Genomic DNA, 55000 nt, shown 5'->3' with positions numbered 1-55000 from the left:
CGTGCAAATTATACAAATAAGTGTAATACACTCTATAGTAAATCACTTCTTTTCTTCACCTTAAAAGTACGAAAATGAGTTTTGGAGAACTCCTATTCCAATTAAGCCCTGATGCTAAGAAAATAGTTAGAGGGATAGAAGCCCTAAACCAAAAAATAATAAATACAGAATATGCGGTCATATTCAATGAAACATGTTTGAAAGAAAACCTGCTGCCAGTATACACCAATATAAACCCACATGACCCAGCAGTCCGCAATACAGAGTTTACCTATAGGTATAGGCAAGAGCTCATTCGGCATCAACTAAACAAGAAGAAGGAAGCCCTCCAAACCTTTATAGAGCAGGCGGAGCATCTGTTAAACAAATGGACCCAGTACGACATCCCTATCCAACTCAAGCAAACCATCAACAGTGAACTATTTAACCTGAAACAACAACATAAAACTCTTGTAGAAACAAAGACACTCCGTAAGTTAACATCCCTAAACGGTGGACAGCTAAAAATCCCTCGTCCTAAAGATGGCTACTTTAACCTGACTTCTTATGATCTTACCCAGGACCAACGAGACCTCTTAAATCTTGGTCTAAATTGTCAATTCTTATCTAAACCAAAGATGCATCAAAAACGCCTGGAAATCGAAATGCTTCTGGACGATATCCATAAGCTAGAAGACAACAAAAAAGTCATCACCACGGACACACTTCAAGCTGAACTACTTGCAGAAGCAGGGAAAAAACGAGGAACATATTCATCTACAATCTTAACCCCACGACTCAAAGAAGCAGCGAAACAACTAAAAAAATCTGAAAGACGTAACAATAAGAAAAGCCGACAAAACAGCAGCATATGTATTGATTCCTACCCATGAATACATGAACAAAATTAGCGACATCCTAAGTGACGACTCCAAATTTCAACGAATCACGAGGAACCCCGTAGAAGACCTTAAGCGGAAAGTAAACAAAACAATTACAGCAATCAACGCAAAGAAAGGTAGTGTGCATTTCAATAAACTTCAAGGCGACTATGGCTTAGGATATGCCTACGGCAATGTTAAGACGCATAAACCAGGTAACCCACTACGCCCTATAATCAGCCAAATACCAACCCCAACTTATCACCTGGCAAAGAAACTCAATGAACTCCTAACTCCATACACTCCAAGTAAGTTTAGTCTACAATCATCAGCAGATTTCCTAGAATTGATCAAATCTACCCAGCCCGATGGAATCATCGCTTCCCTGGACGTTGAATCCCTTTTTACCAACGTCCCAGTCGACACAACCATAGGAATGATACTGGACAGAGTATACAGAGACGAGAGCACCCCCAAATTAGACATACCTGAGCCACACTTGAAAAGTCTTCTCGAAGCATGTACAAAGGAAGCCCATTTCATCAGTCCACAAGGAGACATGTATTTACAAATAGACGGAGTAGCAATGGGCTCCCCCTTAGGAGTTTTATTTGCTAATTTTTATATGGGAACCATCGAAGATAGGGTCTTCAGTAGCAGACAAAAACCAACTGTATACTGCCGTTATGTAGATGACATATTTGTAATAGTAAAAGACTCAGATGAACTAATTGACCTAAAAAGACACCTAGAGAGAGAGTCAGTACTCCGATTTACACATGAAAATAGTGAAAATAACAGTCTGCCATTCTTGGATGTACTAATAACAAAAACAGGAACCTCTTTAAGCACCAACGTATATACCAAGCCCACCAACATAGGATTATGCCTGAACGGTAGAAGTGAGTGCCCCCAAAGATACAAAGCCAGTGTTCTCAATGCTTATATTCGTCGAGCGCTTACCCACTGCTCTGAATGGAGCAACGTGAGTAGAGAGTTTGAAAGAGGAACTCAGGTATTGGTGAACAACGGATATAGCAACGCGGAAATAAACGCTGCTATAAGAAGACACTTGGACCGTTGGTATAATTCAGAACCTAGAACAGAAACCACAACACCCCCAATAAAATTATATTACAAATCAACCATGCACAGTGAACATATAAAAGAGGAAAGAATAATGAAAGAAATAATCCGTAAAGGAGTAAAAAGCACTACTCCTAACCAAAACATAAACCTCATAATATTCTACAAAACCAAGAAGACTTCCGAACTCCTTATCAAAAACAGCCTGAAGCCGACGGAGAACCCTCTACAGCAGTCAAGCGTTGTATACATGTACACTTGCCCCCACGAAGGATGTAACCTTCAATGTAAGTACATAGGTATGACGTCGACCAAGCTGACGAGGCGTTTGACATGCCATCTTCAATCTGGTGCCCCTAGGAATCACATGAGACAAGCCCATGACATTACTCTAACAAGAGAAATGTTGAACAAGAATACTTGCATAATAGACAAAACCCAAGATTCAAGAAGATTACAAATTCTTGAGGCAATTCACATAAGAATAGAGCGACCTACCATGAACACCCAAATCACGGAACTATTTACTCTACCCACCATGAGAGTAAGGACAAGACAAGAACATATCGATGCCAACACAGAAGACAATGTCCAACATAACAGGCCAATTACACTGGATTAATCTTTGTGTTTGGATAGGAGATGCCTCATATGGGCCAATAAGCCTTCTGCAGCCCCTATGTTTATCCCTTATGTATCCCCCCATGTTTTTCACCTTCATTGTATTATCACCTGACCTAATGCGGGTATAAAATCAACTAGTATTGTAAGATCTGTTCACTTGAGAATGAACCATGGAGGTTCGAAACGTCGTGCAAATTATACAAATAAGTGTAATACACTCTATAGTAAATCACTTCTTTTCTTCACCTTAAAAGTACGAAAATGAGTTTTGGAGAACTCCTATTCCAATTAAGCCCTGATGCTAAGAAAATAGTTAGAGGGATAGAAGCCCTAAACCAAAAAATAATAAATACAGAATATGCGGTCATATTCAATGAAACATGTTTGAAAGAAAACCTGCTGCCAGTATACACCAATATAAACCCACATGACCCAGCAGTCGCAATACAGAGTTTACCTATAGGTATAGGCAAGAGCTCATTCGGCATCAACTAAACAAGAAGAAGGAAGCCCTCCAAACCTTTATAGAGCAGGCGGAGCATCTGTTAAACAAATGGACCCAGTACGACATCCCGATCCAACTCAAGCAAACCATCAACAGTGAACTATTTAACCTGAAACAACAACATAAGACTCTTGTAGAAACAAAGACACTCCGTAAGTTAACATCCCTAAACGGTGGACAGCTAAAAATCCCTCGTCCTAAAGATGGCTACTTTAACCTGACTTCTTATGATCTTACCCAGGACCAACGAGACCTCTTAAATCTTGGTCTAAATTGTCAATTCTTATCTAAACCAAAGATGCATCAAAAGCGCCTGGAAATCGAAATGCTTCTGGACGATATCCATAAGCTAGAAGACAACAAAAAAGTCATCACCACGGACACACTTCAAGCTGAACTACTTGCAGAAGCAGGGAAAAAACGAGGAACATATTCATCTACAATCTTAACCCCACGACTCAAAGAAGCAGCGAAACAACTAAAAAAATCTGAAAGACGTAACAATAAGAAAAGCCGACAAAACAGCAGCATATGTATTGATTCCTACCCATGAATACATGAACAAAATTAGCGACATCCTAAGTGACGACTCCAAATTTCAACGAATCACGAGGAACCCCGTAGAAGACCTTAAGCGGAAAGTAAACAAAACAATTACAGCAATCAACGCAAAGAAAGGTAGTGTGCATTTCAATAAACTTCAAGGCGACTATGGCTTAGGATATGCCTACGGCAATGTTAAGACGCATAAACCAGGTAACCCACTACGCCCTATAATCAGCCAAATACCAACCCCAACTTATCACCTGGCAAAGAAACTCAATGAACTCCTAACTCCATACACTCCAAGTAAGTTTAGTCTACAATCATCAGCAGATTTCCTAGAATTGATCAAATCTACCCAGCCCGATGGAATCATCGCTTCCCTGGACGTTGAATCCCTTTTTACCAACGTCCCAGTCGACACAACCATAGGAATGATACTGGACAGAGTATACAGAGACGAGAGCACCCCCAAATTAGACATACCTGAGCCACACTTGAAAAGTCTTCTCGAAGCATGTACAAAGGAAGCCCCTTTCATCAGTCCACAAGGAGACATGTATTTACAAATAGACGGAGTAGCAATGGGCTCCCCCTTAGGAGTTTTATTTGCTAATTTTTATATGGGAACCATCGAAGATAGGGTCTTCAGTAGCACACAAAAACCAACTGTATACTGCCGTTATGTAGATGACATATTCGTAATAGTAAAAGACTCAGATGAACTAATTGACCTAAAAAGACACCTAGAGAGTCAGTACTCCGATTTACACATGAAAATAGTGAAAATAATAGTCTGCCATTCTTGGATGTACTAATAACAAAAACAGGAACCTCTTTAAGCACCAACGTATATACCAAGCCCACCAACATAGGATTATGCCTGAACGGTAGAAGTGAGTGCCCCCAAAGATACAAAGCCAGTGTTCTCAATGCTTATATTCGTCGAGCGCTTACCCACTGCTCTGAATGGAGCAACGTGAGTAGAGAGTTTGAAAGAGTAACTCAGGTATTGGTGAACAACGGATATAGCAACGCGGAAATAAACGCTGCTATAAGAAGACACTTGGACCGTTGGTATAATTCAGAACCTAGAACAGAAACCACAACACCCCCAATAAAATTGTATTACAAAACAACCATGCACAGTGAACATATAAAAGAGGAAAGAATAATGAAAGAAATAATCCGTAAAGGAGTAAAAAGCACTACTCCTAACCAAAACATAAACCTGATAATATTCTACAAAACCAAGAAGACTTCCGAACTCCTTATCAAAAACAGCCCGAAGCCGACGGAGAACCCTCTACAGCAGTCAAGCGTTGTATACATGTACACTTGCCCCCACGAAGGATGTAACCTTCAATGTAAGTACATAGGTATGACGTCGACTAAGCTGACGAGGCGTTTGACATGCCATCTTCAATCTGGTGCCCCTAGGAATCACATGAGACAAGCCCATGACATTACTCTAACAAGAGAAATGTTGAACAAGAATACTTGCATAATAGACAAAACCCAAGATTCAAGAAGATTACAAATTCTTGAGGCAATTCACATAAGAATAGAGCGACCTACCATGAACACCCAAATCACGGAACTATTTACTCTACCCACCATGAGAGTAAGGACAAGACAAGAACATATCGATGCCAACACAGAAGACAATGTCCAACATAACAGGCCAATTACACTGGATTAATCTTTGTGTTTGGATAGGAGATGCCTCATATGGGCCAATAAGCCTTCTGCAGCCCCTATGTTTATCCCTTATGTATCCCCCCATGTTTTTCACCTTCATTGTATTATCACCTGACCTAATGCGGGTATAAAATCAACTAGTATTGTAAGATCTGTTCACTTGAGAATGAACCATGGAGGTTCGAAACGTCGTGCAAATTATACAAATAAGTGTAATACACTCTATAGTAAATCACTTCTTTTCTTCACCTTAAAAGTACGAAAATGAGTTTTGGAGAACTCCTATTCCAATTAAGCCCTGATGCTAAGAAAATAGTTAGAGGGATAGAAGCCCTAAACCAAAAAATAATAAATACAGAATATGCGGTCATATTCAATGAAACATATATATATATATATATATATATATATATATATATATATATATATATATATATATATATATATATATATATATATATATATATATATATATATATATATATATATATATATATATATATATATATATATATATATATATATATATACAGCCAGCCCCTTAACATTCACTCACTCAATGATAGAAGGTTTGCCCATAAAGAGTCACCACCTACTCTTAAAGGGTAAGCAGTTTTTCCCTTATGAATATACCACAAAAATCAGCTGCTTTAATGACACAACACTCCCTCCTATTGAAATGTTCTACAGCTCCCTAAACAAATCAGGTATAACTTTGGAAGAATATAATCATTCTAAATTAGTATGGGAGGCTACAGGGTGTAGGACATTAAAATACTACATCCTCATTTGTTTGAGGTGTGATGTAGGATTACTGGCTGACATTTTTACACACCACAGGGCAATTCTAAATGATATATATTCTTTAGAATTGACACACTATTGTAGCCTCCCAGGGTACTCCTACGACTGCTTCCTGAAAAGTAGCAAAATATCATTGGAGTTAAGTGCAGATGTGACGTTGCACAATTTCTTATCACAAAACATACGAGGGGGTTTTACAACTGCAGTTAGGAGTTATGTCAGAGCTAACAACCGCTATGTCAACCCATCTTTTAACCCCCAGGAGGATAGGTCTTCATTCTTACTCTATCTAGATTTCAACTCCCTCTACGGGAGTTGTATTACTAAGAAATTGCCCTATGGGGGACTAAGGAGACTATCATCTGATGAGATGAACTCCTTCATTAGTGGAGGGAAGATAATGACAGAACAGCCATTCTCTTCTAACAAAGGGTACTGGCTCTTAATTGACACCAAACACACAAGACCTGAAATAGCTAGACTAACAGACGATCTACCCCTTTGTTTACACCATAGGGGGATAAGTATAGAGGATATCTCACCATTTAGTAGGGGACTTCTGGAAACAAATATTACAAATCTCCCTAAAAAAAATATTAAACTGGTTGGAGATCATCTCCCCAAGAAACATTATTTCATATCTCTTGACCTTTTACAACTATTTATTGAGATAGGACTTGAAGTGGAAACTATACATGCAATTTACGAGTTCAGTCAGTCAGATTTTATGGCAGAATTTGTTAACACCAACGTTAACAATAGAAATGCCTCCACCAGTAACGATAGGAAAACACTCTTCAAATTACTGACGAACAGTGTTTTTGGTAAAACACTACTGAACCCAGCCCGTTATGCCATTGACACCAAACTAGTGACTTCAGCTAGGGTCTTTTTACGAGAGGTGAAGAATCCATGCTTTAAACGTATGGTGCATTTAGGTGACAATAAATTATTGTCTGTCAGTTCCAGACCATTCATTAAAATTACTCATCCTAATTACATTGGGTTCCAGATTCTTGAGCTAGCAAAATACAGTTTGTACCATTTTTGGTACAGGGTACTTAAGAACCACTATTCAGATAGGGTACAACTGCTGCATAGTGATACAGACAGTTTCATTTTCAGCTTACTAGCTGAAGATGTCTTTAATGAGATGGGGAAAGAACCCCTTAGTTTGTGGATGGATACGAGTAATTTTCCTGAAACTCACCCCTTGTATGATCCTTCTAAAAAGGGTGTTTTAGGGCTGTTAAAGTCAGAGGTATCAGATAAACACATCCTTCAAGTTGTGGCACTCAAGCCCAAAATGTATAGTGTGCTTTTGCTTGACAATAAAAATTCCATCACCGCTAAGGGTATTCCCCGAGCTGTGCAAAGATCTTTAACACATAACCACTTTAATGAAATCTAGTTTTGGATATGTTGGGTCAGATTAGGTTAGGTGAGGTTGTCTAGGGTAGGATGCAATAGGTGAAAACTTGGCTAAAAATGGGCTTTGGCTTTGCTATGATACAAAACATTTTGGTATATTTGGTGGAAATTGTCTTAAATTAGGTGGGATAACTTAAATTTCACCAACTTTAATCAAATCTAGCTGAGGATCTGCTAGGTCAGGTTAGGTAAGGTTGTGTAGGGTAGGTTGGAATAGGTGAAAATGTTGGTAAAATGGGCTTTGTCTGTGCTATGTTACATAAAATTATTGGTATATTTTATCGAAATTGCCTTAAATTAGGTTGAATTTAGGTGGGATAGTTCAAATTTCGCCAACTTTAATCAAATCTAGCTTTGAATATGCTAGGCCAGGTTACGTGAGGGTATGTAGGGTAGGATATGTAATATCTTAGAGGTAATGAACTAGCACGTTCATAAACAGTGTAAAAATACCTATTTGGGTGTTTGAGCTATAGCCAAATCATGTAAAGCATGGACAGAGGTGACATAGGCTTGTATGTGAGGATATGAGATGCTCATATTTAGTTAGCTTACCTTTTACTAGATTGAATTTGGTTAAATTTGTGTAGTATAAGTACAATTTGTGATAGATTTATATGAATTTAGATTTTATTAGGATGCATTTTGATGGGTTATAGTAAATTTGCTTAAATTATCTTAGAAATTTCTGCCTTCATAACATAACTAATCATAACTAAGTCTAGAACCAATAAGTAAGTTGGATGGTTTGCTTAAATTTAATATGGATGCCATGATAGGAGAGGATGTAACAAGGGGGAATTAATAAGGTATTAAACACAATGAACAAGCGCCAGATGAATAATTTAGCACTAATAATGTTGAAACATTGATGGAAAATGTATGTGTGTTTTATACTGAGCTCATAGGAAGTCAGATGTACCATTCATATATGTGAAATACTGACTTTTGGGGAGTTGGTTAAGCTCAGCATATTGTAAATGACGTACTAATCATACATAGACAAATTTTATGCAAATTGAGTATTGTTTGACAAAGTTGGGTGTGATTATATTTGTACATATAGCACAATTATTTTACTTGTGCAATTTGTGTATTAATTGTGCATGTTATGTATTTTGCATAAGCTGTATGATGATTGCACTTATGTATTCATTAAATTCATCCAAATTGTGTATTGTTTGTGCAAGTTGTGTATTAATTATACATGTTTTGTATGTGTATTTGTGGAATTGTGTAGTTGTTTATTTAATGTATATGCACTAGTTATGTAATTGTTAATATTTCGCCTAGCTGTGTATTGATTATATTTTGTGCAAGTTGTGTAATAATTGTGTACTTGTTGTAATTATATTTTTGTGATTTGGGTATTTGTGATAATTGCGAATTTACATATTTTGGCCAGTTACGTATTTGTACGTATTAGTACTGGATATGTATTTGATTGTATTTATGCAAGTTGTGTAATAATAATTATGAAAGATGTAAAATATTTGTGCAATTTATGTAATAATTGCGCATGTTGTGTATGTGGACGAAGTGTGTATTTACACCTGTTGTGCATTGATTGTCAATGCACAAGATATGTAATTATATAGCAAGTTTGCTTGCATTAATTGTGCAAAGATATGTAATAATTACACAATTTGAGTAATAATTGTCCATGTTTTATAATGTTTTGTGTGAAGAGTGCATCTACGCAAGTTGGGTTTTTAATTTGCTGAAGTGGAACTGGTGCAACTGTATTTTTGTGCTATACATATGATATATATTATATATATATATATATATATATATATATATATATATATATATATATATATATATATATATATATATATATATATATATATATATATATATATATATATATGTATATATATATATATATATATATATATATATATATGTATATATATATATATATATATATATATATATATGTATATATATATATATATATATATATATATATATATATATATATATATATATATATATACAAAATTGAGTAATTGTGTAAGTTATATATATGTAATCTGAAAAAAATAAATCTTCATGTGCACGTGTGGAAGAGTATTTTGGTTTATCAGAGAATGTGTGGGTATTTTGTGAAAACTATGTTTGTGAAATTGTGTAATTTTAGTGAAAGCGCATTTTGATTGTCTAAATGTAAAAACAATTACTTTATTTGTGCAAATATCATACTTTGTGTAAATGTTATACTTTGAGCGTTCATGTAATATTTGTGTAAATGGTATATTTTTGTGTGTGTATTTTGTATGTATATGACATACTATATCTATAAACGACACATTTTATGTGTGAATGGCATATTATGAGTGAAAATAATACATTTTGTGCATAAAGGGCATATTTGTTGTGTAAATGTTGTATTTTCTGTGTAAATGAATTTAGTGTGGAAATGCTTTGTGCGTAAATGCTATCTTGAGTGTTCCCTTTACCACACCCTAGTGATAAAGGGAGCAATGGTTGATAACACCACACCCTGGTGATACTGAGAACAATGGTTGATAAAACCACACCCTCGTGATACTGGGAACACTGGTTGATAACACTACACCCTGGTGATACTGGGAACAATGGTTGATAACACCACACCCTGGTGATACTGGGAATAATGGTTGAAAACACCACACCCTGGTGATACTTGGGATAATTACTGATAACGCCACATCCTGGTGTCGCTGGGAATAATAGTTATTTACATGATTTCATCGTGTGATTACGATTAAATTGTATATGTTGTTCTTTTTGACACATTGTAAATGTTCTTTTGACATAATATACGACGTAGAAATCCGTTGGCGTTCAAGATATTCGTTGAGCTTATTACATACGACTGGGGAAGGATTTCGGCGAGATCAACTGGGCGCACTCAACCTCTCGCTACATTATTCCATTCTCTAGATTCAACATACAACATTTGTACCTGCGTTATATATTCGATTCATGAGCCAACTGTTCCTACTTGTTTAACTAAATCATGTGATAATGAACATAAATTTAAAATTTGTACTAAACTCTCTGAATGAGGAAATGAGAACTCTGTATGAATGGAATAAAAACCATCAAAGTTTTCCTAAAATAAAATAAAGCCTTAAGATATCATAAAGGTGTAATGGAGGCAAAAATAAATTTAATTTTTTTATTTTAGTCTTTACAGTTGAAGATTTGATTCAATAAATTTGCAGATGCATTGAAAAAGATATAACTCGCAAAGTTAGGCATAACTCAGGATATCTATAAGCAAAAAAGATGTAACTGAAAAAGTTAAGCATAACTCAGGATATCTATAAACCAAAAATATAACTTACAAAGTTAAACATAACTCAGAATATTTTTAAACTCACAAGAAAAACAGGAACTCCAGTCCCAGTTGGAGTATTTATAAACATTCAGAAAAGGTTTGACATTAGCATAGTAAGCCCAGTCAAATATTAATAAGTCACTAGAGGCATGCAGGCCGCCTGAATCATGGAGGGCTGCAAACGTGACTACTGGGATTCCGGGGATCACTGTCCTTGCGGCTCGGTCTGTGACCTGGCCTCTGACAACGTGGTGATACTTCTGGTACAGTTGGATGAAGGTCACATCCACCACCTATCGACCAGTTAGTTAAATGTCCATAGTGGGGAAGTTGCTTGAAACAATAACTGAATATAGTATTGAAGTTAGTCTTGAGGAACACAGTAAACGTCGCAGCTGTTGGCAGGGACCTAGTTCCTCACAATACGATAGATGTACACCACTGCATCACACGTATTGTCATAGTTTGGCACCACCGTCCTTACTTCCTGTTGAACACAAAAACGCAAAAGTTTACCTTTTGACAGTAAATGATATGAGAACATTACTCTGGTAACAAAGTCAATTGGATAGAGGTAGAGTGTTAAGGGAAAACTTATACCTGAACCTGAATGTTCTAATTTCATCAACACAAGACAGAACACGAAACAATGGGTATTGAATAGAAGTGTTTGTAGAAAGCCTATTGGTCCATAGTTCTTGATGCTTCTATATTGGAGCGGAGTCTTGAGGTGGGTAGAATATAGTTGTGCATTAATTGGCTTTTGATTGCTGGTGTTGACTTCTTGATGTGTAGTGCCTCGCAAACGTCAAGCCGCCTGCCATCGCTGTATCTATCGATGATTTCTGTGTTGTTTACTAAGGATTTCTCTGGCGATGGTTTGGTTGTGGGAAGAGATTATATGTTCCTTAATGGAGCCCTGTTGCTTATGCATCGTTAAACGCCTAGAAAGAGATGTTGTTGTCTTGCCTATATACTGGGTTTTTTGGAGCTTACAGTCCCCAAGAGGGCATTTGAAGGCATAGACGACGTTAGTCTCTTTTAAAGCGTTCTGTTTTGTGTCTGGAGAGTTTCTCATGAGTAGGCTGGCCGTTTTTCTGGTTTTATAGAAAATCGTCAGTTGTATCCTCTGATTTTTGTCTGTAGGGATAACGTTTCTATTACAATATCTTTCAGGACCCTTTCCTCCGTTTCATGAGCTGTGGAAAAGAAGTTCCTGTAAAATAGTCTAATAGGGGGTATAGGTGTTGTGTTAGTTGTCTCTTCAGAGGTTGCATGGCGTTTCACTTTCCTTCTTATGATGTCTTCGACGAAACCATTGGAGAAGCCGTTGTTGACTAGGACCTGATTACTTTACTTAATAATTTACTTAGTAACTCTGCAAATAGCACATCCTGGCTGACTTTACTTAATAATTTACTTAGTAACTCTGCAAATAGCACATCCTGGCTGACTTTACTTAATAATTTACTTAGTAACTCTGCAAATAGCACATCCTGGCTGACTTTACTTAATAAACAACACAGAAATCATCGATAGATACAGCGATAGCAGGCGGCTTGACGTTTGCGAGGCACTACACATCAAGAAGTCAACACCAGCAATCAACAGCCAATTAATGCACAACTATATTCTACCCACCTCAAGACTCCGCTCCAATATAGAAGCATCAAGAAATATGGACCAATAGGCTTTCTACAAACACTTCTATTCAATACCCATTGTTTCGTGTTTTGTCTTGTGTTGATGAAATTAATACCCTATTAATACCACCTCTTGTTCTGTCTTGTGTTGATAAAATTAATACCCTATTAATGCCACCTCACCCCATCCACCTCACTCAAATGTAGATATAAAATCGGAGATGCGTAAGTTCTATTCAGTTGTGTATTTGTAAACTAAAGTCTTTGAAAATGTAATAAGTTTTACGAAACGCGCTCGTGTCGCGTCAGACTAGAAATAAAAATGAATTTTGGAGAATTGATTTTTGATTTACCTCCAACAGTGAAAAGAAATGTACGAAAGATTGAGAAAATTCGTGTTAGAATTATTAATCTTACTTTTTCGGTCATATTTAATAATATATATATATATATATATATATATATATATATATATATATATATATATATATATATATATATATATATATATATATATATATATATATATATATATATATACATATATATATATATTATTAAATATGACCGAAAAAGTAAGATTAATAATTCTAACACGAATTTTCTCAATCTTTCGTACATTTCTTTTCACTGTTGGAGGTAAATCAAAAATCAATTTTCCAAAATTCATTATTGGAATATATATTCCAATATATATATTCCAATATATATATATATATTGGAATATAATTCATTATATATATATATATATATATATATATATATATATATATATATATATATATATATATATATATGTATATATATATATATATATATATATATATATATATATATGTATATATATATATATATATATATATATATATATATATATATATATATATATATATATATATATATATATATATATTAGTATATTTTGGTAGCAGTCTTTCCTGTAGACATATATTATTAAATATGACCGAAAAAGTAAGATTAATAATTCTAACACGAATTTTCTCAATCTTTCGTACATTACGCTTCACTGTTGGAGGTAAATCAAAAATCACTTCTCCAAAATTCATTTTTATTTCTAGTCTGACGCGACACGGGCGCGTTTCGTAAAACTTATTACATTTTCAAAGACTTCACAAATACACAACTGATTAGAACTTATGTCTCTCTGATATTATATCTACATTTGAGTGAGGTGGGAAGGGTGATGTGGCATTAACACAAGACAGAACAGGAGGGGATATTAATAGGGTATTAAAAGTATCAACACAAGACAGAACAGAAACAATGGGTATTGAATAGAAGTGTTTGTAGAAAGCCTATTGGTCCATATTTCTTGATGCTTCTATATTGGAGCGGAGTCTTGAGGTGGGTAGAATATAGTTGTGCAATAATTGGCTGTTGATTGCTGGTGTTGACTTCTTGATGTGTAGTGCCTCGCAAACGTCAAGCCGCCTGCTATCGCTGTATCTATCGATAATTTCTGTGTTGTTTACTAGTATTTCTCTGGCGATGGTTTGGTTATGGGAAGAGATTATATGTTCCTTAATGGAGCCCTGTTGCTTATGCATCGTTAAACGCCTAGAAAGAGATGTTGTTGTCTTGCCTATATACTGGGTTTTTTGGAGCTTACAGTCCCCAAGTGGGCATTTGAAGGCATAGACGACGTTAGTCTCTTTTAAAGCGTTCTGTTTTGTGTCTGGAGAGTTTCTCATGAGTAGGCTGGCCGTTTTTCTGGTTTTATAGTAAATCGTCAGTTGTATCCTCTGATTTTTGTCTGTAGGGATAACGTTTCTATTAACAATATCTTTCAGGACCCTTTCCTCCGTTTTATGAGCTGTGGAAAAGAAGTTCCTGTAAAATAGTCTAATAGGGGGTATAGGTGTTGTGTTAGTTGTCTCTTCAGAGGTTGCATGGCTTTTCACTTTCCTTCTTATGATGTCTTCGATGAAACCATTGGAGAAGCCGTTATTGACTAGGACCTGCCTTACCCTACAGAGTTCTTCGTCGACTTGCTTCCATTCTGAGCTGTGGCTGAGAGCACGGTCGACGTATGCGTTAACAACACTCCTCTTGTACCTGTCGGGGCAGTCGCTGTTGGCATTTAGGCACATTCCTATGTTTGTTTCCTTAGTGTAGACTGCAGTGTGGAAACCTCCGCCCTTTTCCATGACTGTTACATCTAGAAAAGGCAGCTTCCCATCCTTTTCCGTCTCGTAAGTGAAACGCAGCACGGAATGAATTTTGGAGAAGTGATTTTTTATTTACCTCCAACAGGGAAGCGTAATGTACGAAAGATTGAGAAAATTCGTGTTAGAATTATTAATCTTACTTTTTCGGTCATATTTAATAATATATATATATATATATATATATATATATATATATATATATATATATATATATATATATATATATATATATATATATATATATTGTTAAATATGACCAAAAAAGCAAGATTAGATTAATAATTCTAACACGAATTTTCTCTATGATTCTTATATTTTTTTCACTGTTGATGGTAACTGAAAAATCAATTCTCCAAAATTAATTTTTATTTCTAGTCTGATGGGACACTTGAGCGCGTTTCGTAAAACTTATTACATTTTCAAAGACTTTAGTTTACACACACACAACTATAACTGAATAGAGCTTAAACATCTTCGATTTTTTATACCTGCATTTGGGTGAGGTGATATGTTAAAACAGTTTTGGATGAGGTGAAAACAAACTTTCAACACAAGACAGAACACGAAACAATGGGTATTGAAGGTAAGAATGGAAATCATTGCAGAGGGCTTATTGGCCCATATTTCTTGGTGCTTCTATATTGGAGCAGAGTCTTGAAGGGGGTAGAATATAGTTGTGCATTAATTGGCAGTTGATTGCTGGTGTTGACTTCTTGATGTGTAGTGCCTCGCAGATGTCAAGCCGCCTGCTATCGCTGTATCTATCAATGATTTCTGTGTTGTTTGCTAAGATTTCTCTGGTGATGGTTTGGTTGTGGGAAGAGATTATATGTTCCTTAATGGAGCCCTGTTGCTTATGCATCGTTAAACGCCTGGAAAGAGCTGTTGTCTTGCCTATACACTGAGTTTTTTGAGGCTTACAGTCCCCAGGAGGGCATTTGAAGGCATAGACGACGTTGGTCTCTTTTAAAGCGTTCTGCTTTGTGTCTGGAGAGTTTCTCATGAGTAAACTGGCCGTTTTCTTGGTTTTATAGTAAATCGTCAGTAGCTGTGGAAAAGAAGTTCCTGTAAAATAGTCTAATAGGGGGTATAGGTGTTGTGTTAGCTGTCTTTTCAGAGGTTGCATGGCGTTTCACTTTCCTTCTTATGATGTCTTCAATGAAACCATTAGAGAAGCCGTTGTTGAATAGGACCTGCCTTACCCTATTGAGTTCTTCGTCGACTTGCTTCCATCCTGAGCTGTGGCTGAGAGCACGGTCGACATAAGCGTTAACAACACTCCTCTTGTACCTGTCTGGGCAGTCACTGTTGGCATTTAGGTACATTTCTATGTTTGTTTCCTTAGTGTAGACTGCAGTGTGGAAACCTCCAATCCTTTCCATGACTGTTACATCTACAAAGGGCAGCTTCCCATCTTTCTCCATCTCGTAAGTGAAACACAACACATAATTCTGCTCAAATGCCACCTTCAGCTCCTGCAGATGTTTGACATCAGGTACCTGTGTAAAAATGTCGTCAACATACCTGCAGTATATGGCCGGTTTCAAGTTCATGTTGACTAAGACTTTTTGCTCAATGGTACTCATGTAGAAGTTTGCAAACAGGACACTTAAGGGAGAACCCATGGCGACCCCATCAAGCTTGGAGTAGTTTCCTTAGAATGTTTTCTGGTATCTCAAGAAGAGTAGAGGACGGATCACGATACACTCTGTCCGCTATCATCCCGATTGTTTCATCCACAGGTACGTTGGTAAACAGTGATTCTACGTCCAATGAGGCTCTTATTCCTGTGGCCCGTGTTCCCCGCAGTAAGTCAACAAATTCCTTTGGAGACTTCAGGCTGAAGGCGCAAGGGACATAAGGAGTCAGCAAGCCGTTGAGTCGTTTCGCCAGTCTGTACATGGGTGTGGGTATCTGGCTGATGATTGGCCGAAGTGGGTTTCCAGGCTTATGTGTCTTGACATTTCCATACGCATATCCAGGTTTATATTCCCCAATAATCTTTGGCAGGTGGAGTCCGGATTTCTTGGCGTTCACAGATCCGGACACCACCTGCCAAAAATTATTGGGGAATATAATCCTGGATACGCGTATGGACATGTCATGGAGGTTTCCACACTGCAGTCTACACTAAGGAAACAAACATAGGAATGTGCCTCAATGCCAACAGTTACTGCCCAGACAGGTACAAGAGGAGTGTTGTTAACGCTTACGTCGACCGTGCTCTCAGCCACAGCTCAGGATGGAAGCAAGTCGATGAAGAACTCTGCAGCGTAAGGCAGGTCCTAGTTAACAAAGGCTTCTCCAATGGTTTCGTTGAAGACATCATAAGAAGGAAGGTTAAACGCCATGCAACCACTGAAGAGACAACAAACACAACACCTGTACCCCCTATTAGACTATTTTACAGGAACTTCTTTTCCACAGCTCATAAAACGGAGGAAGGGGTCCTGAAAGATATTGTTAATAGAAACGTTATCCCAACAGACAAAAATCAGAAGTTACAATTGACGATTTACTATAAAACCAAAAAAACGGCCAACCTACTCATGAGAAACTCTCCAGACACAAAGCAGAACGCTTTAAAAGAGAACATATAATCTCTTCCCACAACCAGACCATCACCAGAGAAGTCTTAACAAAAAACACAGAAATCATCGATAGATACAGCAATAGCAGGCGGCTTGATATCTGCAAGGCACTACACATTAAGAAGTCGACACCAGCAATCAACAGCCAATTAATGCACAACTATATCCTACCCACTTCAAGACTCCGCACCAATATAGAAACATCAAGAAATATGGGCCAATAGGCCCTTTGCAGTTACTTCCATTCTTCCCGTTAACTTATAAAATATTATACCCATTGTTTCGTGTTCTGTCTTGTGTTGAAAGTTTGTTTTCACCTCATCCAAAACTGTTGTAACATATCACCTCACCCAAATGCAGATATAAAATCGAAGCTGTTTGAACTTTGTTCAGTTACAGTTGTGTGTGTGTGTAAACTAAAGTCTTTGAAAATGTAATAAGTTTAACGAAACGCGTTCAAGTGTCGCATCAGACTAGAAATAAAAATGAATTTTGGAGAATTGATTTTTCAGCTACCATCAACAGTGAAAAGAAATATAAGACACATAGAGAAAATTCGTGTTAGAATTATTAATCTTGCTTTTTCGGTCATATTTAACAATATATATATATATATATATATATATATATATATATATATATATATATATATATATATATATATATATATATATATATATATATATATATATATATATATATATAATGACTGAAAACTCACTCCCCAGAAGTGACTCGAACCCATACTCCCAGGAGCAACGCAACTGGTAACTACAGGGCGCCTTAATCCGCTTGACCATCACGGCCGGACAAAAGGAAGTGATAGCCGAAGCTATTTGAACCACTTCCCCGCCGGCAACTCGGATGGTAGTCTTGGGCATAACATTTCACCAAATCACCTCATTCTTTGGGGCACACGTGAGGAACACGAATGCGAACAAGCCTGAATGGTCCCCAGGACTATATGCGACTGAAAACTCACTCCCCAGAAGTGACTCGAACCCATACTCCCAGGAGCATCGCAACTGGTAACTACAGGGCGCCTTAATCCGCTTGACCATCACGGCCAGACAAAAGGAAGTGATAGCCGAAACTATTTGAACCACTTCCCCGCCGGCAACTCAGATGGTAATCTTGGGCATAGCATGTCACCAAATCACCTCATTCTTTGGGGCACATGTGAGGAACACAAATGCGAACAAGCCTGAATGGTCCCCAGGACTATATGCGGCTGAAAACTCACACCCCAGAAGTGACTCGAACCCATACTCCCAGGAGCAACGCAACTGGTAACTACAGGGCGCCTTAATCCGCTTGACCATCACGGCCGGACAAAAGGAAGTGATAGCCGAAGCTATTTGAGCCACTTCCCCGCTGGCAACTCGGATGGTAATCTTGGGCATAGCATTTCACCAAATCACCTCATTCTTTGGGGCACACGTGAGGAACACAAATGCGAACAAGCCTGAATGGTCCCCAGGACTATATGCGACTGAAAACTCACACCCCCGAAGTGACTCGAACCCATACTCCCAGGAGCAACGCAACTGGTAACTACAGGGCGCCTTAATCCGCTTGACCATCACGGCCGGACAAAAGGAAGTGATAGCCGAAGCTATTTGAACCACTTCCCCGCCGGCAACTCGGATGGTAATCTTGGGCATAGCATTTCACCAAATCACCTCATTCTTTGGGGCACACGTGAGGAACACAAATGCGAACAAGCCTGAATGGTCCCCAGGACTATATGCGACTGAAAACTCACACCCCAGAAGTGACTCGAACCCATACTCCCAGGAGCAACGCAACTGGTAACTACAGGGCGCCTTAATCCGCTTTAAAACTTTAATTTTAATGTGTTTTTCATGTGAGGGAAATCTTCGAATCCTCTTTACCGATTGCTTTGAAATTTTGACGCAACGTTGCATTCGAATAGAGGAGCGTTTTTATTTACCTACTATATACATGCTTTACCTGTGATAGGAAAAACAGGATTTTTTGGAAAATCAGCACCATCTGTAGGACGGAAGAGCAACACATGCTGTAAACTCTGAAAGTTCTTTTCCGATTGCTTTGAAATTTTTTTCAATTGAAAATCGGCGTGCCAATTATCATGTTGCGAAATATCAACCAGCCAAAACTTCGCAACGCCACGCGGCTTGCTGTAAAAAATTGATCAGCGACGTCGTAGAAGCAACAATCTTGACAGGACCTTTCACAAGTGGAGATGTCCTTATTCCTCGCATTCTTATGATTCCAACAGATATGCCATTTCAATTTAAGATATTGTAATTTCCAATTCGATTGGCGTTTGCAATCACCATCAACAAAGCTCAGGGCCAATCTTCAGAATTGTGCAGTTTATATTTAGACACGGATTGCTTCTCACATAGAAAATTATATTTCGTGTGTTCTAGAGTTGGCAAACCAGACAGTTTCTATATTTCTACAGATAACGGAACAACAAAAAATATTGTATACCCACAAACATTGTAAAATTAAACATATTAGAAAGTTGCGCTTTCCTTTTTCTTTCTTTCCCACTTACCCAGACTGAGCCACAGCAACGCGTGGTGGGTACTGCTAGTATATATATATATATATATATATATATATATATATATATATATATATATATATATATATATATATATATATATATATATATATATATATATATATATATATATATATACACTTACATCAGCTGGCAGGTGTACATGATCTCAATTTTACACGCTGTGCCACAGAGTGGGCCTCTCGTGCAGGGCCATCACCACAACCACCATCCCCAAAAGCCCACAAGCAATCCAGCTGGGATGGCTCCATTGTAGACCAAGTTGCTGCAGAGTGCCTGGGTGCGGCAACAACACAACACGACATTGCTCGCCTCACAGCAGTAGCAGCCTCACATGCAGGGGATTTCCTGTTAGCAACCCCAATGTCGGCCACTGGCACGCGTCTCACACCACACGCCCTCCGAATTGCTGTGGCCCTCCGCCTTGCTGCCCCAATCCACACCAGATATAGGTGTATTTGCGGCGAGGTGGTGGCTGACAGGTACGGCCACCATGACCTACTCTGCCAAAGCACAGGGGAATGGCACTCGAGGCACAGTGAAGTTAATGACATCATCAAGAGGAGCCTCACCACAGCTGGATGCCCAGCTGAAAGAGAGCCCCGTTACCTAACGCCCCGTAACTCTGATGCTCATATTGGTTGCCCGGATGGTATCACAGTGAACCCCTGGAAGAATGGCAAGCAGTTGGTATGGGACTACACGTGCGTATCAACCCTGGCTAACACCTACATTGACCTCAGGTGGCGCTGCCACCCACAGGGAAGCAGCCAAATCCCGTAAGTATAGAGAACTGGATCACCACTACAATTTTGTCCCTATTGCTTCTGAGACACTCGGCTCCTGGGGTAAAAGTGCTACCAGTTTTTTGAAGGAACTGGGTTCTAGGCTCATTGAAATAAGGGACCCTAGAGCTGCCAGCTTTCTTTTCCAGCGCCTCAGCGTGGCGATACAGAGGGGAAATGCGCACTGCATCCAGGGTTCCTGCCCACCATCTGAGGAGCTGGAGGAACTCGACAACCTATGATAACCATCTTTGTAACCTATATGTAACTCCTTTTTTGTAACAAAGTTCAAATAAAGCAAATATATATGTGTACATACAAAAGAATGGGGGTGGTAGGAGAAGATAATATTAGTGTTCAGTGAGAAACCACAAGGTCTCCTCTGAATACTTTTTATTTTCTTCTCCGAGGCTATGGGTCCCCACATTGGCACCAGAGGTGGTACCCTCACTATATATTTTATTATTATATATATATATATATATATATATATATATATATATATATATATATATATATATATATATATATATATATATAAGTATGCAGAATAATAAAATGTATTTAGCTTGTTTACGTCTTGCCATCTTTCACGAATGGTACATTTTGTTCCTAATAAGACCACAACATTTGAGGATTTTCCGGGTCCCGGGCAACCGGGGCGCCTCTGACCCCTAGGTCGTTGCCCTCAACCAGCAACAACTACAACAACACTAGAGGAAATATTACCTTGTGCCACAATCCCTGTTGTTCGAGGCGCTCCATGTGTGGCTCCAGCTTGTCCTTGTAAGCCTCCACTGTCGTCAGGTACTTCACATCCGTCACAATTATCACCAGACCACCTGCGGGACAGGATGAGTATTAGTACCTAAAAAAGGTGTTGCCTTTCAACACCCAGTGCTAGCAGGCGCTGCGCACTAGACCTGCCTGACAGTGTTCGTGAGCGTGGACGGTGTTGTCCACCACCACTGGTGAGTGTGGAAGATGCTGTCCAACAATTCTCAATCATTTCGGGTGGTGGTCCCGCCCGTTCTTGTGGGCGTTCCCAACGTCAAGGAACTGTCATACTGAGGTGTCTTATCCTAACCTACCACAGGACCCAAAAAAGAAAACGAGATAATATGTCAATATTGCGAGCCGCTTCCATTTTCTCTAACAACAATTTTTGGTTTTAACAGAGTATACATCAACATGTGACGCTGTGTTAGGAAGACGGGTCACCCAGTCATGTGACGCTGTGTTAGGAGGGCGGGCCACCTAGTCATGTGACGCTGTGTTAGGAGGGCGGGCCACCTAGTCATGTGACGCTGTGTTAGGAGGGCGGGTCACCCAGTCATGTGACGCTGTGTTAAGAGGGCGGGCCACCTAGTCATGTGATGCTGTGTTAGGGGGGATGGGTCACCCAGTCATGTGACGCTCTGTTAGGAGGATGGGTCACCTAGTCATGTGACGCTGTGTTAGGGGGACGGGCCACCTAGTCATGTGACGCTGTGTTAGGAGGGCGGGCCACCTAGTCATGTGACGCTGTGTTAGGAGGGCGGGTCACCCAGTCATGTGACGCTGTGTTAAGAGGGCGGGCCACCTAGTCATGTGATGCTGTGTTAGGGGGGATGGGTCACCCAGTCATGTGACGCTCTGTTAGGAGGATGGGTCACCTAGTCATGTGACGCTGTGTTAGGGGGACGGGCCACCTAGTCATGTGACGCTGTGTTAGGGGGACGGGCCACCTAGTCATGTGACGCTGTGTTAGGGGGACGGGCCACCTAGTCATGTGACGCTGTGTTAGGGGGACGGGCCACCAAGTCATATGACGCTGTGTTAGGGGGACGGGCCACCTAGTCATGTGACGCTGTGTTAGGGGGACGGGCCACCTAGTCATGTGACGCTGTGTTAGGGGGACGGGCCACCTAGTCATGTGACGCTGTGTTAGGGGGACGGGCCACCTAGTCATGTGACGCTGTGTTAGGGGGACGGGCCACCTAGTCATGTGACGCTGTGTTAGGGGGACGGGCCACCTAGTCATGTGACGCTGTGTTAGGGGGACGGGCCACCAAGTCATATGACGCTGTGTTAGGGGGACGGGCCACCTAGTCATGTGACGCTGTGTTAGGGGGACGGGCCACCTAGTCATGTGACGCTGTGTTAGGGGGACGGGCCACCTAGTCATGTGACGCTGTGTTAGGGGGACGGGCCACCTAGTCATGTGACGCTGTGTTAGGGGGACGGGCCACCAAGTCATATGACGCTGTGTTAGGAGGAGTAGAGTAAAGTGCGACTAGAACCGCTCGCACCACCTGCGCAGGTGAGCCCAAAGGGTTCACCTGCACAGGTGATGCACAGGTAGCTAGTCGCACGGTGTTTTGGGGGGTTCCCCGGGTGTTTGGCACGTGTCGGTGCATGGCGTGTGGGTGCACAGGGCCTTTGACCGAGGGTTGTGTTGGAGTGGGGGCGGGAGGCTATATGGTTGTATGTGGTCATGAAGGGAGAGTAAAGGAAGAGGAGGAGAAAAGGAGAAGAGGAGAGGAATAGTAGTAGATGAATATGTATGAGTAAGTTCCATAGAGTTAATCCTGTGTGTAGATAGATAGATGGGAGTATGTAGGTTATGTAGAGGAGGGAGGGGCCCCCCTACCTGGCAAGGATATGTTGAGGAGGGAGGAGGTCCCACCCCCCTGAGAGGGTAGGAGATCAGGCTCTTAAGATGGGTAAGGGGTGGGAGAAGGAGGGGAAAGGGAAGGGAACAGGTGGCGGCGGCTTTGACTGATAGCGCGGGTCTCTGTTTTATGTAGTGTTAATATTTCTTACCAATTCTTTGCCTGTGGTGGGGGTCTCCAATATCTTCATGTTGCAGTCAAGAGGTGTACACGGATGGAGGTCACAGTAACAAATGAGGGTGTGAATTTACCCGTACTGTTTTTGTAATCAGGGTGGGTGGGGCATCCCTCTCCCTCCACTCCCTGACTTTCTAGAGTGGTAAGAAGCAGGACCACATACCGCCACATAGACCTGAGAAGTGTCACCACATGGCACATGGATGAGTGCAGAAGTTAATGTTTTGAACCGTTCTCCTCTTGAAGAGTGAGACGCATCTGCCGGAAATGACAGCAATACGGTGCACCATACTCACTCCTGTCACAGCTCTCTCTGCCACATAGCAGCAGCGGCACATAGGCCATGAGGCAGCCCACATACCTCAATGTAGGAGAACTGTACTGGTGTGTGGTCTTTGATGCCCCACGCGAAGGGGGCATATCAAACGCAAAAATTCGGAAAAAAATCTAATATTTCTGAAATATTTATAAAAAGACTACAACGTTCTAGCAACACTTTGGCGCAAACCGGATAATGTTATGATATAAATTAAAGTATTTATGGTACATTTGCATGCTTAATTGTGCAGAATCCGGTGCCCCGCGGCTGTGGCGCGCCAAGAGTATTGCGTCTTACGTTCTAAACGTCAAAATTTTCGTAATAACGTCGTAAATATCGATGTATGCATAAGGAGTAAATATACACTCATTCGGCAACCTTCTCATCCCTTGTTGGGCTATAGGGAGCTCCCAGCCCCCAGTCACCTCGTGTGTCCGATAGAGTGCGGACTGTTCTGACGCGCGCTCCATTATCGTTCCTGGAATAGCGCATTGTTGCGTCAACTGCACAAACTCTTATAAAGAGATAGTGCCAGAAGATAAGAGCAACAAATCTGGCACTCGGTCGCCGTCTTTATCAGTGAAAGAAAGCCGCTTTAGCGCGAAGAGTAATATCCAGTGAGAGATGGTGGCGCACCGACACCTCCTCAACCTTCCTCACACACCACCTCAACCTTCCTCACACACCACCTAAACCTTCCTCACACACCACCTCAACCTTCCTCACACACCTCAACCTTCCTCACACACCTTCCTCAACCCTCCTAGACCCTCCTCACACACCTTCCTAGACCTCCCTCCCTCCAACAAGCCGAGACAAGCTCCTGAGGAAGGTGATCCAGCAATCATGCAGGTGCCTACTAGTGCCCAATGCAGTGCCACCTTGAGGACCCACAATTCGGACCAATGTCAATAGGTTAGTATGTTTTAGTGTTATAATTTGGTATTTTGTAATTATTGTAATATGTATGTGCAGGATACATATATATATATATATGACATATATACATATATATATACATATATATATATATATATATATATATATATATATATATATATATATATATATATATATATATATATATATATATATATATATATATATATATATATATATGGGATAAATGTGAGGTGAAACATAGGGGTAACTGCAGAAGGCTTATTGGCCCATACAAGGCAGCTCCTATCTAAACACAAAGATTAATCCAGTGTAATTGGCCTATTATGTTGGACATTGTCTTCTGTGTAAAATAGAAATAAAATAGAATAAAAATAAAATAAAATAGAAAATATATATATATATATATATATATATATAATTTTTTTTTTTTTTTTTACAATTTTTTTCAATTTTTTTTTTTTCGTTTGTTATCAGGGGATGTGCATGGAACTTGCATACCTTGCTCAATGGATGCCTATCTGCAAGGGTGCCAATTATGAACGAAATAGGTCGATGTCAAACTCAGCTACAGGTGGCCGAACTTTGATCTTATTTTACTCAGGTAAGTAATTTACAACTTCAAGGTGTTTCACAGCTTTCATTTATTAATCAATTTACATGCAAATTACTCCTTATATGTAGAGTTTGTGCTTCTACAGCCCTATGTAGACATTTTAGTCAAAAGTCCATTTGTTGATTTTATAAAAATTTATAAACATCATATATTGCATATTTTTGGAAGGGTAACTTTGAATAATTATATTATTGCACTAAACACTTTTTTGATAAAACTGCTCACATCAATCCTTTATTATATGCTAATTTTAACATCTGAGTGTTATATAAATGATTTTAGTTGACACATGTGTTCCCTGAAATTTTTTGAAAATGTTGAAAATTCGTTGCATAATACGTTCTGTATTTCCTTTCTCCATTTCTATTTAGGGTGTGATGCTGAAACTTGGACTAGTTGCAGCCCCTTCTATACCCATTCCATGAATAAATTTTCAAAAAAAATCGGAACATTTGTAATTTGCGTTTTGATATGCCCCCAAGTGGTGTTATATGTCGCACCCTCCCACCACCCCCCTCCCGTGCAGGTGACAGTTATTAATTCCCCACTTCAGATTTTCCCAGGCTGGCATAAACGAGGTAAACACATATATATATTTATATATATTTATATATATATATATATATATATATATATATATGTCGTACCTAATAGCCAGAACGCACTTCTCAGCCTACTATTCAAGGCCCGATTTGCCTAATAAGCCAAATTTTCATGAATTAATGTTTTTTTCGTCTACCTAACCTACCTAACCTAACCTAACCTAGCTTTTTTTGGCTACCTAACCTAACCTTACCTATAAATATAGGTTAGGTTAGGTTAGGTAGGGTTGGTTAGGTTCGGTCATATATCTACATAAAATTTAACTCCAATAAAAAAAAATTGACCTCATACATAGAGAAAAGGGTTGCTTTATCATTTCATAAGAAAAAAATTATAGTAAATATATTAATTCAGGAAAACTTGGCTTATTAGGCAAATCGGGCCTTGAATAGTAGGCTGAGAAGTGAGTTCTGGCTACTAGGTACGACATATATATATATATATATATATATATATATATGCATAATATAATATATATAATATGCATAATATATATATATATATATATTATATATATATATATATATTATATATATATATATATATATATATATATATATATATATATATATATATATATATATATATATATATATATATATATATATAATGTCTCTGTATTTATATCAAATAAAGTTTATAGCCCGAGGTAGAGATCTTTTTTTAATCTCACTTATAATTTTGCTTCTCCACTCCAAACCAGTCAGGACTGTAGGTCCAGATTCGGAACTCCGGTCCGGTTTGGAGTGGAGACGGGTTCAACTAAAAATGGGCTCACATGAAATGATTTCGATGTTCAGTAAGCACTTACTGAGCGGTTAACCGAATGCCTGAGACCCCAATACATGGTTGATGTTAGTAGTATTTTATTTTACGATGGAAAACTTTAAACTAAACTAAAAATGAACTCGCGAGAAGTGATTTCCCCATTCAGTAAACACTTGCTGAGATGATGATAACTGAATGACTCAGAAACCCAATGCATGGGTGATGATGGTAGTATTTAATTTAAGATGGAAAAGATTTAAACTAAACAGAAATGAACCCACATGAAGTGATTCCCACGTTCAGTAAACACTTACTGAGTTGTAAACTGAATGTCTAAGTCACCCAATACATGGTTGATGATGATAGTAATATTTTAAGATTGGGAAACTTTAAACTAAAGTAAATGAGCACACATGAAGTGATTTTCCACGTTCAGTGAACATTTACTGAGTTGTAAACTGAATGTCTGAGCCACCCAATACAGGGCTGATGCAAGTAGTATTTTATTTTACGATGGAAATACTTAAAACTAAACAAAAATGACCACACACGAAGTGATTCCCACGTTCAGTAAACACTTACTGAGTTGTAAACTGACTGTCTAAGACACCCAATACGTTGTTGTTGTTGATAGTAATATTTTAAGATTGGAAAACTTTAAACTAAACTAAATAATTACACATGAAGAGATTTCCACGTTCAGTAAACACTGAGTTGCAAACTGAATGTCTGAGCCACCCAATACAAGGTTTATGACAGTAGTATTTTATTTTACGATTGAAAAAATTAAACTAAAATGAACTCACATGAAGAAATGTAAGTAGCGAACATGTCTCCTCAGCTCTTTTATCTTCCGCAGTCTTTCCTCCTATCTCAACCCTATTAGTTCATGTTCCCGTGTTTCACTTTTTGTTTAAACTAAATCTACACAAGCGATATGAAATGAGAAAAAATCTCAAATTATGCTATGTTATCAGTGCTTGATTAAAAATATTAAGAGTGGTGAACATTCTGTGTCATTGTCTTGCTACGATATTAAAAGTCTACGTTTTCGCTGGGGCTACTGTTGCGCATAGTCCTCTTGCTAAGGCGGGTCGGTGTCAGAATTGTCAAAATGATGTACGTTGCATACATCAGATGTTTAGTGGATTATGCTGCACCTCTGCTTGTTTGATGTCTGTAAGAAAGCTTGGAGGGTTTGAAAAATTGCAGAACGAAGCCTTGAGGAAAACCCTTGGGTGGTCTCGTACCACAAAGATACTTAATATGAGAAAGGAACTTATGTCAAATTGGTATAAAAAAATGCTTAGGCTAACTCATCCTAACCCTTGTATAGAAGCCCTCCAGAATTTCTTTATTGAAGATCAGCATTGTTCCAAATGGATAACAAAAAACTGGAACTCGACTCAGAATGTATCAGGTTCATGATTTGCACCAAGAGAAACAACAACAGCACTTTCCTGCACCGTGGGAGATTACACCCTTTCCACCCAAGAAGCAAATTAGAGATGAGCCCAAGCTGTGTCTTGAGGCAAAGCTCAACGCCTTAAGCCATATTGATGCTCTGTCCACAGAGCACTCTCTCTCTCAAATCATATACACTGATGGTTCCCTACACCGCACCACGGGTGCAGCTGGAAGTGCAGTTGTTCTGACAATGGGCGATGGCTTGTACTTTGAGTGGGGAGTCCGTATAAACAACTGGGCCTCTACCCTTCAGACTGAACTATTTGCCTTGCTCCTTGCACTGAAATGTGTACATGTCTCCAAACTTGATACATTAATTGTAAGTGACTCCTTATCATCCTTAAATGCTCTCAACTCTTTAAGACATAACTGTAACATGATCGTGTCCGAAGCTAGACACAAAATACAACAAAATTATTAACGATGGTAACAGAGTCCATTTCATGTGGTCTCCATCTCATGTTGGCCTCCGAATGCATGATAGAGCTGATACGTTAGCCAAAGAATCTGCCTTTAAAGGAGGAGTCGTTGAGTGTAACCTTGGACTGTCAATGAGCAATCTGAGAGCAGCAGTACACCGAGAACTTCACCAAGATCCTGTAGATCTGAGGCAAAGTGAAATTGACACTGCTTAATTTAGAAACTGTACTTGTGGTGGGTCGAGGGCGGTCGATCTCGAACCCATTGTCGATGCGCCGACTTATATTGAATTTTGTAACTAGCTCATCAAGATTGTAACTTGCTTAGCTAAATGAATTGTGGTGTTCAGTCCTTGAGCCTCTGTAACCCTTTCCAATACCGCCCGCAAGATGGGTATGGGGTGCATAATAAGTGAACTAAACTATCATAAAGTGCTAATGGCATAAGGTCAGCCTGACGAAACTGTAGATCCTATGTTCTACCAAATTGAAGCCGGGTATTTCATTAATGGCTCAACTCGAGAGAGAAGCAGTCTATCCCATAACATATTAGAGTCTTCAGTCCACTGTTGCTGTTTGACTTACTGAGTTACTGAGGGATGGTTTTAAAATATAGTAATAATAATAATAATAATAATAATAATAATAATAATAATAATATCTAGACTAAGATTCGTAAGGTATATGTGGTAATCACACAGTTAACAAAAAATATTAGAGTTTGTAGGTAGTGATCACGTCTCCCCAAACTATTCCGTCTTTCAGCGTGGTGTGTCCTCTGGTGAGCACGTGTGGATTGGGATGGCATCTGTGTGTTTGTGAACTGGGTCACTACTCTACATATGAACAGAAATAATACTACTACTAAAGGCTTTGCATTGAACATCCGGTCTGGGAAGAGTGAAGTGATGCTTGATGGTTTGGGCTGGGGAGGGGGGTTGTGGTGTGGGTGGATGGGGGTGAGGGTAAGGTCACCCAAAAACCTCGCTCATCTCAGTACACCTCAAACAACCGCCCTAGATGTGTGTAATGGTGAACACAGTAATATTTATTTGGTAAGAGAGATGAAATGGAGATAACTCCCCCATCTGTGTACTAGCTAAACCCTTTCTACAGATTGGATGGTTGACTAGGATGACAAGAAGGTTCGATGGAGTGGATGAATGACTCTTCCCTTCTGTCTGCGTTTTTCCACATTAGTCATATATATGCTTACTTGCTAACAGCGCATGCTTGGAATTTGTGTGGGTAACATTGCTCACCTATGGGAGAGAGAGAGAGAGAGAGAGAATGATTGGCGCGTTTGAGGTATAGCGGAGGTCAGACAGCGATGTGTTTGCCGACCTCGCCCATCTCACTACACCTCAAACCCCACTAAAAATGTTTCCCTCATTCATTCAGTAAACGGCTACCTACTGACTTTGACGAATAGAGAGAGAGAAAAGCATGTAGGATTTGTTATAAGAAAATTGAAGACTGGTAGTCACCTTTAAGATAAAAAAAATTGGTTGGACTTTGTATGTGGGGAAGATGGCTCACCTATGGGAGAGAGCTCACGGGTCATTGGAAAGGAACGGGTGTTTTAAGACATGAACTAATGTCAACCCTCTTAGCAGATCTCCGATCCACTGAGAGAGAGAGAGATACACCACTGAGAGAGAGATAGAGAGGTAGACATCTTTTAAAAATGGTTCCCTCATTCAGTAAACGCTAACCTACAGACTTTGTTTGACTGAGTTTACTGAGTGATGCTAAATGGGGGCAGTAGTTTGATAGATAGAAGAAAATTCATTAAACGCTAACCTACTGACTTTGACTGACTGAGTTTACTTAGAGACATGCATGTAAGCCCCCCTTAACCTCTGAGGGGGAAAGTAAACAGACTTGAGTACTAGGTGTAGAGGGAGAGGGGTGGAGGGCCTGCTGGAGCATGGGTTGGGTGAGCGGTATTACCTCATTTACCCCCAGTTATGTGTCTAACTCCTAAGAGGGGAGCCGCCCACAAAGGCTCTCTCTCCGCCCAGGCCTGCATTTGGAATTTGTATGTTGAGGTCATGGCTCACCTTTGAGAAAGAACAATGACACACTCAATGCTACGAGGAGGTTCGTTACTCAGAGTCCAAGCAAAATTATAAGCGAGATTCAAAAAAGATCTCTACCTCAGGCTATAAACTTCATTTGATATGAATACAAAGACACATATATAATATATATATATATATATATATATATATATATATATATATATATATATATATATATATATATATATATATTATTTATATATATATATATATATATATATATATATATATATATATATATATATATATATATATATATATATATATATATATATTGACCAGACCACACACTAGAAGTTGAAGGGACGACGACGTTTCGGTCCGTCCTGGACCATTCTCAAGTCGATGAGAATGTCATCGACTTGAGCCCTGTTGCTCATGTTGCTGTTGCTGTAGCCCTGTTGCTTATGCAACAGGGCTCCATTAAGGAACATATAATCTCTTCCCACAACCAGACCATCACCTGAGAAGTCTTAACAAAAAACACGGAAATCATCGATATATACAGCGACAGCAGGCGGCTTGATATCTGCGAGGCACTACACATTAAGAAGTCAACACCAGCAATCAACAGCCAATTAATTCATAACTATATTCTACCCACTTCAAGACTCCTCACCAATATAGAAGCATCAAGAAATATGGTCCAATAGGCCCTTTGCATTTACTTCCATTCTTCCCCTTTTAACTTTACCCAGTATTACCCAATATTTCGTGTTCTATCTTGTGTTGAAAGTTTGTTTTCACCTCATCCAAAACTGTTGTAACATATCACCTCACCCAAATGCAGGTATATAAAATGAAAAACCGTTTGAATTGTATCATAGTAAGAAATCTGTTTGCAGGTTATGGTTGTGTGTGTGTAAACTAAAGTCTTTGAAAATGTAATAAGTTGTTATGAAACGCGTTCAAGTGTCGCGTCAGACTAGAAATAAAAATGAATTTTCGAGAATTGATTTTTCAATTACCATCTTCAGTGAAAAGAAATATTGAGAATTACACATCACAGAAGTGTGATGTGTAACACCACATCACAGGCATTACACATCAAGAAGTCAACACCAGCAATCAACAGCCAATTAATGCACAACTTTATTCTACCCACCTCAAGACTCTGCTCCAGTATAGAAGCATCAAGAAATATGGACCAATAGGCTTTCTACAATCACTTCTATTCAATACCCATTGTTTCATGTTCTGGCTTGTGTTGATGAAATTAATACCTTATTAAATACCACCTCACCCCATCTACCTCACTCAAATATAGATATAATCAAAATCGGAGATGTGTAAGTTCTATTCAGTTGTGTATTTGTTAACTAAAGTCTTTGAAAATGTAATAAGTTTTACGAAACGCGCTCAAGTGTCGCGTCAGACTAGAAATAAAAATGAATTTTGGAGAATTGATTTTTGAATTACCTCCAACAGTGAAAAGAAATGTACGAAAGATTGAGAAAATTCGTGTTAGAATTATTAATCTTACTTTTTCGGTCATACTTAATAATATATATATATATATATATATATATATATATATATATATATATATATATATATATATATATATATATATATATATATATATATATATATATATATATATATATATATATATATATATATATATATATATATATATATATATATGTGTGTGTGTGTTTACCTCGTTTATGCCAGCCTGGGAAAATCTGAAGTGGGGAATCGATAACTGTCACCTGCACGGGAGGGGGGTGGTGGGAGGGTGCGACATATAACACCACTTTAACGCGCGGGGCATCAAAGACCACACACCAGTACAGTTCTCCTACATTGAGGTATGTGGGCTGCCTCATGGCCTATGTGCCGCTGCTGCTATGTGGCAGAGAGAGCTGTGACAGGAGTGAGTATGGTGCACCGTATTGCTGTCATTTCCGGCAGATGCGTCTCACTCTTCAAGAGGAGAACGGTTCAAAACATTAACTTCTGCACTCATCCATGTGCCATGTGGTGACACTTCTCAGGTCTATGTGGCGGTATGTGGTCCTGCTTCTTACCACTCTAGAAAGTCAGGGAGTGGAGGGAGAGGGATGCCCCACCCACCCTGATTACAAAAACAGTACGGGTAAATTCACACCCTCATTTGTTACTGTGACCTCCATCCGTGTACACCTCTTGACTGCAACATGAAGATATTGGAGACCCCCACCACAGGCAAAGAATTGGTAAGAAATATTAACACTACATAAAACAGAGACCCGCGCTATCAGTCAAAGCCCCCGCCACCTGTTCCCTTCCCTTTCCCCTCCTTCTCCCACCCCTTACCCATCTTAAGAGCCTGATCTCCTACCCTCTCAGGGGGATGGGACCTCCTCCCTCCTCAACATATCCTTGCCAGGTAGGGGGGCCCCTCCCACCTCTACATAACCTACATACTCCCATCTATCTATCTACACACAGGATTAACTCTATGGCACTTACTCATACATATTCATCTACTACTATTCCTCTCCTCTTCTCCTTTTCTCCTCCTCTTCCTTTACTCTCCCTTTATGACCACATACAACCACATAGCCTCCCGCCCCCACTCCAACACAACCCTCGGTCAAAGGCCCTGTGCACCCACACGCCATGCACCGACACGTGCCAAACACCCGGGGAACCCCCCAAAACACCGTGCGACTAGCTACCTGTGCAGGTGAACCCTTTGGGGTCACCTGCGCAGGTGGTGCGCGCGGTTCTAGTCGCACTTTACTAGGAGGATGGTACCAACACTGGTGTTGACCCAGTTCGGTGCGGCAGGCCGGGCTGTGCCCACACTCTCCCACATTGTCCAGTTCAATGTCTGTATCACTAGTGTCCGACGCCTGTGTTAGGTCTTTTTTTTAGTCTTCAGTATCACTGATATGGTCATCATCAAACAATATGTCCTGTATTTCCATATCTGATGAGTCAGACATGGTTGCTACTTTGAAACTGAGACTCCACACTGCTGTGGGGCTTGCTGGGAATAGAAAAAAATGTCGGAGGCTCACTGGAGGCCTGATGCCTCTATCTCGTACCCAAGATTCCATGTGCTAGTTTTGAATCCTAAAAATATGCCCAAGATCGCCTTATGGCGCTCTGTGCAGCCTCGATCCAGCGCCATAAGGCGCCCTGCACAGTGCAGTGGTTAATATTCGGAGCATGATGGTCCACGTAACAATAAGCATCCTTAGGGAGCCCTGATGTGTAGTCCCATACACACACACACACAAAACCCTGATGAATAGCGCCACTCAGGGAGCTCTAATGTCTGTTTGCACTCACTGAATCCTGAGGTGTAGTTCCACTCAGTGAATCCTGATGTCTAGTCCCACTCAGTGAGCACTGGTGTGTAGTCCCACTCAGTGAGCACTGGTGTGTAGTCCCACTCAGTGAGCACTGGTGTGTAGTCCCACTCAGTGAGCACTGGTGTGTAGTCCCACTCAGTGAACCTTGATGTCTAGTCCCACTCAGTGAGCCCTGATGTCTAGTCCCACTCAGTGAGCACTGGTGTCTAGTCCCACTCAGTGAGCACTGGTGTATAGTCCCACTCAGTGAGCACTGGTGTCTAGTCCCACTCAGTGAGCACTGGTGTCTAGTCCCACTCAGTGAGCACTGGTGTCTAGTCCCACTCAGTGAGCCCTGATGTCTAGTCCCACTCAGTGAGCCCTGATGTCTAGTCCCACTCAGTGAGCCCTGATGTCTAGTCCCACTCAGTGAACCCTGGTGTGTGACCCCCCTCAATGAGCCCTGATGTCTAGAACCCAATCAGTGAGCCCTGGTGTCTAGTCACACTCAGGGAGCCCCTGAGGTATAACCCACTCAGGGAGCCCTGAGGTGAAGTGGGCGCATATGAAAGATTTATCCACAGTTATCAATCATTTCACATAAAATTAATGAAACACCGTAGATGGACAGTGAACTTTATCCGCCTTACGGTCACGTAAAGGCGATAAAAAATTACAAACAAGGAGCGATATCTCAGTGTTGTGGTACTGCAACTATTTATTTATTATCTACTTCTGACACTGTATTATGTAATGGTTATTGGGTGGGTTGGGAATACAGTTTAAGGCTTCTCACCTGGCTTGGTGATCCGGATAAATTCATCGATGGATTGAACAGGCATATGGTTCTCAGCCAGGCTGCCAGTGGTCACCACCACATCATATGTGTCTGGCAACATCACACAAGATAAACATAACCAGCAGCATCATTATCAACACAAGTATTGCGACATGATCACACATGATGTCATTACATGATTTGCACTGAAATCCTAAAAAATAAAAAAAAAAAAAATAAAATAGGAGACATTTAAATAAAACATCATATTTAATATAAATATAATAATTATACAGAATTTTTCAGTCAGCTTATTATATATAAGTGGACATTTCTACCCTTGACAAAGTACTCAAAACATCGTTATTATATTCAATTTGTCAAATTATTACATTTTAACATTCAAGTATATTTTGAGAAAGGACGTACTTGTGTAAGGTAGGATGTACTTGAGGATGGTAGGATGTATTTGGAGAGTGTATGATGTACATGAGGATGGTAGGATGTACTTGAGGATGGTAGGATGTACTTGAAGATGGTAGAAAGTATGTGGGATGTACTAAAGGTTGGTAGGATGTAGTTAAGTATGGGAGGATTCACTTAAATATGGAGGGATGTACTTGAGGATTGTAGGATGTACTTGAGAAATTTAGGATGTACATGAGTATTGTAGGATGTACCTGAGGACGGTAGGCGTATACTTGATGATGCTAGGATATACTTGAAGATGATAGGATGTACTTGAGGATTCTAGGATGTATTTGAGGATTCTAGGATGAACTTGAAAAAGGTAAGATATACTTGAGGAGGGTAGGATGTACTTGAGGATGGTATGATGTAATTGAGTATTTACAGATGTACTTGAGAATGGCTGAAAGTTCTACAGAATGGTAGGATGTACTTGAGTATTTTAGAATGTACTTGAATATAGTACGATGTTCTTGTCGATGGTGGTAGGATGTAGGTAACCTTGAGATGATTTCGGGGCTTTTAGTGTCCCGCGGCCCGGTCCTCGACCAGGCCTCCACCCCCAGGAAGCAGCCCGTGACAGCTGACTAACACCCAGGTACCTATTTTACTGCTAGGTAACAGGGGCATAGGGTGAAAAAAACTCTGCCCATTGTTTCTTACCGGCGCCTGGGATCGAACCCAGGACCATAGAATCACAAGTCCACCGTGCTGTCCGCTCGGCCGACCGACTCCCTCGGTCGGCTCCTTGTACTTGAGGATAGTAGGATGTACTTGAGGATGGCAGGATGGACTTGAGGATGGTACGATGTACTTGAGTATGGTATGATATACTTAAGGATGGCAGGATATACCTGGTTGATACCTGGTTGATGGGGTTCTGGGAGTTCTTCTACTCCCCAAGCCCGGCCCGAGGCCAGGCTTGACTTGTGAGAGTTTGGTCCACTAGGCTGTTGCTTGGAGCGGCCCACAGGTCCACATACCCACCACAGCCCGGTTGGTCCGGCACTCCTTGGAGGAATAAATCTAGTTTCCTCTTGAAGATGTCCACGGTTGTTCCGGCAATATTTCTAATGCTTGCTGGGAGGACGTTGAACAACCGCGGACCTCTGATGTTTATACAGTGTTCTCTGATTGTGCCTATGGCACCTCTACTCTTCACTGGTTCTATTCTGCATTTTCTTCCATATCATTCACTCCAGTACGTTGTTATTTTACTGTGTTGATTTGGTACTTGGCTCTCCAGTATCTTCCAGGTGTATATTATTTGATATCCCTCTCGTCTTCTTTCTAGTGAGTACATTTGGAGGGCTTTGAGACGATCCCAATAAATTAGGTGCTTTATTGCGTCTATGCGTGCCGTATATGTTCTCTGTATTCCCTCTATTTCAGCAATCTCTCCTGCTCTGAAGGGGGAAGTGAGTACTGAGCAGTACTCAAGACGGGACAACACAAGTGACTTGAAGAGTACAACTATTGAGATGGGATCCCTAGATTTGAAAGTTCTCGTAATCCATCCTATCATTTTTCTGGCTGTCGCAATATTTGCTTGGTTATGCTCCTTAAACGTTAGGTCGTCAGACATTATTATTCCCAAATCCTTTACATGCTGTTTTCCTACTATGGGTACATTTAATTGTGTTTTGTACTCTGTATTATGTTTAAAGTCCTCATTTTTACCGTACCTGAGTACCTGGAATTTATCACTGTTAAACATCATGTTATTTTCTGATGCCCAGTCGAAAACTTTATTAATATCAGCTTGAAGTTTTTCAGTGTCTTCAGCCGAGATAATTTTGATGCTGATTTTTGTGTAATCTGCAAAGGATGATACAAAGCTGTGACTTGTATTTTTGTCTATATCTGATATGAGAATAAGGAAAAGCAGCGGTGCAAGGACTGTACCCTGAGGTACAGAGCTTTTAACTGCACTTGGACTAGATTTTATATGGTTGACCGTTACTCGCTGAGTCCTGTTTGACAGAAAACTGAGTATCCACGTCCTACTTTACAGGTTATTCCCATTGACTTCATTTTGTGTGCTATCACGCCATGGTTACATTTATCGAAAGCCTTTGCAAAGTCCGTGTATATCACATCAGCATTCTGTTTTTCTTCTAATGCCTCAGTGACTTTGTCGTAGTGCTCAAGTAGCTGTGAGAGGCACGATTTTCCCGCTCGAAATCCATGTTGGCCTGGGTTGTATACTTGTTGATAATGGTAGGATGTACTTGAAGATGGTAGGATGTACTTGAAGATGCTAAGATGAAATGAAGAATTGTAAGATATACTTGAGGAGGATAGGATGTACTTGAGGATGGTATGATGTACTTGAGTATTTCAGGATGTACTTGAGGATGGTAAAATGTACTTGAGGATAATAGGATGTAATTGAGAATGGTAGGATGTACCTGAGGATGGTAGAATGTACTTGTCGATGGTAGGATGTACTTGAGGATGGTAGGATATAATTGAGGATATTAGGATGTACTTGTCGATGGTAGGATGTACTTGAGGAGGGTAGGATATACATGAGGATATTACGATGTAATTGAGGATGTTAGGATGTACTTAAATATGGTAGAATGAATTTGAGGATGATAAGATATACTTTAGGATCGTAAGATGTACTTGAGGATGGTACGATGAATTTGAAGATGATAGGATGTACTTGAGGATGGTAGGATGACCTTGAAGATGATAGGATGTACTGGAGGATGGTAGGATACTCGAGGATGGCAGGATATACCTGGTTGATGGGGTTCTGGGAGTTATTCTACTCTCCAAGCCCGGCCCGAGGCCAGGCTTGACTTGTGAGAGTTTGGTCCACTAGGCTGTTGCTTGGAGCGGCCCGCAGGCCCACATACCCACCACAGCCCGGTTGGTCCGGCAATCCTTGGAGGAATAAATATAGTTTCCTCTTGAAGATGTCCACGGTTGTTCCGGCAATATTTCTTATGCTTGCTGGGAGGACGTTGAACAACCGCGGACCTCTGATGTTTATACAGTGTTCTCTGATTCTGCCTATGGCACCTCTGCTCTTCACTGGTTCTATTCTGCATTTTCTTCCATGTCGTTCACTCCAGTACGTTGTTATTTTACTGTGTAGATTTGGTACTTGGCCCTCCAGTATCTTCCAGGTGTATATTATTTGATATTTCTCTTGTCTTCTTTCTAGTAAGTACATTTGGAGGGCTTTCAGACGATCCCAATAATTTAGGTGCTATATTGCATCTATGCGTGCCGTATATGTTCTCTGTATTCCCTCTATTTCAGCAATCTCTCCTGCTCTGAAGGGGGAAGTGAGTACTGAGCAGTACTAAAGACGGGACAACACAAGTGACTTGAAGAGTACAACTATTGAGATGGGATCCCTAGATTTGAAAGTTCTCGTAATCCATCCTATCATTTTTCTGGCTGTCGCAATATTTGCTTGGTTATGCTCCTTAAACGTTAGGTCGTCAGACATTATTATTCCCAAATCCTTTACATGCTGTTTTCCTACTATGGGTACATTTGATTGTGTTTTGTACTCTGTATTATGTTTAAAGTCCTCATTTTTACCGTACCTGAGTACCTGGAATTTATCACTGTTAAACATCATGTTATTTTCTGATGCCCAGTCGAAAACTTTATTAATATCAGCTTGAAATTTTTCAGTGTCTTCAGCCGAGATAATTTTCATACTGATTTTTGTGTAATCTGCAAAGGATGATACAAAGCTGTGACTTGTATTTTTGTCTATATCTGATATGAGAATAAGGAAAAGCGACTGTATCACAACCTTTCTTACTGTTCATGGAGATAAAAGGCACAAGTACACAACATTTCTTGATTTAAAAAATGCCTTTGATATTGCTAATAGGGAAGTGATTATGTATGAATTAGCGAGAATGGATATAGGGGGACATTTATTACAATGGATACGAGGCTATCTTACCAACCGGAAGTCCTCTGCACTGTTCCAAGGCTACAAGAGTGAAACTTAAGTAATGCAACTAGGCACCCCACAAGGAGGAGTACTTAGTCCTACCTTGTTTAATGTTCTAATTAATGCTTTACTAAAATCAATCCCAACTAGTCCAGCAAACATCACTATCAGCTATGCAGATGACATCCTTGCGCATACTAAAACCCACCGCGAAATGCAAACAGTCTTAAATTGTATACATACAGCTTGTGAGAGCCTTGGTCTTGTAATCAACGCTGCTAAAACTAAGGTATTTAACAGACAAATTGGCAACCGCAAAAGTGGACCACGAAAACTTAAGATAAACAACATACCAATAGACTATGTCTCTTCTTTCAAATACCTTGGAGTCTCTGTCCCTTGTACCTCAACTGCAGTCAATAAGTTACATCAACAATGTAGAGACAGATTCAAGGCTCTCAGAACGGTAGTGGGATACAGCCCGAAATATGGTGTTAATATTAGAATAGCAAGAATGATGTATTTAGCGTATATAAGGTCTCTGATAGACTATCATGCACCAGCTTTGGTCCTGCAGAATGGCAAAAGTATTGATAGACTGGAAAAAATGCAAAATGAAGCACTCAGAATTATACTTGGCTGTCCTATAACTACCAAAGTTCTCATCATGCGGAAAGAATTAAATATACTTAGCATTCGAGATAGAATATTTGAAATTAATCTTATGATGGGACTAAAGCTGCTGCGTGATAACAAAAACAACATTGTGTCAGTTGCACTGTTAGAACACATACGAAATGGAACTAGCGAGTCTAAATGGATTCAAAGAACTGCCACTCATATTAAAATGATGGGACTGCACGATGTATATACAGATGAAAGAGTACAGCACTTCCTTCCACCCTGGCAGATAGTACCTTTTGACATCCTGACCCCTGCATACCCTACCAAGAAACTAATCACAAGCAACCCTCATGCTCAGCTTGCTGCTAAATTAAGCACCATAGAACACATTCACAATATACAAGCTGAAAACAACATTGCACAGACCATATACACTGACGGATCACTCAATACAGCTACAGGGAGGGCAGGAAGTGCTGTTATTGCTCATCAGCCCGATGGCAGAATAATTCAAAGAAATATCCGAATTAGTAACTGGGCGTCCACAATGCAAGCCGAGTTGGTAGCGATACTGGTAGCACTCGAAATTATTGACAACACTGAAGTAGACAGCTTAATTATTTCTGACTCCCTATCCTCACTACGAGCAATAAACAGTTTGCAATCAAGTAATAACGGGCTTGTCTTGGAAGCTAGACGTAGATATGTAAGAATACTTAGCAAGAGGGTAAATATAAAAATGTTGTGGATTCCTTCTCACATTGGCATGCAGGAACATGACAAAGTTGACGCCCTTGCTAAGGCTGCAGTAAATAAAGACAGTATTGAATGGAATCTTGAGTTATCAAATAGGTCCCTTAAAAGTGTCATTAGACGAGAACTCCTAGATGGATTTGAAGAAAGTAGAACAGTGCAAACTGGAACTAGTAGGTCCATTGTTCATCACAATGAAATGTGTGAAGTAAAACATGTGTATGGGGCAAGTAACAAAGTCAGTAGACTAACAGATGTTGTCACAGCTCGTATAAGACTTGGCTACAAGTATCTCTGGCAGTTCGGCTTGTATAGGGATCTAGATGAAGTAAAGTGTAAAGTGTGTGGACATAGGCAGGGACACACACTCGAACACTCTATCTTGGATTGTTGTAAAATTGAGCCTTTTAGAGATAAATCTAAGCTCACTCTGTATGATATGGCAACCTATCTTATTATTATGGATAAATTACCTGAAATCCTTGCACTGTACCCACATTTTGCTTCCAGTAGATGAACGACATATGAGATTCAGAAACAAGTAGTGTATTGTGAGGACTAATAATAAACAGAAGCTCCCCTATGACTCTGTAATATCCCCATTGGCCAAACTATTATGTATTAACGACAAGACCTACCATTAATGTATGATGACTTACTGTAAATATGTAGCTCTTGTAATAGCACTTTCTCTGTAACTAGCTGACATTGTATCTATAAGGTGTGAAGGATTGAAGAAATTGTTTATGTAATAATCTAAGATGAGGTCTGATAAAGACCTTTTGTGCCCTCTGTAATGCTTTTGCGCTACCGCTCACAGGATGAGTATGGGGTGCACAATAAACTAGCCGCCTTCGGCGGCAACAATTCAAAAGCGGTGCAAGGACTGTACCCTGAGGTACAGAGCTTTTAACTGCACTTGGACTAGATTTTATATGGTTGACCGTTACTCGCTGAGTCCTGTTTGACAGAAAACAGAGTATCCAGCGTCCTACTTTACCGGTTATTCCCATTGACTTCATTTTGTGAGCTATCACGCCATGGTTACATTTATCGAAAGCCTTTGCGAAGTCCGTGTATATCACATCAGCATTCTGTTTTTCTTCTAATGCCTCAGTGACTTTGTAGTAGTGCTCAAGTAGCTGTGAGAGGCACGATTTTCCCGCTCGAAATCCATGTTGGCCTGGGTTGTATACTTGTTGATAATGGTAGGATGTACTTGAAGATGGTAGGATGTACTTGAAGATGCTAAGATGAAATGAAGGATTGTAAGATATACTTGAGGAGGGTAGGATGTACTTGAGGATGGTATGATGTACTTGAGTATTTCAGTATGTACTTGAGGATGGTAGGATACTTGAGGATGGTAAAATGTACTTGAGGATAATAGGATGTACTTGAGGATGGTAAAATGTACTTGTCGATGGTTGGATGTACTTGAGGATGGTAGGATATACTTGAGGATGGTAGGGTGTTCTTGAGGATAATAGGATGTAATTGAGGATGGTAGGATATGCTTGAGGATAATAGGATGTAATTGACGATGGTAGGATGTACTTGAAGATAGTAGAATGTATTTGAGGATGGTAGGGTGTACTTGAGGATGGTAGGATATACTTGAGGATATTACGATGTAATTGAGGATGTTAGGATGTACTTAAATATGGTAGAATGAATAAGAGGATGATAAGATATACTTTAGGATCGTAGGATGTACTTGAGGATGGTAGGATGAATTTGAAGATGATAGGATGTACTTGAGGATGGTAGGATGACCTTGAAGATGATAGGATGTACTGGAGGATGGTAGGATGTACTCGAGGATGGAAAGATGTACTTGAGGATTGTAGGGTGTACTTGAGGACAGTTAAATGTACTTGAGGGTTGTATGATGTACTTTATTAATTTAGGATGTACTTTAGTAAGGTAGGATGTACTTGAGGATATTAAGAAGTTCTTGAGAATGGTAGGATGTACTTGAGGATGGTAGGATATACTTGTGGATGTTAGGGTGTTCTTGTGGATAATAGGATGTACTTGAGGATGGTAGGATGTACTTGTTGTTGGTACGATTTATTTGTGGAAGGTAGGATGTTCTTCTGGATGGTATTATGTACTTTAGTGTTTTAGGATGTACTTGAGTATGGAAGGATGTACTTGAGGATGGTAGGGTGTACTTGAGGATGGTAGGATGTACTTAAGGATGGAAAGATATACTTTTGCCTGGAAGGATGTACCTTGAGTGTGGTAGGATGTACTTGAGGAAAGTAGTGTTTACTTGAAGTTTGGATGTACTTAGGATGTAAGAAGCACTTTAGGATCGAATGATTTACTTGAGGATGGATGGATGTACTTGTGGACGGAAGGATGTACTTGAAGATAACAGGATGTTCTTGAGAATGGTAGGATGTACATGAGGACGATAGGATGTACTTGCGTACTTTAGAATGTTCTTGAGTATGGTAATATGTACTTTAGGATGGTAGGATGTACTTGAAGATGGTATGATGTAATTTAATTTTTTAGTGTGTACTTAAGGATGGTAAGATGTACATGAGGATGGTAGGATGTACTTGTCGATGGTAACATGTACTTTAGGAAGGTTGGATGTACTTGAGGAAGGTGTGACATACTTGAGAATATTAGTATGTAATTTGAGGATGGAAGGATGTACTTGAGGATAGTAGAATGTATTTGAGGATGGAAGGATGTACTTGAGGATGGTAGGATGTACTTGGGGTTGGAAAGATGTACTTGAAGATTGTAGGATTTACTTTAGGATTTTAGGATGTACTAAAGGATGGTAGGATATGCTGGAGGATGATAGGATTTACTTGAGTATGGTGAGATATACTTGTCGATGGTAGGATGTACTTGAGGATGGTAGGATGTACTTGAGGATGGTAGGGTGTACTTGTGGATGGTAGGATGTACTTGAGGATAACAGGATGAACTTGAGGATGGTAGGATGTACTTGAGTATGGAATGATATACTTGAGGATGGTAGGATGTACTTGAGGATGCAAGGATGAAATGAAGGATTGTAAGATATACTTGAGGAGGGTAGGATGTACTTGAGGATGGTATGATGAACTTGAGTATTTCAGGATGTACTTGAGAATGGTAGGATGTACTTGAGGATGGTAGGATACTTGAGGTTGGTAAGATGTACTTGAGGATAATAGGATGTAATTGAGGATTGTAGGATGTACTTTTCGATGGAAGGATGTACCTGAGGATGGTAAGATACACTTGAGGATGGTAAGGTGTACTTGAGGATGGTAAGGTGTACTTTAGGATAATAGGATGTAATTGACGATGGTAGGATGCACTTGAGGATAGTAGTATGTATTTAAGGATGGTAGGATGTACTTGAGAATGGTAGGATGTACTTTGAGGATATTTGGAAGTACTTGTCAATTGTAGGATGTACCTAAAGTGGGTAAGATATACTCGAGGATATTACCTGTTTGATGGGTTTCTGGGAGTTCTTCTACTCCCCAAACTCTCACAAGATGACTTGTGAGAGTTTGGTCCACCAGGCTGTTGCTTGGAGCGGCCCGCAGGCCCACATACCCACCACAGCCCGGTTGGTCCGGCACTCCTTGAAGGAAACAATCTAGTTTCCTCTTGAAGATGTCCACGGTTGTTCCGGCAATATTTCTTATGCTTGCTGGGAGGACGTTGAACAACCGCGGACCTCTGATGTTTATACATTGTTCTCTGATTGTGCCCATGGCGCCTCTGCTCTTCACTGGTTCTATTCTGCATTTTATTCCATATCGTTCACTCCAGTACGTTGTTATTTTACTGTGCAGATTTGGGACCTGTCCCTCCAGTATCTTCCATGTGTATATTATTTGATATCTCTCTCGTCTCCTTTCTAGTGAGTACACTTGGAGAGCTTTGAGACGATCCCAATAATTTAGGTGCTTTATCTCGTCTATGCGTGCCGTATATGTTCTCTGTATTCCCTCTATTTCAGCAATCTCTCCTGCTCTGAAGGGGGAAGTGAGTACTAAGCAGTACTCAAGACGGGACAACACAAGTGATTTGAAGAGTAAAACCATTGTCATGGAATCTCTGGACTTGAAGGTTCTCGTAATCCATCCTATCTTTTTTTGGCTGTCGCAATACTTGCTTGGTTATGCTCCCGAAACGTTAGGTCGTTGGACATCATTATTCCCAAATCCTTGACATGCTGTTTTCCTACTATGGGCAGATTCGATTGTTTTGTACCCTGTATTATGTTTAAGATCCTCATTTTTGCCGTATCACCGTTACGGAATTTATCACCGTTAAACATCATGTTATTTTCTGCTCCCCAAGCGAAAACTTTGTTAATATCTGTTAGTAGCTTATCAATGTCTTCAGCAGAGGTAATTTTCATGCTGATTTTTGTATCACCTGCAAAGGATGACACGAAGCTGTGACTTGTGTATTTGTCTATATCTGATATGAGAATAAGGAACAGCAGCGGTGCAAGGACTGTAACTAGAGGTACAGAGCTTTTAACTGCGCTCGGACTCGATTTTACTTGATTGACTGTTACTGTTCGACAGGAAATTGAGTACCCAGCGTCCTACTTTACCAGTTATACCCGTTGACGTCATTTTGTGTGCAATCACTCCATGGTCACATTTGTCTAATGCCTTTGCAAAATCTGTGTATACGACATCTGCAGTATGTTTTTCCTCTAATGCCTCAGTGATTTTGTCATAGTGGTCAAGTAGCTGTGAGAGGCATGATCTTTCTGCTCTAAATCCATGTTGGCCTGGATAGTGGAGGTCATTGGTTTCCATGAATCTAGTGACCTGACTCCTGATCACTCTCTCAAATACTTTTATTATGTGGGACGTTATTGCAACTGGTCTATAATTCTTTGTCAATGCTTTGCTACCATTGGCAAATTACGATATAATTGAGGATGTTAGGATGTATTTAAGGATGGTAGAAAGTATTTGAGGATGATAAGATATACTTTAGGATGGTAGGATGTCCTTGAGGTGGGTAGGATGAACCTGAAGATGATTGGATGTACTGGAGGATGGTAGGATGCACTCGAAGATGGAAGGATGTACTTGAATATGGTAGAATGTACTTTAGGATTGTAGGATGTACTTTAGGATTGTAGGATGTAATTGAGAATAGCATGATGTAATTCAGATTTTTGGATGTGTTGAGGATGGTAGGATGTGCTTGAGGATTATAGGATGTACTTGAGGATAGTAGGATGTATTGAGGATGGAAGGATGTACTTGAGGATGGTAGAATGAACCTTGAGGATTGTACGAGGTACTTGAGTACGGTAGGATGCACTTAAGGATAGTAGGATGTACTTGAAGAATGTAGGATGTACTTGAGTACCTTAGAATGTACTTGAGTATGTTAGGATGTACTTTTGGATGGTAAGATGTACTTGAGAATAGTGTCATGCAATTGAGTTTTTAGCATGTGTTGAAAATGGTAGGATGTACTTGAGGCTGGTTGATTGCACTTCAGGATGGTATGATGTAATTGAGGATGCTAGGATGAACTTGAGAATGGTAAGATATTCTTGAGGAGAGTAGGATGTACTTGAAGATTGTATGATGTAATTGAGTATTTTAGGATGTACTTGAGTATTATAGGAAGTACTTAGGGATGGTAGGATATACTTGAAGATTGTAGGATGTACTTGAGGATAGTAATATGTACTTGATAATAGTAATATGTGTTGATATTGTTAGAATGTACTTGAATATGGCAGAATCTACTTAAGCATGGTAGGGTATTTTTGAGTTTACCAGTAAATATATGAGGATGGCATGACATTGTTGTGGATGATAGGATGAACTTGAGGATGGTATGATGTACTTGAGGATGAAAGGATGTACTTGAGGATGGTAGGATGTACTTGAGGATGGTATGATGATCTTTTGCATTTTAGGATGATCTTGAGAATGGTAGGATGTACCTGAGGATGGTACGATGTACTTGTGTATAGTAGAATGAAATTTGAGGATTATACTAAGTACTTAAGTATGGTAGGATGTACTTAAGGATGGTAGGATGTACTTGAGGATGGTAGGATGCACATGAGGATGGTAGGATGCACTTGAGGATCGAAGGATTTACTTGAGGATGGTAGGATTTACATGGGGATTGTAGGATGTACTTGAGGATGGTAGTGTGGACTTGAGGATGGTAGGATGTACATGAGGATAGAAGACAGTATTCAATGAGAGAAGAATGTACTTGAGGATAATAGGATATACTTGAGAATGGTAGGATGTACTTGAGTATGGAAGGGTGTATTCGAGGATTGTATAATGAACTTGAGAATAGCAGGATGTACTTGAGTATGGTAGGCTGTACTTGAGGATGGTTGGTTGTACTTGAGGTAGTAGGACGTTCTTGAGGATGGAAAGATTTACTTGAGGATGGTAGGATGTACTTGAGGAAGGTATGGTGTACTTGAGGATGGTAGGATGTTCTTGAGGATATTTGGATGACCTTTTGTATGGTAGGTTGTACCTGAGTTTGGTAGGATGTACTTGAGGATGGTAGGATGTACTTGAGGATGGTAGGATGTACTTGAGGATGGTAGGATGTACTTGAGGATGGTAGAATGTATTTGAGGATGATAGGATATTTTTGTGAATGGAAGGAAATACATGAGGATCGTAGTCTGTACTTGAGTATGGTTGGATGCGTTTTTGGAAGGTGGGATGTACCTGAGTTTGGTAGGATGTACTAGAGGATAGTAGGATGTAGTTGAGGATGGTAGGATGTACTTGAGGACAATAGGATGTACTTGAGAATACTAGGATGAGCTTGATGATGGTAAGATATACTTGAAAAGGTTAAGATGTACTTGAGGATGGTATGATCTATTTGAGCATTTTATAATGTACTTGAATATGATTGGATATTCTTTTCGATGGTAGGATATACTTGAGAATAGTAGGATATACTTGAGGATGGAAGTACATACCTCAGGATATTAGGAAGTAAATGAGGATGGTAGGATGTACTTGAAGATGGAAGAATTTATTTGAGGATGGTTGGATGTACTTGAGGATGGTAGGGTGAACTTGAGAATGGTAGGATTTACTTGAGGATTGTAGGATTCACTTGGGTATGGTAAAAAATATTTGAGGAAGGTAGGATGTACTTGAGGATGGTAGGATGTACTTGAGGGTGGGAGGATGAACATGAGAATGGTAGGAATTACTCGAGGATGGTAGGATGTACTTGAGTATGGTAGGATGCACATAAGGATGGAAGGATTGTTGGAAATAACCAACAGTTTAATACATCTTTATATTTTTATACAACTTTTGTATTAACCACAAGTAGTTACTAAAATTACTAACGTGTAGATTTAATCAACATCATGATTTATATTAAACATATTGCCAGGTTCTTCCTAGTCAGTGACGACGCGAGGAACGACAGGCAGAAACATGAATTCTTTCCACATTTAGTTGGATTTATAACAGAGTCCAGTTTATCATTTCTTTTACTAAAATTAGTTACTTACTAATAAGTTTAATTTCGTAGTATACTACTGCTTACTGGAAACCTTTATTTAGTTGATATCAAACATTCTAGAGTAAATTAATTTAATGTAAATGATTTCACCTTGATTTCCTCGATTAGCTACGTGACTTTAATAAACCAATTTATGTTATGCGAAATTATAATTTATCACAGAACAATTAAATGTGACATCAATACTCGTCACTATCTCTTCTTTCCATACTTAATTACGATATATATATATATATATATATATATATATATATATATATATATATATATATATATATATATATATATATATATATATATATATATATATATATATATATATATATATATATATATATATATTGGTGTATACTGGCAGCAGGTTTTCTTTCAAACATGTTTCATTGAATATGACCGCATATTCTGTATTTATTATTTTCTGGTTTAGGGCTTCTATCCCTCTAACTATTTTCTTAGCATCAGGGCTTAATTGAAATAGGAGTTCTCCAAAACTCATTTTCGTACTTTTAAGGTGAAGAAAAGAAGTGATTTACTATAGAGTGTATTACACTTATTTGTATAATTTGCACGACGTTTCGAACCTCCATGGTTCATTCTCAAGTGAACAGATCTTACAATACTAGTTGATTTTATACCCGCATTAGGTCAGGTGATAATACAATGAAGGTGAAAACATGGGGGGATACATAAGGGATAAACATAGGGGCTGCAGAAGGCTTATTGGCCCATACGAGGCATCTCCTATCTAAACACAAAGATTAATCCAGTGTAATTGGCCTGTTATGTTGGACATTGTCTTCTGTGTTGGCATCGATATGTTCTTGTCTTGTCCTTACTCTCATGGTGGGTAGAGTAAATAGTTCCGTGATTTGGGTGTTCATGGTAGGTCGCTCTATTCTTATGTGAATTGCCTCAAGAATTTGTAATCTTCTTGAATCTTGGGTTTTGTCTATTATGCAAGTATTCTTGTTCAACATTTCTCTTGTTAGAGTAATGTCATGGGCTTGTCTCATGTGATTCCTAGGGGCACCAGATTGAAGATGGCATGTCAAACGCCTCGTCAGCTTGGTCGACGTCATACCTATGTACTTACATTGAAGGTTACATCCTTCGTGGGGGCAAGTGTACATGTATACAACGCTTGACTGCTGTAGAGGGTTCTCCGTCGGCTTCGGGCTGTTTTTGATAAGGAGTTCAGAAGTCTTCTTGGTTTTGTAGAATATTATCAGGTTTATGTTTTGGTTAGGAGTAGTGCTTTTTACTCCTTTACGGATTATTTCTTTCATTATTCTTTCCTCTTTTATATGTACAAATCAACCATGCACAGCGAACATATAAAACATATATATATATATATATATATATATATATATATATATATATATATATATATATATATATATATATATATATATATATATATATATATATATATATATATATATATATATATATATATATATATATATATATATATATATATATATATATATATATGTCGTACCTAGTAGCCAGAACGCACTTCTCAGCCTACTATGCAAGGCCCGATTTGCCTAATAAGCCAAGTTTCCATAAATTAATTGTTTTTCGACTACCTAACCTACCTAACCTAACCTAACCTAACTTTTTCGGCTACCTAACCTAACCTAACCTATAAAGTTAGGTTAGGTTAGGTTAGGTAGGGTTGGTTAGGTTCGGTCATATATCTACCTTAATTTTAACTGCAATAAAATAAAATTGACCTCATACATAATGAAATGGGTAGCTTTATCATTTCATAAGAAAAAAATTAGAGAAAATATATTAATTCATGAAAACTTGGCTTATTAGGCAAATCGGGTCTTGCATAGTAGGCTGAGAAGTGCGTTCTGGCTACTAGGTACGACATATATATAATATATATATATATATATATATATATATATATATATATATATATATATATATATATATATATATATATATATATATATATATATATATTATATATATATATATATATATATTTATATATATATATATATATATATATATATATATATATATATATATATATATATATATATATATATATATATATATATATATATATATATATATATCCATTTACGCTCTAGATGTCTATCGAGATCCGCGCATTCGCAATTGGGAAGAGGGAGAAGACGCGAGAACATGACCAGCCACCACACAACTCGGACGCCATTAGTAGCGTGCAACAGAGAGCTACATTGTGATCGTGCTTATTTCGCTCCCACGACCAGTAGAGCGGTGCCACGTCCTTTGGCACGTCACAGCCGTGTCCCAGAGCTAGCATATCTGCAATACCATAGTCAACGCCCTTCAAGCAGCAACTGGAGGACAAGGAATGCACAGTTCTCTACATCACGGACACGCGGCTCGGCAACTATTATTTCCTTTTTGTTACCATGTGGCCACAGTAAACATTTAGGCTAGTTTTCGTTATGCCGTATATAAAATAACAAATTCCCGTACGTGTCTTCTCTAACAGTTATATAATCTAAATAGGCGATTATATTCAAATTTCTGTAGAAGAAAATTTCAATGCTTGAACATAAATTACACAGATATTTGCAGGAGATTTCTACAATGATTATCATATCCTTTAGGAAGATTTCCTTAATTTAGGATGTACTTGTAGTTACCATTAGTGGAATTCTACAATGTAATTTCTTCCAGCTCCGGGTCGACGCCAACCGAGGTGCTAGGCTTCCCCACCTTCACGTGCAACAATTTGCCCTATGCAACACGTCATCGGTGGAACGTGACAACCGATTACATCTCTCTAGTTTTACAGCTAAGCTGATCATGTTATCCGTAGTAATAACTCTGTAGTTATATCAGTGATCCCCCGAGATCAATTATACTAACCCATTGATTTACTACATACTGTACTATTCTATCCAGTAATATATTGATGTGCATTTACCTTTAATTAATGTTATATAATCAACCTTATTTACTTTCATAATTTATTTACTCTGGTGAAGAACCAGCACCATAATAATGTTAGGGATGCATTAATCTTTTAGCATGTAACCCCCCAATTTTGTGCAGGTTAATTAGTCTCCCTTTATATAAGAAATACAGTCTCGCTAAGATCCATAGTACACTAGTTCTTGGTATCAGTTTAATCCATTGTCTCATTTTGTTTTCCACTTTTCTCAAAAAGTGGTGGTCCTTCACAGCCATCGAATTATTTTATTTAATTACAAAATATTGGAGTCAAGGATGTACTTGAGGATGGTAGGATGTACGTGAGGATCCCCCGAGATCCTCGGGGGATGTAGAAATCTCCATAGTAGGATGTTAGGATGAAATGGGGGATGGAAAGATATACTCCTGGAGGGTACTATGTACTTGAGGATGGTAGGATTCGTGAGGATGATACGATGTACTTGAGGATGGAAGGATGTACTTGTGGATAGTTGGATGTACTTGAGGATGGTAGGATACACTTGAGGAAGGTAGGATGTACTTGAGGATAGTAGGAGGTACTTGAAAATGGAAGGACATACATGTGGATGATAGGATGAACTTAAAGATGGAAGGATGTACTTGAGGAAGGTAGGATGTACTTGGGTATGGTATTATTTACTTGAGGATGGTAAGATGTACTTGAGAATGGTGGTACATACATATGGACGGTAGGATGAACTTGAGGATGGTAGGATGTACTTGAGGACAGTAGAAAGAACGTGAGGATAGTAGGATGTTATTGACGTTGGTAGGATGTACTTGAGGATAATACAAGTATGATAGTACAACTATGTTGACCAGATCACACACTAGAAGGTGAAGGGACGACGACGTTTCGGTCCGTCCTGGACCATCCTCATTCCTGAATACCTGGATGGTATTCAGCTTGAGGATGGTAGGATGTAAGATTCTCAAGTCGATTGTGAGAATGATGCAGGACGGACCGAAATGTCGTCGTCCCTTCAACTTCTAGTGTGTGGTCTTGTCAACATTCTTCAGCCACGTTATTGTGACTCATCACCTGCATACATGTATGGTGGATGCACTACATACTTGAGGATTGTAGGATGTACTTGAGAATGGAAGGATAAATTTGTGGGTGTTATGATGTACTGTAGTGTTTTAGGGTGTACTTGATGATTATAGGATGTACTTGTGGATGGTAGGATGTGCATGTGGATGGGAGGAAGTACTTGAAGATGGTAGGAGGTACTTGAGGAAGTAGGATGCACTTGAGTATGGTAAGATGTACTTATGGATGGTATGTTGTACTTTCGTGTTTTACGATGTTCTTGACAATGGTAGGATGTGCTTGAGGATAGTGCAGTAGGATAGTACAAGTATGGTGGATGTACTACATACTTGGGGATTGTAGGATATTCATGAAGATGGAAGGATGTACTTGAGGGTATTATGATGTACTATAGTGTTTTAGGATGTACCTGAGTATGGTAGGATGTACCTGAGTATGGTAGGATGAACATGAGGGTGGTAGGATATACTTAAGGATGGTATGATGTACTTTAGTGTTTTAGGATGTACTTGATTATTATAGGATGTACTTGTGGATAGTAGGAAGTACATGCGGATGGGAAGAAGTACTTGAAGATGGAAGGAAGTACTTGAGGATGTAGGATGTAATTGAGTATGGTAGGATTTACTTGAGGACGGTAAGATGTACTTGATGATGGAAGGATGAACTTTAGGATTGTAGGGTGTACTTGAGTACGGTAAGATGTACTTGTGGATGGTAGGATATACTTGAGAATGGTAGGACGTACTTACTCACCTAGTTGTGTTTGCGGAGGTTGAGCTCTGGCTCTTTGGTCCCGCCTCTCAAATGTCAATCAACTGGTGTACAGATTCCTGAGCTAATTGGGCTCTATCATATCTATATTTGAAACTGTGTATGAAGTCAGCCTCCACCACAACACTACTTAATACATTCCATTTGTTAACTACCCTGACACTGAAAAAATTCTTTCTAACGTCTTCTTTCTCTGTGGCTCATCTGGGTACTAAGTTTCCACCTGTGTCCCCTTGTTCGTGTTCCACTCGTGCTAAAGAGTTTGTCTTTGTCCACCCTGTCAATTCCCCTGAGAATTTTTGCAAGTGGTTATGATGTCTCCCCTTACTCCTCTGTTTTCCAGGGTTGTGAGGTTCAGGTCCCTTAGCCTTTCCTCGTAGCTCATTCCTCTTAGTTCCGGGACCAGTCTGGTGGCATACCTTCTATCTTCTCTAACTTCGTCTTGTAGTTTAACTAGGTATGGACTCCAGGCTAGAGCTGCATACTTCTGGATTGGTCTTACATAAGTGGTATACAGGGTCCTGAACGATTCCTTACACAAGTTTCTAAAGGCAGTTCTTATATTGGCCAGTCTAGCATATGCCGCTGATGATATCCTATTGATGTGGGCCTCTGGGGACAGGTTCGGTGTGATATCGACCCCCAGATTTTTCTCTCTATTTGACTCTTGCAGGATTTCACCTCCCAGATGGGACCTTGTGTTCAACCTTCTGCTCCCTTTGCCTAATTTCATTACTTTACACTTTCCTGAGTTGAACTTTAGCAGCCATTTTCACGACCATTCCTCTAGATGGTCCAGGTCGTCATGTAGTCTCTGTCGATCTTCGTCAACTTGAGGATGGTTGGATGTACTTGAGGATGCTAGGATGAACTGGAGGATGGAAAGGTATACTAGAGGAGGGTAGGATGTACTTGAGGATGGTAGGATAGGATTGACTATTTTAGGATGTATTTGAGAACGGCACGATGTCCTTGAAGATGGTAGGATGTACTTGAAGATGGTAGGAAATACTTGAGGATGGTAGGATGAACTTGTGGATGTTAAAATGTTCTTGAGGATGGTAGGATGTGCTTGAGTATGACAGGATATACTTGAGGATGGTATATGTACTTGAGGATTGAAGGACATACTTGTGGATGGTAGGATGAACTTGAGGGTAGGATGTACTTGAGGATGGTAGGATGAACGTGAGGATAGTACAATGTACTTAGCGCAGGTTAGACGTACCTGAGGATGGTAGGATTTACTTGAGGATGGTAAGATGTAGTTGAAGATATTATTATGTACTTTAGTGTTTTAGGATGTACTTGAGGTTGGTAGGATTTTCTTGAGGATGAGTAGATGTAGCTGAGGATGGTAGGATGTACAAGAGGATGGTAGGATGAACTTGAAGATGGAAGGATGTACTTGAGGGTGGTAGGATGTACTTTAGTATTTAATGATGTACGTGACTATGATAAGATGTGCTTGAGGATTTTAGGTTGTATGTACTCACCTAGTTGTGTTTGCGGGGGTTGAGCTCTGGCTCTTTGGTCCCGCCTCTCAACCGTCAATCAACAGGTGTACAGATTCCTGAGCCTATCGGGCTCTGTCATATCTACACTTGAAACTGTGTATGGAGTCAGCCTCCACCACATCACTTCCTAATGCATTCCATTTGTCAACCACTCTGACACTAAAAAAGTTCTTTCTAATATCTCTGTGGCTCATTTGGGCACTCAGTTTCCACCTGTGTCCCCTAGTACGTGTGCCCCTTGTGTTAAATAGACTGTCTTTATCTACCCTATCAATCCCCTTCAGAATCTTGAATGTGGTGATCATGTCCCCCCTAACTCTTCTGTCTTCCAGCGAAGTGAGGTTTAATTCCCGTAGTCTCTCCTCGTAGCTCATACCTCTCAGCTCGGGTACTAGTCTGGTGGCAAACCTTTGAACCTTTTCCAGTTTAGTCTTATCCTTGACTAGATATGGACTCCATGCTGGGGCTGCATACTCCAGGATTGGCCTGACATATGTGGTATACAAAGTTCTGAATGATTCTTTACACAAGTTTCTGAATGCCGTTCGTATGTTGGCCAGCCTGGCATATGCCGCTGATGTTATCCGCTTGATATGTGCTGCAGGAGACAGGTCTGGCGTGATA

The 55000-nt window shown here is 39.4% G+C and overlaps 1 protein-coding gene and 1 long non-coding RNA gene across 2 annotated transcripts; one reads left to right on the top strand and one right to left on the bottom strand.

Moving 5' to 3' along the window:
• Positions 1 to 10709: 10709 nt before the first annotated feature.
• Positions 10710 to 34941, bottom strand: LOC138367728 (methyltransferase-like protein 27). Its single transcript, XM_069329678.1, has 3 exons — positions 34762 to 34941; positions 21401 to 21513; positions 10710 to 11372 (listed from the first exon to the last, which is right to left on the bottom strand). Exons 1-3 carry the CDS (start codon positions 34862 to 34864, stop codon positions 11295 to 11297), a joined length of 294 nt encoding a protein of 97 aa, XP_069185779.1. The 5' UTR covers positions 34865 to 34941; the 3' UTR covers positions 10710 to 11294.
• On the top strand, positions 24608 to 25909 carry LOC138367727 (uncharacterized). Its single transcript, XR_011229419.1, has 3 exons — positions 24608 to 24736; positions 25199 to 25325; positions 25709 to 25909. It is a non-coding gene; the product is annotated as an uncharacterized lncRNA (long non-coding RNA).
• Positions 34942 to 55000: the final 20059 nt, after the last annotated feature.

The sequence above is a fragment of the Procambarus clarkii genome, chromosome 23, assembly GCF_040958095.1.
Source record: "Procambarus clarkii isolate CNS0578487 chromosome 23, FALCON_Pclarkii_2.0, whole genome shotgun sequence".
NCBI lineage: Eukaryota > Metazoa > Arthropoda > Malacostraca > Decapoda > Cambaridae > Procambarus > Procambarus clarkii.
The sequence above is the reverse complement of the archived record's forward strand: the minus strand, read 5'-3'. Positions and strand labels throughout refer to the sequence as shown.

What these genes read in the sequence shown, in the direction of transcription:
- LOC138367728 (XM_069329678.1), bottom strand. Translation starts at nt 34,864, where the DNA reads ATGTTGCCAGACACATATGATGTGGTGGTGACCACTGGCAGCCTGGCT. An exon ending in TATCCGGATCACCAAGCCAG is followed by an intron (nt 21,514 to 34,761) that starts GTGAGAAGCCTT and finishes CCTGTCCCGCAG; the next exon opens with GTGGTCTGGTGATAATTGTG. An exon ending in AACAGGGATTGTGGCACAAG is followed by an intron (nt 11,373 to 21,400) that starts GTAATATTTCCT and finishes TGTGTTCAACAG; the next exon opens with GAAGTAAGGACGGTGGTGCC.